Source organism: Grammomys surdaster, unplaced genomic scaffold, assembly GCF_004785775.1.
Source record: "Grammomys surdaster isolate TR1022 unplaced genomic scaffold, NIH_TR_1.0 126109, whole genome shotgun sequence".
Taxonomy (NCBI): Eukaryota; Metazoa; Chordata; class Mammalia; order Rodentia; family Muridae; genus Grammomys; species Grammomys surdaster.
Window position 1 is genome coordinate 93,295 of NW_021620917.1, and position 68,139 is coordinate 161,433.

Genomic DNA, 68,139 nt, shown 5'->3' on the forward strand with positions numbered 1-68,139 from the left:
AAAAAAAAAAAAAAAAAAAAAAAAAAAAAAAAAAAAAAAAAAAAAAAGCTCAAGACCAGATGGTTTTAGTGCAGAATTCTATCAGACCTTCCAGTCTGGTGGTATCTCAGAAAATTGAACATAGTGTTACCTGGGGACCCAGCTATACCACTCCTGGGCATATACCCAAAAGAAGTTTCAACATACAACAGGGACACATGCTCGACCATGTTCATAGCAGCCCTATTTATAATAGCCAGAAGTTCGAAAGAACCCAGATGCCCTTCGACAGAAGAATGGATGTAGAAAATGTGGTACATTTATACAATGGAGTACTACTCAGCTATTAAAAACAATGAGTTCACGAAATTCCTAGGCAAATGGATGGAGCTGGAAAATATCATCTTGAGTGAGATGACCCAGTCTCAAAAGAACATACATGGTATGCACTCACTGATAAGTGGATATTAGCCCAAAAGCTCACAATTTCTAAGAAACTACATAGAGACCACATAAAACTCACATAGAAGAAGGAAGACCAAAGTATGAATGCGTTGGTCCTTTCTAGAAGGAGTATCAAAAGTTTCAACCAGAGCTCCCAAAGTCTAAACTGCCAGCCAGAGAGCACAAAGGGAGGGACTCATGCACCTGTATAGGGAATTGAGGGTGACCTTGTTAGACTTCAGTGAAAGTGGAGGGCCATGGTCCTCGAAAGTTTGGATCCCCTACTGTGTGGGAATTCGAGAGCAGGGAGATGGGACTGGGAGGATGTTTGGAGCACACCGTCACAAAAATTAGCAGGAGGGGGTATGGGATAAGGGGTTTTGGGGAGAATGAGATAGGAGATAACATTGAAAGGTAAATACATATAATATCCAATGAAAAACCCACACAGATAAAGGGTCTAAAAAAAGAGAGAGAGAGAGATGGAGAGAGTTTATTTATTGTAAATTAATTTCAAAAGTTTCTAGGAGTTGCTAATTGGCTAAGATACTATTTTAAGCTCTCCACAAAAGAATTTAAATCTCTGTTCAATATTCTCAAGAGAGAGGTAATCCCTAATTTCCTCAACAGTTAATTGACAAAAGAGAGGTAATCTCACAAAAAGTAGAAAAAGCTATTTCTAATTGATATATTATATAGTCTGATTAATTGTCAGTGGTGCTATAAAAGTCATTTGACAAAAGATTATTAATATAGATTTATATATCCTTAAATAAGGTCTTCTTGTGGAAGGAGCTACTGTTGGAGCTTCTGCCCTGATTTTACAAGAACTCTGAAAAATTGGCTTTAAAAACAAAAGAGGTGGAACGGTATCCCCTCAGAAGGAGTCCCCCTGAAATACTCTCCATCATGCCTTGTTCACTTTTATCTCTCTAAAGCTGAGCTCACGGAAAATCTCTTGCTGATCATGTTGGTGACCTCTGGCACCACCAAGACCAACAAAACTTTGCCACAGATATGGGGAAGGACCCTCTTACCCATAAAGGGATTGGCCCAGACCCAGTTCCCTTATGGAGCCGAGGACTGATATGCCTGTCCAATACCACAGAAGGCACAGCTAACCGGCTACCAAAAAGATTAATGAAAAAAATAGATACCCCCACAAAGCCAGGCCCAACCATAAATACGATGAATAACAATTTACATCCAGGGAAGAGAAATCTCCCTGAGAATTCCCTTCTTTTTTCTTTCCAGGTAAAAATGAATCACCCGTGATGCCTGCTGTTAGAAGTTCTAAACCAGATGTGCCAGAAGCCAGGACCCTCGCCCTTACCCTCACCCCCTACTTTTCCCCACCTGCACAATGTCCTCTGAAGCTTGGCAACTGCAAGATCCTGCTTGGCAACTGCAGATAGACTCAAAGCAGTGTACCATATCTTCTGAAGAATACCAGGGAGACCATAACTCAAGCAGTGTACCATATCTTCTGAAGAATAGCAGGTTGCAGTCCTCCTCGCCCCCACAGATAACTAGAACCCGCCGGTCGGGTCAAGTGGCACCCAGACGTGGGGCTCGAGGCACGGACCCCTCCGGATGGACCCTCATTGAGAGGACGTGCGCACAACATCAAGATTGAGTGAGACAGAGATCGTCGCCCACAACCTGTCGTCCTCGGAACCAGGTTGATTCTGCCATCAAGAAGACGGTTGAAGTTCATTACCATCAGCTGAAAATTGAAGAGGATCCAGAAGTGACTCCACAGGAGACTGACACAGCTGCCAGCTCCCCTGCCTCCCCCTACAGTCGACCCCTAGACTTCCATGCCCTCCAGAAGGGTTCCTGGTATGCCTGGCTTTGCCCTCGTTTCTCTCGCTAGAGAGCTTGGCCTCTTGATCACCCCAACAAAAATTGGCTTTTTCCTAAACCAAGGCCGCCCTTGATATGGCCGCTAACATTGGGGAGCCTTCCTTTATGACAATATTACACCCCAAACTGACAAATGGTTGGTAACTTGAACATTTACGAGGGACTAGGATGACTGTGAGTTAGCCCAATGACGGGATTATTGTAGGTCCACTTCCCAGGGGCCCACCCAATGCAGCCGAAAAGGAGTGTGTGGTGCTGGGAGTGGGTGCAGCCTACATGGCCTAAGACAGGGCTCTCACCCTCCTTTTAACCGCCTCGGGGTCCCTTGACGTTGCCCATCGTCGACAGCCTAAAGTCTCCGACCATCGATGTGACTCGTCTCACATCAATGTTTTGGGGTTGTGAACTTGTCTAAGACCCCCCATAATTAGACATCCAAATTCAAAACTCACATAGTTGGGATTGATCATAAGACGCTTTCTCTAACTAAACAGAGAAGGGGGAGATGCCAGAAGCCAGGACTCTCGCCCTTACCCTCACCCCCTACCTTTCCCCACCTGCACAATGTCCCCTGAAGCTTGGCAACTGCAAGATCCTGCTTGGCAACTGCAGATAGACTCAAAGGAGTGTACCATATCTTCTGAAGAATAGCAGATAGATCATAATTCAAGGCAGTGTACCGTATAGACCATGACATGTTTCAAGGCACAGGCCAAGAAGATTCTGTACTTTTCCACCACCTGACCCCTCTTACCCCCTCCCCTTGTAAAACATGCTATAAAAAAGCATTTCATGTTCAAAAAAATTAAATAAAAAAAAGAAAAAAGAAAGAAAAAAAAGAATTCTATCAGACCTTCAAAATTGACCTAATATCAATCCTGTTCAAACTATTCCACAAAATAGAAACAGAAGGAACACTACCCAATTCATTCTATGAAGCCACAATTACACTCATACCTAAACCACACAAAAACCCAACAAAGAGAACTGCAGACCAATCTCCCTTATGAATATCGATGCAAATATGCTCAATGAAAGTCTCACAAACTGAATCCAAGAACACATCAAAACAATCATCCATCATGATCAAGTAGGCTTTATCCCAGGAATAAAGGGATGGTTCAATATATATATGGAAATCCATCAACATAATCTACTATATAAACAAACTCAATGAAAAAAACCACATAATCATTTCACTAGATGTTGAGAAATCGTTTGACATAATTCAACATCTCTTCATGTTTAAAGTCCTGGAAAGATCAGAAATTCAAGGTCCATACCTAAACATAGTAAAAGCAGTATACAGTAAGCCAGTAGTGGAGCAAGTCTTAAATGTTTCACTGCAATTGGCAGCTCCATTGTCTGTTTTAATCTCATTTGGAAGATGCAGCATAGAAAAACAATGTAGGCAACGACTAATTATATTTTTAGTTGCTTCTCCTGTTAAATCAATTGAAACTAAAAAGCCTGAGAAAGTGTAAATAGTAACCTGTATATATTTTAACTTTCCAAAATCAAAAATATGAGTAACATCCATATGCTATAACTGATTAGATACAAGTCCTTGAAAATTAACGCCACTGTGTAGTACAGGAAGAAACTGGGGACTTTGAGGAGACGTCTTTACAATTTGACTTGCACATTCTCTAGAGATACCAAATTGTTATCTCAAGCTATTTCTATTGTGATGATTTAAAGAATGAGACCATTTGGCAATTGTTCCTGTGTAAGGCCTATAACATCCCTGGATTTAGTAAGTATTAACACAGGAATATCAGAAGGGAATGTGTTAGCCACTTGAGATTCAAGAATGAAACAACCATTGAGCTAGTCAAGGCATATGAAAACTAACACTGAGCTTTTGGGTCTTTCATTAAGAGACTCCTGAGCATTTGGGTGGGTGGAATCAGGCCTCCCCAGCTAAGAAGTAAAGAGAGGATTAACAGTTTACTTCTACACTAGAGGAAAGGGGGCCAGTCTTTCTTCAGTAGCATAGCCCCAGATAGTTACCTCTGTTCAGTGGATGACCCCAAACAATGGACATATAGGCAGCACTAATTAGACTTAGTATGTTACAAACAGAAAAGAATACATGAAGTTGGGGGGTAGATTTGGGAGGAAATTGAAAGAAATTTGAGGGGAAATATGGGCATATATAAACAAAATATATTCTGTATGCATATGAAATTCTCAAAGAATAAAATTTTTACTAAATTAAAAAAAATAATTTGTTTCTGATTCTCCCTCTTTCAGATTTCTATCTTACTTCTTAATATAGGTAATAATCTCAGGTCATGGGGTCATGATCACAGGATTGGAATGTGCTTTACACAATACTGGATGAGCACAGTAATCATCACTCTCACCCAGCTGTGAACCGTGTAAGCTATCACAATTACCTACCTGAAAGACATGCCCACGGGAGCACAGTGTTATGCCACAGAGGCACAGATGTTATCGAAGTTGCCAATATCTTTTTAAGTTGGATTCCAGGCCTACTCCATGAGATGAAATCAGTAACAAATACCGAGTGAAGCCACAAACCTGAGACTAGATATGTCATGAGCTCTAGGAGAAAATCTACTGCTATTATGTTATTAAATGAATGTAGCAATAAGAAAGATTCCTAATAAAATACTGTGATAGCCATAGAATAGTGCATCCCTCAACCCTCATTAGGGAAATTTCTTTATACAATAGTCAATAGTTAACAAGAAAATCTAAAACTTGTGAAGATGAAGACACATTGAAATGCTCAGTTCTAACTAGGCAGGCAGTCTATAGCATAAGGCTCCCCTCTAAGCTCAAAGATCTATGTAGAATGGAAAGAAAAAATATTGTAAGAGCCAAAGGTAGTAAATGACTTTAAGGAAACTGCATTTCCAGGCACAACATGAACATATGAGCTCACAGAGACTGTAACAAAATTCACATGATCCTCACAAGCTCAAACAAGACAAAAATCCTAGTGAAGAAAAGTTCAAAGTCCTCCCTTAAGCCACTGAGCTATTGTCAGCCGAGAGATCCTGGGAAAGGAAAGGCCAGTTTTCCTCAGTGGGGTGGCACTGGGCATATGAACTGCACTCCAATGCAAGCCTCACACCCATGAATAGCTATCCAACACAAATTAGACACTAGTCTTAGCTTTGTTTTGAAGTACTGTGAGAGAATGTGAAGTGGGTGGGAAAGGAGATGGGACAGAATCTGGAAAGACTTGGAGGAAAGAAATTAATATGAACAAAATATATCCAATGAAGCTCTCAAAGAATATAAAGACTTAAAATAAGGGATTTTAATTTATTTGTTTATTGGATATTTTATTTATTTACACTTCAGATATCATCCCCTATACCCATTCCCCATCCCCCCAAAACCCTCTATCCCATCCCTTCTCCTTCTTTTTGCTTTCATTTTTAATCTTTTGCTTCTTTGTTTTTATTCCCTTTAGTTGAGGTAAAAGTTTCAATGTCCTGAAATCTGTATGCTGTACACACAGCCAAAGACCAGAAAACTCAGCACCCCCTTTTCCTCCTCGCCCAACCCAGAGGTGTGAGGCTCTGGTCTGCAGCTACCAGGACACTCCACTAGGGCCCAGGCTGGTTCCCATGGGCTGACACATCTGTCTTCAGCCCCTGTGGAGAGAAGTAACCTGCTGGTTAGTGTTCTAACAGCTTTGAAACACAGAACCCATTCCAGAGAAATATCCTTGAAAGCTTCCTTCAAGTTACTAAGGGAGAGGCTGGGCCTGTGGAGGGATTGGATAGGTCCAGCCACGCCTCCATCCTGCCTTGTCTATTCCATCATGTTAGCATCCCAGTCGCAGTCTCCAAACTCCTAAACCCAGCTGCAGAGACATTTCCCCTGCAAAGCTCGGCCCTCTTGTGGGGTCTGGGGCACGTACGAGGCTTCTGCCTTACTGGAGCACAACTGGAAGAGATCATAATGCTGAAGTAAAAGAAAACCTGCACACCACAGAACGAAAGTATATTAACCTTAGGAGGGGACACTGCAGTTGGTGTGCACCACGTCCATTTGTCCAGCTCTGCTCCAGTCCGAGTTCACTCAGAACTCGATCCACTGGAGCTGCTGCTTGCAGACTCAGAGGAGATGCTCGTGCATAGCCTTGACAGGTCTCCTGAGGGAGTTGAGCCGGGGTTCTCTTTCTTAGTGGGTTTCCTGCTGTTCAGTTGTCCACTGACATCCTGTAGCTGCTTCTCGAGCTCCTTCTTCTCTCCTGAGCTAGCTCCTCTTTCGATTTGGCTGCCTACTTCTTCCCGCTTGTTGACAATGGTTTCCTCTGCTTTTTCTGTAAACGAGACTTGATGTAGAGAGCCGTGGAAAGCAGAGACATCTCTGGCAATCCGATGCTCTCACAAGTTCTGTAATTTACTGTCTTTGTGTAAGGGGAAAGCGCGCGAAGTCACAAGCCCTTCCCGGGGCATATAGGATTTTATGGGCAATTAACCAACCAGATATGTACACATCACTCCAGGGGGTATTTAACCAGGACCTTCCCAGGGCTCAGGGCCTTTTCTCCCAGCCGGTTTCCACCAGCCGGCTTTTTCCCAGCGGGTCTTTTCTCTATAACATCGTAATAAAGATCTGCTGAAGAACTTTGGTGTCTGTGTGATCTCGCCGGCGAGTCCACACCACCGACATAAGTGGTGCCACAAACCCGGGGATTTAAAGGTACCCTGCGGAAAAGAGGCCCTCCCATCCGGAGTAAAACTTTAAGGAACAGCAGAATGGAAAGTTGAGGCCAGGCACACACTCATTGTGGAAATTACAGGATCAAAAGTATAGTTCAGCTATTGTGGTGAGTCAGGAGATACTGAAAGAGATTCAGGATAGAAACTTACCAGAAACTGAATCTGGGAAAGCGCTCACAAGCTCAAATAGAAGCTTGGGTAGACATGTCTACAGAGATTCCCCAGACATTAGATCTGCGGGAGGGAAGTAGGGGCCGGACGAGTCCCTGGGAGAGTTCTTTTACGAAGAAAAAGCCTCTATATCCAGTAGAGGAATTGTAAGATCTGAAATTATATGAATATGAATCGGGGAGGTCTGGTTCCTCCAAGCGAGAACCAGAGAGAGTTGGAAAAATAGTCCGTTATGAGGCAGAAGGAGATGAAGAAGTAGTCCTCTTTGAGGCGGAAGGATTCCATTCACGTGGGTGGCTGCAGCCGCAGACTAGAGAACAAAGGGAGGCGGGGATTAGAAAGTGCGCACTTACAGCTCCCCCGCCCCCCTGGAATTCTCAGGCAGCACTCCCTGCTGCAATTTTGAGCGCACCGCCGCTGCCTTATGCAGACAAGCGCGGTGCAACTACCTTCTTTTCAGAGGAAGATAAAAAGAAAGATGTTTCAAGCCTTTCCAGAGTTTAAAGCTACAGAAAGAAGTTGCGTTTACACATCAGTAGAATATATTTCTATTAAAGAACTTGCTGAGTTAGTTCAAAAGCATGGGTTTGATGCTAATTTTACAGCCATGAAGTTTGAGAGATTTGCCGCTATGGCAATAGCTCCGAATGTTTGGCAAAATACAATAAAAGCTACTCTCCCCAATAAGAATTAATAGATACTGGGGCTGATGTAACAATTATTAAAAGACAAGAGTGCCTTTAACTTGGCGTTTGTCTGATCCCTCATTCAACTAAAAAGAGTTGCTTATTCAGCTAAACCAAAAACAAAGTTCAAATTTAAGATTTATGAAATTAATGAGACATTACAGCCTGTCTTGCCTACGTCAGTTACCATTCTAGTAAATACATAGAATTATTATAGATTTGAGAGATTGTTTTTATTGTTCCTTTACATCCTGGTAAAGGTGATGAATTTAAATCCAATAAATTTACTAGTGATTCTTGAGAGCCCATGAAACAATGTCATTAAAAGGCTGCTTCAAAGAATGATTAATAGTCTTATATAAAAATCTGTTATTGCTTTAATACAGAAGTTAAACATTTAAATCTCTCAGTATATTTTATTCATTTTGTTAACTGATATCTCTAAAAGGAGTTTTTCTGTACGCCCTTACTCTAATACAATGAGTTTTTAATATTTGAGAATTCAGTTACATCTTAAACAGATTGTGACACAGAAAATTCCAATAAGAATGGATAATGGGGGCTGGAGAGATGACTCAGCCGTTAAAGGCTAGGCTCACAACTACAAATATTTAGAGTTCAATTCCCAGCAACCCATGGTGGCTCACAATCATTCGTAGTGGGATCTAGCGCCCTCTTCTGGCTTACAGGCGTACATACAAAAATTGGTTTACTTTTAATGATTCTTAAAAATCAAGTTAACAGATATTAATTGGCTAAAACCTCATCTTAAACTAACCATAAGAGGATTTGAACCTCTGTTCGATGTTTTTCAAGAGAGATACAAATCCTAATTCCCCTCGACAGTTAACTGATGAGGAATAGATAGCTTTGTAAAGGTATAGAATAAGCTATTGGTCATTAAAGGATAAATTATCTAGACCATGATACATTGTTGGCTGTTTACATTATTGCTACTCATGTGCTCACAACAGACCTTGGCCAAAGAAACCATTAATGTAGATTCATCTATCTACAAGTAAAGTTTGAACATCTTATTATGAAACTATTACAGTATTAATACAAGATTGTAAGATAGAATCCTGAAAATATTTTAGATGAAATGCTAATTCTTTATTCCAAATAAAAATTAAGTTGGTTATTGGAAAATAATGATATTTGACCTATTACTTGGCAAAGTTTTTAGGCAAAATTGATAATCATTATCCATAAGACAAGTTGTTAACAGTTGTTCTCTATACATGCTTTTGTTTTTCCTATAAATTTACATGCAGCCCATAGAAAAAATATTTACTATATTTACAGATGCCGCATCAATTTATTAGACAGTATATGTAATTATATCACATGTTCATTTTCTTGAATTTTCCCTTGCTTCAACACAAATAATTAAATTATGTGCTGTAGACACTGTTTGAAATGCTGAAAATTCAAGCTTTCAATTGGTACACTCATAGCCAGTATATGGCTCATGGTTTATAACTGCTTAAAATTGTTGCCCTTTTAGATACTACTAATTCTCAAATTTTACAGTTAATTATAAAAATACAGCTTAATTGAAGAAACATGTACTGTTTCTTTACAAGACATTTAAGGGTTCATTGGATTGCCTAGAACCCAGGACAATGCCAGAACAGATTTGTATACCAGTCAAATTATAGACTGTATAGAAACAATTAGCCATACAATCTTATTCTTTATATCATCAAAATAATAATAGCTTGAGACTATAATTTAATATTTCTAGAAAGTGAACAAGTAAAATAACAAAAACTTCTTCTCAGTGTCCTCAATTTTCATAATGGTGTTAAGCCTTGAAGACTTACACATGATTAATCATGGCAAATAGATGTTACCCATATCCCATCCTTTGGGAGACTTCAATATTTACATGTTTCTATTGACACCTGTTCTGGAATCATTTTTGCCTCCCCTTTATAGGGAGAAAAGACAACACATGTTATCCAACATTACCTTGAGGCCTGGAGTGCCTGGGGAAAGCCTAAAATTCTCAACTTATACGTCTCAGAAGTTTGGACAATTTTGTTGCCAAATAGAGGTGACTCACCTGACAGGTCTACCATACAATCCTCAAGGACAAGACATTACAAAACGGGCTCATCACACTCTTAAATATTATTTTTTAAAACAAAAAGGGGGAGTCAAGGAGGCTCTACCCTCAGTGCCACGAGTCACTGTTTCTGTAGCTCTCTTTACCCTCAATTTTTTGAATTTGGACAGTCAGGGCCATTCGGCTGCTGACCGTCATTGTTTAGAGCCTGATAGGCCAAAGGAGATGGTCAAGTGGAAGGACGTCCTGACCGGACAATGGAATGGCCCGGATCCTATATTAATTAGATCCAGGGGAGCTGTCTGTGTTTTTCCACAGGAAGAAGACAATCCATTCTGGCTACCAGAGCGACTGACGCGAAGGCTCGTGACAACTGAAGATGACACTCCGAAGAATTCATCTGCAGATGCTTCCAGTCCTAATTTGGATCCTCCAAAATTGGGTTCCTAGTATATGGGGAGAACAACGATGGGCTATATTATCTGCTTTTCCTAAACCTATACCTGTTAGACATGATGCCATGGTGTTTCCAAGATTTCTTACAACTAATAGAACCATGGGGCTGCCTTATCTTCCCTATGATAAAACGCAGGCCCCCCTGGGAGAAAATCGTTCCTTGCCTGAATGGGGTTCTCTCTGTTTTCAGATTACTGAGACAGGAAACTGTATAACTCTCTCGAAGAGAACCTTGGGGTGGTTTTATGAAAAGAGAAGCTGGGTTAAACTAACAACTAAAAGGAATGATAATGAAAAGGACAATAGTTATGTCAAAGAGTTCTCACAGTCCTTTTTGCAACCAGCCATTTGGATAGATGGAACATTTTTATCACCCAAACTTATTGATGGAGAGCATCCTCATCAACCTAAGATCTCTCCTTTTTGTAGTCTAGAAGATGAGGGAGCTGTTCTGCCTTGGTCTGATTGTCAATCCAGAGTAACACGATGGGCAGATACCAATGAAACCTTTTCCTTTTCACCCAATATGTTGGGAGATCCTGGAGCTGACGCGGTAATGAGAAAGGGTCCTTTTCTACAGAGCGTTAGTATGAATCCTTTTCATAAATGGCTACTCTGTGGAGTTAATGGCAGTTGTACCGACCTCAACTCGCTAGCCTTTCTCCAGGGCGGAGCGTCAGGAAGAACATCCTTTACAGGAGTTATTAATGAAACTATGGTGAAACAGAGTGCAGATCTGATCCCTCAGTTGACAAATCCTATTCAGTTAATTACTGGAGTTAACAGGATTATTGTAAATCAAACAGTATTTTCACCTACACCAGTGTGTGTTTTTCCACCTTTCTTGTTTATTCTTTCCAATTCCTCATTTGAAAAATGCACTAATGATTCATGCATGATGTCTCAGTGTTGGGCTGTTGGACAAGCTAAACGTGCCATGGTTGCCAGAGTGCCACGATGGGTTCCTGTTCCTGTTGAGACACCCTCTACTCTGTCATTATTCAGACAAAAAAGAGACTTTGGCATAACTGCAGCCATAATAACGGCGATATCAGTCACTGCCATTGCAGCTACAGCTGCTGGGATTGCTATGACAACCAAAGTCCAAACAGCAGCAGCCTTAAATCGGCTGTCCGCTACAGTGACAGAGGCAGGCAACTTCCATACTTCTGCTAATGCTGAATTGAAAGGCGGATTGATGATTGTTAATCAGCGCCTAGACTTGGTAGAAGAAAGAATAGATATCCTCTTTCAATTGGCACAATTGGGATGTGAAAGAAGTCTGGGAGCACTCTGTATTACTAGTGTTCAATATGAAAACTTTACTCGAGCAGCTAATTTGTCCAGACAATTGTCTGGTTACCTAACAGGAGAAGGGTCAGAAGGATTTGATGAACTTCTCAAGAAGTTGCAAGCAGCGGTGGCAGCCATCAACTCAACGCGTGTGGACGTTTCGCTGACTGAAGGACTCTCCACCTGGATCTCTTCGGCCTTCTCTTTCTTTGAGGAGTGGGTGGGAGTAGGCCTGTTTGGTACAACCCTGTGTTGTGGATTAGTGTTCATACTCTGGTTGGTTTGCAAGCTCAGAGTTCAACAGAAAAGTGACAAAGTCGTGATTACCCAAGCACTTGTGGCCTTAGAACAAGGTTCATCTCCCTAAATCTGGCTGTCTATGCTAAAGAAATAGCCAGCAAACAGATCCTCAGCTACTGCACCCCAAGGGCTCAGCCCATTACACTGGGTCAGTGAGGAGTTTTAGTCTGACTGGTCCTTGTCTGTGTAGCTCTGGTACCTGAATTTTGAGACAAACAGCCCTTGCACCCCTAGGAGGTGACTCCATTGCACAGGGATGGGTGTTTGCATCTCTCTCGGTTTCCCCTAGCCTTTGCACCCAGAGGTCTTGCTTCCATTGCACCTGGTAAGGTGGGAGAGACTGTATCAAACTATTAGTCCTTGATCGCTTATTCCCCCATAATGGAATCTGCTTGATCGGGCTTGAGTTTGATTGGTACCGTGCCAGACAGACCAAGGACAGCTCTATCTTTTCGTCTCCAGGCCAGCTGCCATTGATCCCAACGACTGGAATAGGTTGATGCCATATGCCAGAGATACACCATGTGGTGTGAGTTTACCCCATGACGGGCATTACAAGTGGCCACAACCTGGGGTGCACATTCAATGAATGCCAGGTGTGGGTGCACAACCCTCGTAGCCTAAGACAGGGAGCTCACCATTCTTTGGTGCTGGCTATGGAAAAACGTCAACTAGCCTAAGACACGGGAAATGGCCAGTGCCTGTGATTCTCATTTAAAACAAAAAGGGGGAGATGTAGAGAGCCGTGGAAAGCAGAGACATCTCTGGCAATCCAATGCTCTCACAAGTTCTGTAATTTACTGTCTTTGTGTAAGGGGAAAGTGCGCGAAGTCACAAGCCCTTCCCGGGGCATATAGGATTTTATGGGCAATTAACCAACCAGGTATGTACACATCACTCCAGGGGGTATTTAACCAGGACCTTCCCGGGGCTCGGGGCCTTTTCTCCCAGCCGGTTTCCACCAGCCGGCTTTTTCCCAGCAGGTCTTTTCTCTATAACATCGTAATAAAGATCTGCTGAAGAACTTTGGTGTCTGTGTGATCTCGCCGGCGAGTCCACACCACCGACAACTTGACATGTCTCTCAAGTTCCCACAGAGTGTTTGGCTTCAGAGTCTCAAAGCCAGTCTCAATCTTGTCTGGGTTCAAGTACTGAAGTGAGTGCTCCCGAGAATGAATGATGTGCACCACACATTCTAGCTTCTTGCCGGGCAGCAGGTTGCTGCTTCATCATTGCTCATGAGCAGGCCCTTCTCCTCTTCCTCTGAGTCATAGGATGCAGACGTCTGCTTGCTGCACTTCTTGAGCTGTCTACTGGCTGTAGTTGTGCTATTGGCCTTCTTGGTAGAAGCCTTCTTCTGCTGGGCCTACTTGGCTGCTGGAGTTGCCTTGGCCTTCTCCTCCTCGGACTTGGCCTTGTGCTTCTCCTCTTTGTCTTCGTCCTTGTCTTTCTTCTTCTCCTTTTGATTCTTCTCCTTCTTCTTCTTTGCTTTGTTCACTGGGGCCTGAGACAAGACAGCCAGCTGTTCATGCACAGCATCCAGCTGCTCCTGCAGCTATGGCAGACGAGTGGCTCCCTCCTCTTCTGAGACTGAGCTGCCTTAATCTGAAGAGCTCTCCTCTCTACTGTGGCTGGCTCAGCCCCTTTGCTCACAATGAGGGTTGTGGGAGCCAGAAGCACAGGTGCCTCCATGGGCTCATTGGGTATCTTGGCAAGCCTCATATCAAACACATCCTGGAGCTTGCTGGCCATAGCAGCCACTTCATGGTCTGGAGGATTGTACACCGAGAACATTAACCAGATATCAGCATCGAAGCCCTGTGCATCTGGATACTCACAACTATCCATGTTCCTTTTGACTGTGCTGAGGTTCATGGGGTGCATGATGATGTCATGGAAGCTATGAAGCTCCAGTGCCTCAGCGTTCACTGGCTTGTAAAAGGGCCATGCATAGGCAGCATGCATCTTGGACAGCATCTCCTGGAGGATGCTGTCACAGTGGTGCAGGTGCTCGGACGGTTTTCTCTTTTTACCCATGTGCTGTGGGACCTTACCATCTTCCAGGTCCCTCTTGGGAGGTTTCATGGGGCGGACACCACTCTCCCTTCAGGCCACTACCTTGGCTCGCTTGGGCTCTGAGAGTGACATGAAAGACTCACTCCGACTGGCAATGATGGTGAACTTTGTGGGTGTGGTTGTGTCTGATTTTCACTTCAAGTCTCTTTTCTTGACTACAGGTGGTGTGGAAGGGACCGCAGGGATGATGAGTACTGCAGGAGAAGGTGGTGCAGCTAGTGGGGGGACTGGAACTGACGTTTGCAGTGATTGTTGATATATGGGAGGAAGTAATGACAGGTGTCTGGGATACAGTGGGGGTTATGTTCTAGGAGGGGGTTGCTGGGGAGTCCTAAGACACAGCTGCCAAGTGTTGTGTACCTGCATTCCGGGCTCCTGCAGCTGGCTTACTGCCTTTGCCTTTTGGAGCAGGGGGCAATAGTTCAATTTCCTCCTGAGGCATCTGGGCCACTTTTGCAGAAAGATTTTCTCTAAGATCTGGGCCATTAGCACTATGTCATCTGAGGGTTTATTATAAATATAGCAGTTTGTAAACATGGTGTTGAAGTCCTGCATACACTCACTGGCACAGCAATAATTATTTTCTAGTCTCTTCTTGATAGTCCCCATGTCCATTGGGTTTTTCTTTATTATTTTATGATAATCAGGCAGGTTCAGCTTGATTGCATCCACAGGCTGGTAGAAAGGCCAGGCGAACTGATGCTTCCAGAGTGTCTTCACCACTACATTCTGCATGTACTGCAGTTGGTTAGTCTTTTGGCTGGCGGGACTTGCTGGGTTTGGAGACCTCAGGTGGGGGAGGGTTCACAGGCGGGGACTGCCGGGATCCCCATGGGGGCAGCTGATGCAGTAGTGGACACCCTCTGCCAGCTTAGTCACTTGCTGTCACAGCAGCAGCTCAAACAGGTGCTCCTCATGGAAGTTTGGCATCCAATTTCTGAGCCCAAACAGGCACTTGGCCTAGGCGGTTCCAGTGCCTTCTCCTCATGGCCTGTGCAGCCAGCTCCTTGTGGAGCTGTGGAAATCCTGGGGTGTTTGGCCATGCCTCCAAAACCCAGAGACCTGACACGAGGTCTCCATGTAACATGCAGTGGGTCATGTAAGGCCCAGGTAGAGGGCGGGGGAACAGGTCTCTGTCTCAAGATTTAGATTACCTAAAGGCCAGAGCACAGTCACCTCCCAAGCCCCTCCTCTCCCCAATATAAGGGGGCCTCTCCTTGCATTTTGTGGGAGAGCACATCATCATTCAGACTCATCACCATGTCAATAAATCTCCAAGTCTTCAACTCCACATGTTTCTTGGAACTCTGGACTCATTGTGTAAGTGGAAAACTCATGCGGGGGCGGGGAGAAGCCTTCTCCGCCTGTCCCTGTGCTCTCTGCACTCTAGCAGCCCACGGGAAACTCTCCCCTTACAACAACCAGATGTGGATGGTAATGGTCCAATAAGAACCAGTCAAGGTGAATTTCATGTTCTGTCACTGACTTGCCATCTCCTTTATATTAGATGGTAATTTGTATAGACACTGAGAAAGATCGATAGATGTACTGAATCTATAACCATGAATCAAGACCATTCAATTAAGCCCCATTTTTATTTGGAATTAATTCATGAGATAAATTAAAAGGTTCAACGTTCTTAGACACTGCCTTCTTGAAAAATACAATAGAACTCCTTGAGGGAAAGTCACACTCCAGTTATGACTGCATCTCTTGGCACAACCTTTAGAACAATGGGTTTTGCTGGTTGAAGAAGTCCTTGTCTGCTTAATTTCAGAGGTATCTGCAACAGGAGAAGAAAAATGTTGAAAAGCAATGAGTAAACCAACAAGATCCCCAGAACAAAAGTTAAATATGTATATATTTATATATGTATATATGTATATATATTTGGTATAATAATGCTTTGCAGAACCAAAAAGCTGCATTTAATATCATTTAATGTGACATTAATTCTCCATTATTCTAAAAGCTATGTCAATTTGAGGTTGAAAGCTTTCATCTAAGTGTACATTATGTAAAATGGTGATTGAGAATCTACTGTATTCAGGGCCTGAGATGAACTCATGCTGGTTTATACTATTTATTTTCTGTGCTGACTTGGAGTAAAACAGAAAGTTTAACATTCTTAACCTTATTCTTAGTTTTTCTGTCATATTATTTTTTAAGTCATGAAAAAAAAAGAAAAGTTATGTTTGGTTTTGCAAGATAACCATGAGAGGATACATTTCCACTCTATTTACAGTCCCTAACTCCAAGATCATATCTCACTACTACACCTCTGAAGGGAAAAAACTCGCGCATACAGGCACAGCAGCTCATCCCATGCAGCGGCATGGGGACACAGTGTGGACCATAGTGGCAGGTCCGGCACCTGGTGGCAGCATGCCTGTCCTAGAACTTTTCCTGAAGCGGAAATTTCCCACATACACGAGGAAGTCCAAGGTTTCCAGGAGACATGTAGAATCCGTGGAAGAAGTTTATTGATCATGCTGTGAAAGTTGGATCAGGATGTGCGCTCCCTGAAACTCAGGACAGACCTGGGTTAAATAGGGAGGGAGGAAGGGAGAGGGTCTGGGGAAGAATGCTTAATTTGCTCTGCCCTCTGGCCTCCATTAGTATGTAAATCCCTAGGACCTGAGGCCTGTAGTCACACCTGTGCACTTTGGGAGGAGATGTAATGGCCTACGTGACTGAACAATGTAGGTCTATGGAGACTGGACTGCGTGTCAGGACTCTGGGTTTTGGGTACTTGGCCAAACCCCTGCCGTTTCTCCCTTGGAGTCTCGGGGTTCCAGGCCCATGCCCAGCCAAGAACCAGGATATCCTACACAGTCCCACATCTCCTCCCCTTTACTTTTTTTTAAAAGGGGGGTCACTGTCATCTGTGGTGAAAATTTTGGATGAGGAAGCCAAAAGAAAACACCATGTAGGCCAGAGGGGTTAGCAGAATTAGGTCACAGGATAAGGAGAGTGGAAAGTGGGGGTTGGGAAGGCAAGGGATCATTGAATCAATCAATTAGTTGATACAGTTTAAGGGTAATAACATCTGACTAATCTAGATAGACATTAAGTTTTCCTCACTAACATGTAACTTTAGCTATTTGACTTTGGCAAAAGAGTTCATCTGTAGCTCTAAGGTCTGTATCTGTCTTCTGTAGGATTTAGCGTGTGTCTCTGGATCTTGGCGTGAGTCTTTAGAGTTTGGTGTTTCTCTGGGTCTCATTGTTGTCTCTGGAGTCTTCAGTCAGGTGGTGTGGCTGCAAGGAGATAGCATGGCATCCTAGGAAGGTTACAGGAGGTTGCATTGTCTCCACTGGACTTGTGGGAGCACCTGTGTGATAGTCAAAACAGGGAAGCAGCACACCAGCAGGGGTATGTCTGCAAAGGGTGTGTAGTAAGCATTAAGTCACTGGGGAGCAAGCACATCATGGTCTGTCATTAAGATCTTGGAAAAGCAAAGGTGCTTGAGGAAATTTTAGTCTTAGAAGGCACCTTGGAGTCTCTTTTGGATGGCTGAGGAAGAAAAACATCATGTTAATTATGTATCTGGGATTGGCAGCAACAGTTTGTCTATAAAAGGAAACTAGTTGTTAATTAAGGTTTGAAAAATGGTAGTCAGCATCATTGATTTGACCTGTGGAAGTAGATTAAATGACTTTTGAACCTTGAAGAAGTCTTAAAAATTTGAAAAAAAAAATGTTGGACATATGAGTGTTAGAGAGAAAAGGAAACATTTAACAAAAACAAGAAAATTTTTGGTTGAAAAGCATGAATGATGTTGTAGGGCTTCCTGTTGGAGAGAAAAAACATTAATGGCAGTTTTAGAAGCAGTGGGCAATGGACCTATCCTGCCATGTGGAGGCTGGGCTGCCACGTGGTGGCTGGGTGCTCTAGCAGAGAGGCCAGTGTATTCCCCATTTGTTTTTCTTAGGAATCCTAAATGTAGAGGAGAAAATGAAGGCAAACCTTGAAGAAAAGCTCAAAGCTAGATACATAGAGGCTTGATAGGAAAGTCAGAGTTAGAATGAGTGAAATTCTGTGTGACAGACTGGGTTATGGGAAAGAGACACGTGGAGGCTGGATTCTCCTGGGAGAAGCTGGCAGGCAGTGCTCACAGTTCTTTTAGGCCCAGCCTGGCATTTTTAGCCACAAGAAAGAAACTGAGAGGAACACAGGGGTGAAGGGAGAAGACAGGGTCCCAGTCCCGCTGCTCCAGGCAAACCAGCTGGGCTGTAGCTGGTCGCAAATGACCTAGGAGGTGAAGCGAGGAAGAGAGCAATCAGGGAGCCAGCCCTGTTGCTTCAGGCAAGCCAGAACTGGCCACAAATGATGGAGGAGTCGCGGAAGTCTATGCTAGGCTAGCAGGCAGCCTGTGAAAGACTGACCCCCTGAGGGGAAAATCACTGGGGACTGAAGTTCAGAGCCAGTGTTCCTGAGAAGCTAGCAGGCAGAGTGTGAAAGGCTGACCCCTGGGAGAAGGACAAAGAGCACAGATTAGGGAGTCGCCGACATCTTGTTGAGTTGGAGAACATGTGGGGAGAAAGAGAGAAAGAAGCCTAAGCCAGCAGGCTGTGCACTAAAGACTGAAGTTGGAGCTTCTGAAAGCTCAAAACGAAAGGAGAATCTCTCACCCAAGGGAAAGAGTCTTAGAACAAGAGTCATGGTGGGCATTGTGGCCTGAAAGACAGCTGTTCTCTGTAAAGGAGCCTTCTCTGTGGAGCTGGGGGATGGGCAGAGTGGAGGCTAGGGAGCCGCCATCTTGCCCTTGAACTGGAGAACACGTGGAGGAGAAGGAGAGACAGAGAGAGACCTAGTCTTTTGAACTAGGCAGGAGCTAGTGGTAGCTAAGAGTCAGAGAGAAAACTCTGGTCTGAAACACGTAGAGAGAGAAAGAGAGAGGAAGGGGGACAGAGAGAGACCTGCCTAGTCTTGTGAGCTAGGCTGGAGTTACTCATGGTTCCATGGAGAGGTTCTTGGCCGACGCCAGCAGGGGTGTATTCTTGAAGCAGGCTATGTCGGAATCCTCTACCACCTGTAGGGAATGATGTAGGCCTATGCATGGACACGCGTGGGTGTGAGTCTCTGTTGCGTTGTAGGTCCGTGTGTCTGTCACGACTTGGTAGGCTGGTATTGTAGTTCAGCATGGCAGGAGCACACAGGATCTTGGCTGAGTTTATTCCCTCCAACACCAGGCGAGTGTGGTGGGGTCCCATCCGGCATGGAGAATTCTCACTCATTCTGGTTCCATGGTGGTGCAGAGCTCTTGGACTGGAGATCCCTGGGCCAGAAGGTGTCCAGAGACCAAGTGGTCTCAAGCCCTTGGGCTGTCAGACCACTGAGAGGCTGCAGAAGGACCAAGACTGAGGGCATGTGGGCATGTGACCGGCTGACACACAGCTGAGAAAATGAGGGGGGAGGGGGTTGGGGATCCCTGGGCCCTGAGGCAGCCAGGGACTGACAGTCTCAAGCTCTTGGGCTCTCAGACCACTGAGAGGATGCAGAAGGACCAAGACTGGGGGCATGTGGGCATGTGACCGGCCAACCCACAGCTGAGAGAAACGAGGTGGGGGAGAAGAAAGAGGCCCTGACAGCACCTGCAGGAGAGATTTGGTTACTGTACTTGCTTAGCAGACTCAGTGGCCTGGCTAGCTTGCTCGAAGATGTGGGTCCCCATGGCTAGAACACAGAGAAGTCCTCCAGATGAGAGATTAAGCAGCTGCAGCTTCAGTCAGCAAGGGAGAAGCATGGAATCTTCACTGAGTCAATTCCTCACAGCACCAGACAAGCACAGCGGGGCCTCACACAGCATGGGGAATTCTCACTCAGTCTTGGATTCCAAAAGGTGGGCTAGAGCTCTGAGGTGGACCCAGGTTTCGATGTCTCTATTTTGGAGCCTCCAGACGCCACTGGGTGGGGGGGCCACAGCAAAACAGAGATGGGGACAAGTGAGCTTGGCTGGCAGCTCACTTGCCAAGAGAGAGAGAGACAGTGACAGCCCTGGTGCCATGCCTTGTGGAAAGCATTTGCCTGTTATACTTGCTTGGCTGAGAGATGGCTGTTCGGCTACCTTGTTTCACTTCTGTAGCTGCATGGCTGTTCTAGGCTCCACATTGATTGTGCCAAATGTGGGTAAATAGGCTGCAGTGGGGGTCCCAGAGGCTTTTCCCAAGGTGGAGTTTTCCCACATACACGAGGAAGTCCCAGGTTTCCAGGAGACATGTGGAATCCGTGGAAGAAGTTTATTGATCATGCTGTGAAAGTTGGATCAGGATATGTGCCCCCTGAAACTCAGGGCAGACCTGGGTTAAACAGAGGGAGAAGGAGGGAGGGTCTGGGGAAGAATGCTTAATTTGCTCCACCCTCTGGCCTTCATTGGTATGTAAATCCCTAGGGCCTGATACCTGTAGTCACACCTGTGCACTTTGGGAGGGGCTGTAATGGCCTACGTGACTGAACAATGTAGGTCTATGGAGTCAGGACTCTGGGTTCTGGGGACTTGGCCGAACCCCTGCTGTTTCTCCCTTGGAGTCTCAGGGTTCCAGGCCCATGCCCAGCCAAGAACCAGGAAACCCTTACACAGTCCCACACTCTTCAGCATATTCAGGGCAAGTCTTCTGGGGGACACATACTTTGCTTGCTATTCTAGCATCTATTCTTGGCTTCCAAGGTTGGGATTAGAAAACTCTAATTCTACAAGATTTTTCAATTATTATTTAGCCTTATACTCTTCAGTGATGAATGGGAAAAGCCTCCAATGGAAAAATCTTCTAGTCACAGGAAAAGGAAAGGGAACAAAGTTGTCATGGAGACAGAGAAGTGTCCATTTTAAAATGACTGGAGCTTAAAAGAGCATCCGCCTCATGCCAGGTAGGCAATTAAGTCTCAAAACTAGAACTTTGTTTTATCTGTTTAAATCCTTGTACATAATTTAAATGCTTTAGTGATGAAGTACTAATTTAAATAATAATGTCTGTAGATAAAGCTATACAACTGCCTTAAAACACAGATCAAAAACTCAACACATCTGTCTCTGTCCAAAAAAAAATCCCATTAATATAAAGAAGCCACACTCTAAATACACAAGTCCTGTACATTTCACCCATCCCTTTACATGATACATTACCAAGTTAGTCAGGAAACTGCAAAGTAAATGCTTTTTCTAAATGTCTTATTTTATGCTTTTATAATTTTAAGAACTGTACACATATTTTTGATTGAGGCATACAAAAAAGATGTACACATAAATATTTATATAAATGGAACAGTTCATTTAAAATTAATGTTTTTATGAATGAAAATTATAACTGTAAGACATGCTTACAAATATTTATGAAAGGTTTTCAATGTGAAAACCCTCCTCAAAGAACCATTTAGAATTTGAGAAAGGAATAATAGGAGGAGCTCTAAATGCAGCAGTGTCTTAGGTAAGGAGACAGCAACACCCACCACAAAGAGAAAGTAACTGAGACCCTCTGGGACCCAGGAATTCACTCCTAGCCCAGGACGCTGGTTCTTTCTGGTCTGTGCCCAAGCACTGAGCATATCTTGGGCTTCAGCTCTGCACCCAATCCCACAAAACCCAAAGGAAGCAGGGCTATCAGGAGATCTAACACTGGCAGTATCTTAAGTAAGGAGATAGCAACACCTGCCTCAAACAGGGAGAAACTGGGACCATCTGGAACCCAGGAATTCACTCCTGGTCAGGGGCACTGGTTCCTTCAGGTCTGCGCCAGAGCATTGAGCAGATATTGGGCTTCAGCTCTAACCCCAGCAGCAACATCCACCCCAAAGAGTTCTGATACAACCAAGACAATAGGAAATACAGGGTCCAGTCAGAGACAATGCAGGTAGCACTAAGGAGATCCAGATGGTGAAAGGCAATCTCAAGAACATAAGCATCAGCAAACCAGGGAACTTGGCATCATCAGAACCTAGTGCTCCGACAATAGAAAGTCCTGAATTCCCCATCGCACCAGGAAAGCAAGATTCAGATTTAAAATCACTTCTAATGATGATGATAGAGGACTTAAATAAGACTAAAAGAAATTGAGGAGATCTTGATCACCCCAACAAAAATTGGCTTTTTCCTAAACTAAGGCTGCCCTTGATATGGCTGCTAACATTGGGGAGCCTTCCTTTATGACAATATTACACCCCAAGCTGACAAATGGTTGGTAACTTGAACATTTACGAGGGACTAGGATGACTGTGAGTTAGCCCAATGACGGGATTATTGTAGGTCCACTTCCCAGGGGCCCACCCAATGCAGCCGAAAAGGAGTGTGTGGTGCTGGGAGTGGGTGCAGCCTACATGGCCTAAGACAGGGCTCTCACCCTCCTTTCACCCGCCTCGGGGTCCCTTGACGTTGCCCATCATCGACAGCCTAAAGCCTCCGACCATCAATGTGATTCGTCTCACATCAATGTTTTGGGGTTGTGAACTTGTCTAAGACTCCCCATAATTAGACATCCAAATTCAAAACTCACATAGTTGGGATTGATCATAAGACGCCTTCTCTAACTAAACAGAGAAGGGGGAGATGCCAGAAGCCAGGACCCTCGCCCTTACCCTCACCCCCTACCTTTCCCCACCTGCACAATGTCCCCTGAAGCTTGGCAACTGCAAGATCCTGCTTGGCAACTGCAGATAGACTCAAAGCAGTGTACCATATCTTCTGAAGAATAGCAGGGAGACCATAACTCAAGCAGTGTACCATATCTTCTGAAGAATAGCAGATAGATCATAATTCAAGGCAGTGTACCGTATAGACCATGACATGTTTCAAGGCACAGGCCAAGAAGATTCTGTACTTTTCCACCACCTGACCCCTCTTACCCCCTCCCCTTGTAAAACATGCTATATAAAAGCATTTCATGTTCAAAAATAAAAAATAAGGAAAAAAAAGAAAACAAAAAAGAAGAAAGAAATTGAGAACACAGGTAAATAGGTAGAAGCCCTTAAAGAGGAAATACAAAAATACCTTAAAGAATTACAAGAAAACACAAACAAACAGGTAAAGGAATTGAACAAAACCATCCAGGACTTAAAAGTAGAAGTAGAAACAATAAAGAAATAACAAAGGGAGACTACCCTGGAGATAGAAAATCTAGGAAAGAAATCAGGAGTCATAGATGCAAGCATCACCAACAGAATATAAGAGATAGAAGAGAGAATCTCAGGTACAGAAGATTACATAGAAAATATTGACACAACTGTCAAAGAAAACACAATGTGCAAAAAGTTCCTAACCCAAAACATCCAGGAAATCCAGGACACAATGAGAAGACCAAACCTAAGGATAATAAGTATAGAAGAGAATTAAGATTCCCCACATAAAGTCCCAATAAATATCTTCAACAAAATTGTAGAAAAAAACTTCCCTAACATAAAGAACAAGATATCCATAAACATACAAGAAGCCTACAGAACACCAACTAAACTAGAACATAAAAAAAATACCTCCTGTCACACAATAATCAAAACACCAAATGCACAAAACAAAGAAAGAATATTAAAATCAGTAAGGGGAAAAGGTCACCTAACATATAAAGGCAGACCTGTCAGAATTACACCAGACTTCTCACCAGATACTATAAAAGCTAGAAGATCCTGGACAGATGTCATACAGACCCTAAGAGAACACAAATGCCAGCCAAGGCTACTATATCGAGCAAAACTCTCAATTACCATAGATGGAGAAACCAAGATATTCCATGACAAAACCAAATTTACACAATATTTTTACACAAACACAGCACTACAAAGGATAAGAGAGGGAAAACTCCAATACAAGGCGGGAAATTATACCCTAGAAAGAGAAAAAAGTAATCCTGTAACAAATCCAAAAGAAGATAGCCACACAAACAATGTCCCTGATAATAACAAAAATAACAGGAAGCAACAATCTCCTTACCTTAATATCTCTTAACATCAATGGACTCAATTTCCCAATGAAAAGACATAGACTAACGGACTATATATGCAAACAGGACCCAACATTTTGCTGCATACAGGAAACCCACCTCAGTAACAAAGACAGACACTACCTTAGAGTAAAAGGCTGAAAAACAATTTTTCAAACACATGGTCCTAAGAAACAAGCTGGAGTAGCCATTATAATATCGAATAAAATCAACTTTCAACTTAAAGCTATCAAAAAGGATAAAGAGGACATTTCATGCTCCTCAAAGGAAAAGTCAACCACCATGAACTCTCAATTCTGAACATCTATGCGCCAATGCAAGAGCACCCACTTTCATAAAAGAAATCTTACTAAAGTTCAAAGCACACATAGAACCTCACAATAATCATGGGAGACTTCAACATCCCACTCTAAGCAATGTACAAATCATGGAAACCGAAACTAAACAGAGATACAATGAACCTAACAGAAGTTATGAACCAAATGGATTTAAGAGATATCTGTAGAACATTTTATCCTAAACAAAAGAATATACCTTTTTCTCAGTACCTCATGGTACCTTCTCCTAAAAAGACCATGTAATTGGTTTCAAAACAGGCCTCAAGAGATACAGGAAAATTGAAATAATCCCATGCATCCTATCAGATCACAATGGACTAAGTCTAGTCTTCAATAATGACAAAAACAATGGAAAGTCCACATTCACAGGGAAACTGAACAACACTCTAATCAATGATAACATGGTCAGGGAAGAAATAAAGAAAGAAATTAAAGACTTTTTAGAATTTAATGAAAATGAAGACATACCATACCAAAACTTATGGGACACAATGAAAGCAGTGCTAAGAGAAAAACTAATAGTTCTAAATGATTACAAAAAAAATGGAAAGAGCATATACTAGCAGCTTGACAACACACCTGAAAGCTCTAGAACAAAAAGAAGCAAACACACCAAAGAGGAGTAGATGACAGGAAATCATCAAATTCAGGGCTGAAATCAACCAAGTAGAAACAAAAAGAACTATACAAAGAACCAATAAAACCAGGAGCTGGTTCTTTGAGAAAACAAGATAGAAAAACCCTTAGCCAGACTAATCAAAGTGTAGAGAGACAGTATCTAAATTAATAAAATCAGAACTGAAAAGGGTGATATAACAACAGAAACTGAGGAAATGAAAAAAATCATCAGATCCTACTTTTAAAAAGCCTATACTCAACAAAATTGAAAAATCTGGATGAAATAGACAATTTTCTAGACAAATACCAGTTATCAAAGTTAAATCAGGCCCAGATAAACCATCTAAACAGTCCCATAACCCCAAAAGAAGTAGAAGCAGTCATTAAAAGTCTCCCCACTAAAAAAAAAAAAAAACCTCAAGACCATATAGTAGAATTAGCTCAGAGTTCTATCAGACGTTCAAGAAAGACCTAATACCAATCCTCTTCAAACTATTCCACAAAATAGAAACAGAAGAAACACTACCCAATTCATTCTATGAAGCCACAATTGCACTCATACCTAAACCACACAAAGACCCAACAAAGAAAGAGAACTGCAGACCAATCTCCCATATGAATATCAATGCAAATATACTCAATAAAATTCTCACAAACTGAGTCCAAGAACACATCAAAACAATCATCCATCATGATCAAGTAGGCTTTACCCCAGGAGTAAAGGGATGGTTCAGTATATGGAGATCCATCAATGTAATCCACTACATAAACAAACTCAAAGAAAAAAAACAGATGATCATATCATTAGAAGCTGAGAAAGCATTTAACAAATTCAACATCCTTTCATGATAAAAGTCTTGGAAAGATCAGGAATCCAAGGCCCATACCTAAACATAGTAAAAGAAATATACAGCAAACCAGTAGCCAACATCAAACTAAATAGAGAGAAACTTCAAGCAATCCCACTAAATCAGGGACTAGACAAGGATGTCCACTCTCTCCCTACCTATTCAATATAGTACTAGAAGTCCTAGCCAGAGCAATTAGGCAACAAAAGGTGGTCAAAAGGATACAAATTGGAAAGGGAGAAGTCAAAATTTCACTATTTGCAGATGATATGATAGTATACTTGAGTGATCCCAAAACTTACACCAGGGAACTCCAAAACCTGATAAACAACTTTAGCAAAGTGCCTGGATACAAAATTATCTCAAACAAATGAGTAGCCTTCCTATACTCAAAAAAATAAACAAATGAAAACAGATAAACAGAAGATAAACAGGCTGAGAAATAAATTAGGGTAATGACACCCTTCACAATAGTCAGAAATAATATAAAATACCTTGGAGTGAATCTAACCAAGCAAGTAAAACATCTGTATGACAAGAAATTCAAGTCCTTGAAGAAAGAAATCGAAGCAGATCTCAGAAGAAAAGATCTCCCATGCTCATGGATTGGAAGGATTAATATATTAAAATTGACTATCTTGCCAAGAGCAATCTACAGATTTAATGCAATCACCATCAAAATTCCAACTAAATTCTTCACAGAGATAGAAAGAGCAATTTGCAAATTCAGTTGGAACAACAAAAAACCCAGGATAGTGAAAACTAATAAAAGAACTTCTGGAGGGATCACAATCCCTGATCTCAAGCTGCACTACAGAGCAATAGTGATAAAACTGCATGGTAATGGTACAGAGACAGGCAAAAAGATCAATGGAATAGAATTGAAGACCCAGAAATGAACTCTAACATCTATGGTCACTTGAACTTTGACAAAGGAGCTGAAACAGTCTAGTGGAAAAAGGACAGCATTTTCAACAAATGGTGCTGGTTCAATGGTGGTCAGCATGTAGAAGAATGCAAATCTATCCATTATAGTCTCCTTGAACAAAGCTCAAGTCCAAGTGAATCAAGGACCTTCACATAAAACCAGATACACTGAAACTAGTAGAAGAGAAAATGGGGAAAAACCTCGAGCACATGGGCATAAAGGAAAGTTCCTGAACAGAACATGAATAGCTTACGCTCTAAGATCAAGAATTGAAAAATGGGACCACATAAAATTGCAAAGCTTCTGTAGAGCAAAGTACATTGTCAATAGGACTAAGTGGCAACCAACAGATTGGGAAAAGATCTTTACCAATCCTACATCTGATAGAGGGCTAATATCCAAGGTATACAAAGAACTGAAGAAATTAGGCTCTAGACAATCAAATAACCCTATTTTAAAAATGAGGTACAGAGCTAAACAAAGAATTCTCCACTGAGGAAAATCAAATGGCCAAGAAACACCTAAAAAAGTATTCAACATCCTTAGTTATCAGGGAAATGCAAATCAAAACAACCCTGAGTTTCCACCTCACACCAGTCAGAATAGCTAAGGTCAAAAACTCAGGTAACAGCAGATGCTGGTGAGGATGTGGAGAAAGAGGAAGACTCCTCCATTCTTGGTGGGATTGTAAGCTGGTACAACCACTATGGAAAGCAGTCTGGCAATTCCTCAGAAAATTGAACATAGTATTACCTGAGGACCCAGCTATACCACTCCAGGGCATATAACCCAAAGATGCTCCATTATACAACAGGAATTCAGGCTCCACTATGTTCCTAGAAGCCTTATTTATAATAGCCAGAAGCTGGAAAGAACCCAAATGTCCTTCAACAGAGGAATAGGTACAGAAAATATGATACATTTACACTATGGAGTACTACTCAGCTATTAAAAACAATGACTTCATGAAATTCTTAGGCAAATGGATGGAGCTGGAAAATATCATTCTGAGTGAGATAACTCAATCACAAAAGAACACACATGATATGCACTCACTGATAAGTGGATATTAGCCCAAAAGCTAAAAATACCTAAGATACAACACATAGACCACATGAAACTCAAGAAGACGAAGGAAGACAAAAGTGTGGGTGCTTTGATCCTTCACAGAAGGAGTATCAAAATACTCAACCAGAGCTCCCAGGGTCTAAACTTCCAGCCTGGGAACACAAAGGGAGGGACTCATGGTTTCACCTGTATAGATAGTTGAGAATGGTCTTGTCAGGCTTCAATGAAAAAGGAGGGCCTTGGTCCCTGAAAGTTTGGATTCCCTAGTGTTAGGGAATTTGAGGCCAGGGGAGCAGGAATGGGTGGATGGGTGGGGGAACACCATCATAGAAGTAGTAGGAGGAGGGATGGTATAAGGGGTTTTGAGGGGAATGGGAGAGAGGATAACATTTAAAGGTAAATAAATAAATATCCAATAAAAAAAGATAATGGAGCTGTCAATTGTAGTTGAGCAGTAGAGTCTTTTTGTCAACAATTTATTATGGGGATTCTATATAATCCTCAAGGACAAGGTATTGTGGAAGAAGTCCATGGAACTTTAAAAACATTGGGGAGACACGCTGTTGCTGAGATAAAGTGTGATGCAGACTTGTGAGCTTGCTGAGTGCCCTGACAAGGGTGACTGGGGAGCTGTACTGGACATATGTTCCTGACCCACCTTTGCTTGTCTATATCCCAGATGGGACAAGCTGCCTTGCCTCAAGCTTTTAGACCTTGTAGAACAGAGAATCAAAAAGAGAAATTACAATGACTCTTGGATTTTTCTTAAAAGTGACCAGTTATTCAGACTCAATCATGTACTGGTCTAGAAATCAATCCAATATTGGAAGTAACACTCTTCATTTGGAAGGCTGGATCTGGACATTTTCAGAGACATATTTGAAAGTTATCTGCAGTTCTCTATGATGTTATGATAGCAAGAGATTAAGTTGGGACAAGATCTGGTTTTCAAACAAGGGTTAGTGCATGTTTTAAGGATCTTTTAATTGTCATGTTAAAATTACTTTCATCTCTTCTACAATATTTATTGTAAATTGCATTGACCGTACACTTTCTGATTGTGTTAGTGTGTTGAAACTTTACATGTCTGTTATGAGGGTCTATCAACCAGCTTTTGTCTTACTCCCCTGAGTATTAGAAAACCTTGATTCTCTGAAAAAAAAAAATGAAAGTGCTGGAAGAAGTGACTTAGGCTTTAAGCAGAAACAAGAGAGTAGCAAGCTTGATTACTGCTGGTATAACAGCTTTAATTTTATTAATTGCTAGCACCGCTGCTTCTGCAATAGCATTGACACAAGGAGTTAAGAGAGCTATTTTTGTTAACCATCTAGCAAAAAAATGTTGCTAATGTACTGAGTATACAAAAGGATTTATATAGGTATCTGGAACAATGGTTGATGCTGTATAACCTATTCAAATTATCTGAAGAAGGTTCAGGATTCAAGAGTTAGGAGCCATCCCAAGTGTCATGACAAATATCATTGGAGTAGTGTTACTTCTAAAATTTACAATGATTACCATTATAATTAGAAAAAAATTTAAAGACACCTGTAGGGTATTTGGCATATTCCTAACACCTTTCTGGGTGTGTTAACTTTGTATAGTGAGATTATGAATTTAAAGAATGCTGCTCTGTTGAGCTTTGATGCTGCAGATAATACTGATAAAATTATCAATGGCCTGAGTTCAGTATTTCCATTTTAGTCAGACCTCAGGAATGGCACATGTAGCTTGATCAGGCTAAGACTTCTTACCCTGGGAATACTTTTATTCCTGGCCATCTTGTTAAACTTGTCTCTAACTACATCAACATGCTGACAGACAAAGTACATGACTTGAAACTGATAATGAACCCCTAGACAGTTATTAATTTAACAGGCTGGCAAGCCAAAGACAGGTAAGATTCTGCACAGAGCCTTACCAACCTAAGACAGAAGTGCATTGCTTATGATAATGCATATTCCACAACAGGTAAGGAAGGCTTTCTTGTCAGAATGGCCTAAGACATGCTCAGTCTGGTTTATGCAATAAAAAGGGGGAAATGTGGAGAGCTTTTAGGCCTGCCAGGCAAGAATTTGACATTTGCCAAAGACAAGGAATTGGGCTGCTTGGAAGGAATCTCACATAGGTGAAGGACAAGAAAATGGACTGCAGGCAGGAATCTGACATTGGGCTGGAACAAGGACATAATTTCAGTCAGAAATCTAAATCCTAGGCTGGAACAAATTAGAAATTTCAGACAGGAATCTAAATCTTAGGCTAGAACAAAGAAGTAATTGTAGGCAGAAATCTAAATCTTAAACTAGAACAAAGAAGTAGGCTTCAGGCATGAAAATGACTTTGGGCTAAGACACAGAAGTATGCTCATATATTTTGGTCATCCTCATAAGCCCTTAGAAATAGTGATGACAGAAGTGATCACGGGACTCTGTTTATTGTCATGTATGTTCTTTGATTATCTGGGTTTATTGTCTTCCTTGTTCCTGGACTATTTGAATCTATTGTATTGCTAGTTCTTCTACCTAGAACTTAAATACTTGCATGTAATTTAAAAAATATAAAGGCAAAAAAGGAGGAAGAGAGATGGGATAGGGGATTAATGGGTGGGGAATGACATCGGAAATGTAAATAAATAAATATTGAATAAAAAGAAAAAAGAAAGGAGTAATAGGAGGTGATATACAAAAGAGAAGGAATATCCTTCAATACAGAGAGAACAGACATAAAAGATATTGACAGTTTTTATGACACATGAATAGTGAAAATAAACTGCAGGAACCAAAAGTAGAACGTGGAGTAAATAGGACATAAACCTACAGAAGATTCACTTAGAGAGTGAACACAGCAAACTGGGAGCAGGGAAAATGGTGAGAGAATGAGCAAGGTGGGGAGGGAGAAGCCTATGCTATGGGTTGCTAAGAGAACCGTTGTTTTAAATTGCCAGTTTAGTGGTCATGTAGAGATATTGCTTGCTGGGTAGTGTTAATTAGACTCGGACATCCAAGTAATCAGAGACAAGGGACTGAAGACCAAACCACTTCGGGGGGGAGAGTAGAGTTATTAATTACAACTACCAGCATCCTGAGGGTAAAGTTAATAACAAGAGAGAATATCAACCAGGCCAGATCACCCGGTCATCACGTGGTGAACTTGGAGGTTGAGCTCTGGGCAGGTGCCATGAGCGATGGTGGGAGAATGGCTCACCTAGGCCTATAATTCCACAACAGCATGAAAGGAACCACCTCAGAGAAGAGAGGAAAATATCAAACAAGGGAAAATGTTCTAGAACAGGGGTCAGTGAAAAGACCAGTCATAAAGACTGAATGTCCCCATCATCAAGGGCAACATAGGGGTGGCTCTGAGCTCAAGAACTCTCCCCTGGGAACATGGGGACATTTACACTGACCAGTGTAGGGAGGAGCTAACCAGTTCTTCAAAGTTTGGGCTAGCAAGAGATGCCTTTCCATGTGTTACTAGGGGGGATGTGAACCTGCAGAGTTTCTAAATCCGAATCATGGAACAAAATGTTATATTTTATAAAAATAAAGAGAGGAGGAGGTGCAATCAAGTGTGGGGTTAGGGGTGCCTCCATGGACCCATGCTGAGGCATAATTTCCCCTCAGGGACCAGCCACACAACAGTATAGAGCTCTCAAAATCAGCTACATAAAAATAATTTTAAAAGAGGGAGTTGTATATTCCTTCAACTTAAAATTTTAACTTAAATTGTTTAACCTTGGATGCCAAGGGACTCTCTGCTGCTGAGCATCTACAGCATCCTGTAACTCAGCATACTTATAATGAGATAAAATGGAAGGACCTCCTTGTTAGCATATGGCATGGTCCTAATCCATGTTAATATGAGAAAGAGGATATGTTTGTGTGTAGCCACCTACGGCCATGGACAAACTGGGTTCACCTGAAAGGGGGGCTGGAAACGAAAAAAGTGAGACGGAGAGGAGAGAGAAGCATAAAGCCAAGACAAAGTTGTCTGATCAAGGCTCGAAGTTTAACATTCAGCTCTTCTAACTTAAATGGAAAGCCCCCACCAAACCTTGCTTCAGCCAGAGATGAGAAGGGGAAACCATCCTTTGTTACAGCTGGAGATGAGTTGGGTAACCCATCCTTTGTCACAGCCAGAGATGTCTCAAGGCAAGCTCAGTGGGCAGTCTATTCTTGTTAGTTCCTGTAGGAGGTTGTATGTGCAGCCAAGGTGGATAACTCCACCTAGGTCCTATTATTAGGTCTATTGTGGTAAACAAGGTCTTTCTAGCCTGCTCAAGGCTAGGGGGAGGGCACAATTCCCCCTTATTAGTTTTTTAAAGATGAGCAGTGCCAGCAGCTGTACAGGGCACAAGATTTCATCCTGTCTACGGTAAACAGTGGCTGGGCACCTGTGCCTGCCTTAGGTTGGCATCTATACTGATCCTTATTACCCATAATGGAGAATATACATAGCATTATTGATGTATGCCTCTGTCTTAGTTCTACAAGAGCTCAAGAACACTCTTACCCATCTTTGACTACTGGCCATTTATGGTACACTCTTTCCCATACACACCAAACCCACATTCAGACCAATGGACCTGTGAGCATGCACTCTGCATTTTTTCATAGCGATGGATAACTGCCATGGTGAATAGCTGAGCTTGCTGAGAGTGATCCTGTGTGAAGGCAACCAATCTGTTTAAGTTACAAGGTTCAAAGGTTAAAAGCAACAGGATTATCCAACCAGTGTAGAAAATAAAGTTGTAAGTAGGAATGTGACAAGTATTTAATCCAGCTGCTAATTGGCAGGGATCAGACACAAAGTCTGGCCACCAAGTATATAGTGAGTGGCTTTAAGTATTAATAAAAAACACTTACCCTCCAGTAAGAGTGGAGACTATACACCAGGTTAAGTCGGCTGGCTGATAGGGATTTTGAGCCATCTTCATCTTTAGTATCATGATTATTAGGCTCAAGATTTGTGTCCACTTGATGGGCCAATCTTTCAGGCAGCTACCGGGCTCCATTTTCATTTTGTGGGAAAAAAACACAGACAGAACCACAGCCCCAAATTATAATAGGGTCGAGACCATTCCATGTATTAGTTACAGGTCTCTCCATTTGACCCTGGCAAATTAGCTGGAAGTAACTGGATGTCAATGGCAATCTGCTGCAGACTGACATTTAGCATCAGTTGGCCAAAAATTTAAAACAAATAAGACAAAGCAAGGTGTGCTTTCGGTGACCTTAGAGAGTATAGTTCCCCCTCTTTAGTTTTTAAAAGCCAATTTTTCAGAGTTCTTTGCAAAACCAGGGCAGAAGCACAAGTAGCTGCTTCTCCCACACTCAGAGAGGTATAAAGATATTATTTTAAAGTTCCACAATATCTTATCCTTCAGGATTATAAGGAATCCCAGTAATATGGGTAATATTAAATTATCAACAAAACATCTCAAATGACTCACTGCAATAGCCAGTTTCATTATCTATAATCTGATATGAACACCAAGCATAGAGAAATAATGTAGACAATAACTAACTACATTTTTAGTTTGCTTCTCTTGTTAAAGCAGTTGCAACTAGAAAGCCTAAAATATGTCAAGTCGCATGTACATATTTTAATTTTCCAAAATCAGAAATGAGTAACATCCATTTGTCATGATTGATTGTGTGTAAGTCCTCAAGGCTTAACACCATTATGAAACAAATTGAGGATACTAAGAACAAGGTTTTGCAATTTGACTTGTATAATCTCTAGAAAAACCAAATTATTGTCTCAAACTCTTACTATTTGAATGATGTAAAGAATAAGATTGTATGGTCAATTGTTCTTGTAAGTACTATAGTCTGCCTGGTATACAAATCTACTGTGGCATTGCCCTGGGGTCCAGGCAATCCAGTATCAGCTCTTAAATGTCTTATAAAGTTAAGGAACAGTGCATGTTTCTTAAATTAAGCTGTACTTTTATAAACAACTGTAAAATTTGAGAATTAGCAATATCTAAAAAGGGAACAATTTCAAACAACTATAAACCATGAGCTATATACTGGCTATGAGTATACAAATTGAACGTTTGATTTTTTTTTTTTTGACATTTCAAACAGCGGCTACTGTTAATATTCTGCCTAAACTCCACCTCCACAGTTACCTGGCAGCAGCCAGATATGCTCCTCCCCACAGTTACCTGGCAACAGGCAGGTAGGCCTGCCCACTATAAAAGGGGCTGCCTGACCCCTCCTCACTCTCTTGTTCCCTTGATCTCTTGCTGGTAACTTCCCCCGTCCCCTCACCCCTCCCTCCTTCCCTTCTCCCTCTCTCTACATGGCCATGGCTGGCCTCCTCCAATTCTCCTCTCTTCTTTCCCCCGCCATCTTATCCTGCTTCTCTCTCCACCCTCTGCCCTGAATAACCCACCCATCCCCTTCATGGAACTGTCTGGCCTCATGTTGTCTGTCTAAGCTGCACGCCAAAATTTTTCAGCTACAGCACTTAATTCAATTATTTGTGCTGAAGCAGGGGAAACTCAAGAAAATGAACATGTGATCTAATTACATATACTGCCTTACCATTAGATAAGTTATCTGTAAATACAGTAAACACATTTTCTATGGACTGCATGCATAAATTTACAGGAAATACAAAAGGATGCGTAGAGAAAAACTGTAACAACTTGTCTTTTAGATAATGATTATCAAATTTGCTGAAAAATTATGCCAGGTATTGGCCAAATATGAGTATTTTTCAATAACCAATTAGGAATTTGGAATATTGCTATTTGGAATAAGGAGTAAACATTTCATCCAAAATACTTTGAAGATTCTATCTTACAATTCTATCTTAAAATTCACAGCAGCAGCTTTAGAACAGGGTGTTAAAACTTTCTTTGGAAATGAAGAAAGATGAATCCACATTAACAGTTTCTTTTGCCGAAGGACTGCTGTGAGCATATGATTAGCAATAACACAAGCAGCCAACAATTGATCATAGTCTATCTAATTTATCTGTCGATAACTAACCGCTTACTCTACTTTCTGCAAAGTTATTCCTCCTTCATCAATTAATTGTCGAGGGGAATTAGGATTTGCATCTCCCTTGAAAATATCAAACAGAGGCTTAAGTTCTCCTGTGGTGAGCTTAAGGTGATGTCTTAGCTAATTAATATCTCTTAACAACTTTTGAAAATCATTAAAAGTAAACCTTTTCTTTGCATGTACACCAGCAAGCCAGAAGAGTGCACTAGATCCCATTACAGATGGTTGTGAGCCACCATGTGGTTGCTGGGAATTGAATTCTTTTATTTTTGGTTGAGTCTACCCTATAACAGCTGAGCCATCTCTCCAGTCCCAACTATCTTTTCTTATTGGAGTTTTCTGTGCCACAATTTGCATAGGATATAACTGAGGTCCCAAATAATGAAAAGCTATTGCCCTTGAATCTTTTCTGGAACAACAAGCACTCCCCACAATTTTAAAGCTTATTGTATGAGAGCAAAGGCTTGCAGTAAAACTCCTTCAGAGGGATCACCTAATAAAATATCATACAATGAATAATATACACTGAAAGATTCAAACTCTTAACTTCTTGTATTAAAGCAACAACAAAGTTTTTTATATAATGTAAGGCTATTAGCCATTCCTCAAGGCAAAACTTTCTGATGATATCGCTTCATAGTCTCTCAAAAATTACAAGCAAACTCACTGAATGCGAACCCTCCACTTTCATCAGGACATAAAGAAATGGCATAAAAGCAATCTTCTAAATCTATAATAATTCTATATGCATTTATTGGAATGGCAGCTGGAGTAGGCAAGTCAGGCTGTAATGCCCCACAAATTTCATAAATCTTAAGTTTGAACTTTGTTTTGGATTAATGGAATAACCAATCTCTTGTAGCTGAGTGAGAGTATCAGATAAAGGCCAAGTTTAAGACCAATCTTGTCCTATCTTACTCTTTGAGAAATTCTTTTATTAGCAGGCACAGCTAAAATGCAATGGAAAGAAACAGACATAATTTTAATTTCTCTACCATAGTCATTATCTTTAATTCCTGGCCCATAAGCTGTCTGTTGTAGACGTCTTTAAGTCTAAGGCTAATGCGCTCCCCATCCCCCAAGGAACAAACAAGGCAATAAACAATTCCAGAAAACACCTTTCTAGTGGATGGTCAGGATGACCATAACAAGCTTTTGCTAAGCCCATTCTGTGCATTGTCTTAATTCAAATGTAAATGTTTTTAATCTGGGCCTATTTCCTGAGGCCTGGCACAAAGATTATCCTTCCTACCAGCCTGAACTGTGCCACAACTGTTGTTAGCACATTTATTCAACTCTACTTGCTGTATCTTCTTCCCTATAAACATGAGTGAGTGAAAAAATCCCAAGCTCATGAATGAACTGCCAACTCCACTCAATGGAATACTGGCAGTTTAACTATATTTTTAAGTTTCTTTTGAAATATTAGCGTATAACCATAATTTTGGGAAACAAAACCAATTTTTTAACAATGTAAACATTCCATTTTCTCTAAAATCAATACCAAGTGCATTACTTTTATGTTACAAAGTTTGGCTGCCAGTTCTTAGATATGAATGCATGATAGTGCAGCTTTTACTATCTCATTAAAAAGACATTGTTTTAAAACCTATCTTTATACACCTGGTTTCTGAATAACTCCAACCCTGAGCTACCAGTTTTAAGGCAATTTTCTGTTCCCAAAGTTGCAAATTTTTAATCATACCCAATAACTTATAGGCCAATAATCCATAACCAAGACATGCAGAACATATTTATACTTTTAAAACCAGTCAGAAACAAAAGTGAACTGACTACACATTAGACTAAAAAAAAAAAAATCTTCTTACTTTTCCTAGCTGTAATTTCAAGAGAAAAGCACCCTGTCTCAGAGATTTTTCTAGAAAAAACAACTCTCAGCTTTCTTATCATTGAAGCCAAAAAGCTGTTGGCCCTTTTAAGAGCAGCTTATGTTAAACTAAATCAAGGGGTGGATAGCTAGCAGGTAAAGTTTAATCATTTATTTCTTTTGAACATGAGTCATAGAACACCAATCATTCAAACAATGAAACAAAAACAGACAATTGACATACATGGACACATTGGCACAGCAAGGACAGACAATAGACAGAGGAAGCAGAACTAAGGATTTCTCCAGTAGGAGCCAAGCAAGATGTCTCCTGATTTTCTCCTGTTCCTAGGAGAGCCCTGAAATAGCTTTTTCCTTCTTTTTTGCTGATGCAGCCCTAAGAGAACAACTGCTTTTCTGAAACCCTTTCTCTCTCTCATATTCAAGGTCTAATCCTTCATCTCTTTCTTGAGGAGGTGTAGCAGTGGCTATTGACAGTTACGCCTCAGTGCCCTGCTTTCTTAATTTCCCAATTCCTTCTAACCCTGCTCCTCTCACCTGAGTCAGCTCTTAGGTTGCAGACGAATGCCTGTTTAGACTTCTTCTGTCCCATGCTTCACTGTCACTCCCTAGATGAAGTTGGTGTTGGGTCAACACCTATTCAGCCTAGACTGTATTCCCTTAAACACACTTCCTGCAAACACAGACTCCGAAACATAGCTAATGCTAGAATCAATATTTTCATTTCTTACCAAGTATGGGATATTCTTGTTTTTCCATTTTCTGTGGCGCTCCACCTACTACAGCGTTTCTCAGCCGGTCCCCCATCTTCAGGTCCCTCATTCAGGTGCCACCTGTTGCTGCCTGCAGCCATGGATGAACTGAGTTCACCTGAAAGGAGGCTGGAAATGAAAAGGGGGGGATGGAGAGGCAAGAGAAGCATGAAGCCAAAACAGTTTTCTGACCAAGGCTCAAAGTTTAATATTCAGCTTTTCTAATTTAAAGGGAAAGCCCCACTGAACCCATTCTTGCTTCAGCTGATGGGTGGAGAAACCGATCCTTGGTCACAACCAGAGGTAGGTGGGGGAACCCATCCTTTGTTACAGGAGATGTCTCAAGGCAAGCTCAGGGTGAAGTCTGTTCTTCTAAGTTCCTGTAGGAGGTTGTACATGCAGCCAAGGTGGGAAATTCCAACTAGGTCCTATTATTATATCTGTTGTAGTAAACAAGGACTTTCTGGCCTGCTCAAGGCTGGGTGAAAGGCACATTTGTGTTTTTCCACTGGATGCTGAAAGTGCCAGGTGTCTTCCAGAGAGTTTGGTGTGCCATGAGAAAAAAGCAATTAACCTGACTGACAAATGATGCTGATGCTGATGCTGATGATCATGCTGATACTCATGCTCATGCTGATGCTGATGCTCATGCTCTTGCTCATGCTCATGCTCATGCTCATGCTCATTGTGATGCTCAGGCTCAGGCTCAGGCTCATGTTCATGCTCATGCTGATGTTCATGTTCATGCACGTGCTGATGCTCATGCTCATGGTCACGCTCATGCTCATGCTGATGCTCATTTTCATGCTCATGCTCATGCTGATCCTGATGCTCATGCTCATGCTGATGCTCATTTTCATGCTCATGGTCATGCTCATGCCAATCCTGATGTTCATGTTCATGCTGATGCTCATGTTCATGTGGATACTCATGCTGATGCTCATGCTCATGCTGATGCTCATGCTGATGCTGATGCTCATGCTGATCATGATGCTCATGCTGATGCTCATGCTCATGCTCATGTGCATGCTGATGAGCTGCTTCCTGATGACAACTTGAGGAGAGCTATCAGATAGGAGCAACAAAGGACAGTTTTCAAACAAACTCAGATGCCTGCCAAAAAGGACTGTTTAGAGGTGGTGAGACATTGGATCACTACACATGTATATGTAGGCGATATTAGGCCAACTAATACAACTACAAACAAAGATGGAACTCTGTTCAGATTGATATCAGTGGGAAATGTACTAACTTATGTTTCCCCATTGTATGTGTTGTTGGTAGGGAAAATTAACACTATTACATATGAGTTTAGATTCAATATAACTAGCTATGGCTATAGCTTGATGAATTTTGTATCTGACATTGTACAATGAATTTCTGTTATGGAACTTCTTCAATCTTCATTTGTTATGCTTCCAGTCAATGTTTTGGAACCTTGGTATACAGATAGAGGTTTGCAAGTGTTGCATGAAATTCAAAAAGCTTTGAGTAGATCTAAAAGAATGGTTGGATTGATCACTGCTGGAATTCTTGATATAGTGCCTGTTTTGGCTACTGCTACTGCTTCTACAGTAATGTTTTCTTAATCTATTTGAACTCCTCATTTTGTTAATGAGTAGTCTATGAATGTCACCTTGACTTAGGGATGCAAGAAAATAAGGATAGTATGTTAGAACAAAAGATAAATCCATTGTATGAGGTAGTGAAGTCATTAGGAGATGAAGTTGATGGACTAAAGGTAAGAACACATTTGAAATGTCATGTAGACAGTCAATAGGACAAAGCAGTAACCAACAGATTGGGAAAAGACCTTCACCAATCCTACATCTGATAGAGGGCTAATATCCAAGGTATACAAAGAACTGAATAAATTAGACTCTAGACAATCAAATAACCCTATTTTAAAAATGGACACAGAGCTGAACAAAGAATTATCAACTGAGGAAGCTTGAATGATTGAGAAGCACCTAAAGAAGTGTTCAGCATCCCTAGTCATCAGGGAAATGCAAATGAAAACAACCCTGAGATTCCACCTCACACCAGTCAGAATGGCTAAGATCAAAAACACAGGTGACAGCAGATGTTGGCAAGGATGTGAAGAGGAACACTCCTCCATTCTTGGTGGGATTGTAAGCTGGTACAACCACTATGGAAAGCAGTCTGGCAGTTCCTCAGAAAACTGAACAAAGTATTACCTGAGGATCCAGCTATACCACTCCTGGGCATATACTCAAAAGATGTTTCAACATACAACAGGGACACATGCTCCACTATGTTCATAGCAGTCTTATTTATAATAGCCAGAAGTTGGAAAGAACCCAGATGTCCTTCAACATAAGAATGGATGCAGAAAATGTGGTACACAATAGAGTACTACTCAGCTATTAAAAACAATGACTTCATGAAATTCTTAAGCAAATGGATGGAGCTGGAAAATATCATCCTGAGTGAGGTGACCCAATCTCAAAAGAACACACATGGTATGCACTCACTGATAAGTGAACATTAGCCCAAAAGCTCACAATACCTAAGATACAACACATAGACCACATGAAACTCAAGAAGAAGGAAGATCAAAGTGTGGGTGCTTTGGTCCTTTTTAGAAGGAGTATCAAAAGATTCAACCAAAGCTCCCAAGATCTAAACCTCCAGCCTGAGAGCACAAAGGGAGGGACTCATCTCTACCTGTATAGGTAATTGAGGGTGGCCTTGTCAGACATCAGTGGAAGTGGAGGGCCATGGTCCCTGAAAGTTTGAATTCCCTAGTGTTGAGGAATTCGAGAGCAGGAAGATGGGACTGGGAGGATATCTGGAGCACACCCTCATAAAAATAGGAGGAGAGGTATGGGATAAAGGGTTTTGGGGGAGCATGGGAGAGGAGAAAACATTGAAAGGTAAATATGTAAAATATCCAATTTTTAAAAAACAGATAATGGGTCTGTAAAAAACAAACAAAGAAAAAAGATAGTTTCCTTATTTCCAGTTATTTTCAAAAGTTTCTAAGAGATGCTAATTTGCTAAGATCTTATTTTAAGCTCTCCACAAAAGAATTTAACTCTCTGTTTAATATTCTCAAGAGAGATGTAAATCCTAATTTCCCTTAACAATTAATTGACAAAAGAGGAGTAATCTCACAAAAAGTAGAAGAAGCTATTATTAATCGATATATCATACAGTCTCATTAGTTGTTGGCTGTTCTATAACAGTCCTTTGATAAAAGAGATTATTAATATAGATTTATATTTCTTTAAATAGTGTCTTCATGACTCTCTCAGCATGGAAGGAGCAGCTGCTGGTGCTTCTGCACTGATTTTATAAGAACTCTGAAAAATGGGCTTTAAAAACAAAAGAGGGGGAATGGTAGCCCCCAGAAGGAGTCCCCTGAAATATTCTCCATCGTGCTTTGTTCACTTTTAACTCTCTAAAATTGAAAGCTCATGGCAAATCTGCTGCTGACTGCCTCTCGCATCACCGAGACCAATAAAAACTATGCCACAGCTATGTGGAAGGACCCTCTTACCCTTAAAGGGAATGACCCAGACCCAGTTCTCCTATGGGGCCAATGACTGATACGCCTGTTTGATACCACAGAAGGCACAGCTAAATAGCTACCAAAAAGATTAATGACATAAATAGATACTCCCACAAAGCCAGGGCAAACCATAAATAAGATGAATAACAACTGACATCCAGGGAAGAGAAATCTCTCTGAGAATTCCCTTCTTTTTCCTTTCCATGTAAAAATGAATCACCCATGATGTCTGCTGTTAGAAGTTCTAATCCAAATGCTGACCTCTGAACTTATATTACTCAGACCTTCAACGGCCCATTGACAAGGACATCAAACAGCTAGAGATTGACATTGCTAATCTGAAGAAATCCCTCGTTTTGCTGTCTGTAGAGACCACCAAAAATTTCAAAGGACTTTATTGGACTTGATTTACTCTTTTACAATAGAAGAGACTGTGTACAGCTCTTGCTTGTGTACAACCCTTAAAGAATGTTGCTTATACATAGACAAGACAGGAATGGTTAAAGAGAGCATGAAAAAGGTCAGAGAAGGCCCTGAGAAAAGACAGAGAGACAAAGAGAAACATGAGAGCTGGTACAAGAATTGGCTTTCAACCACTCCATGGTTGTCAACCCTACTTCCTCCCATCTTGGGAACATTAATTGGGTTATTTTTGCTTATTTCTTTTGGTCCCTGGGCCTTAAATAGGCTGACTAACTTTGTGAAACAGCAGATAAATAATTTGGTAGCAAAATCTATTCAGATACATTATCATAAGTTAGCTATGGAGGACCACGAGACTCAAGATGAGGTTGTTACTCTATCCAGGGTGTTCCCCAAACCCATCTCTACCCAATCTAAAAGAGGTGACTTCCACCCCTAGACCAAGCAGAGAGGGGCCACCGAGAACCCCCTCTGATTGGTGATCTAACTTATTCCTTGGGCTGCAAGGCTAAGCACTGCAAGGGAATATAAATAAAAGTAAAAAATATCTCTCTGGGTTCCCTGAGGGACAAGGCTGACTGCATAGGGGTTGATGTCAAAAGTATCCCCTCTCCAAGAAAAAGACATTGGGTATTGCCCTCATGCCTCACTGGACAACAACAAGGGGACCGGAGCCATTACAAAGTCCCCTTCAATTACTGGAGGTCAGGCCTCTATCCTCACCTTCACAAGATTAGATTTGCCACAGCCCTTCTATACTTAGAGAAGGGAGGAGATGTCAGGGGCAGCCCTGATTACACAATGAAGGCCTAAAATCAGCCATAGGCCTAAAATCAGCAATAGGCCTGTCATAAATGTATACTAACACCAAGTCTTGGGTCTCTGTGGAAAAACATGGAAACAGATGGCTATAAGCTATTGTAAAGAGGCAGCTTTTGTGGAAATTTACCAGCCTGAGTAGTCATAGATATTGTAAATAGGTAGCCTTTGTGGATAATACCAACTTAGATAAGGACAAGTGAATCATAGGCAGAGTCATAGTGACCTGGCCCCTGAACCTTCACCCAGCCGATACACTGTTCTGAAAGATATCTGTATTCCCCCTAAACACCCATGCTTTGGTGTCATCCCCTTTCCCACATCCTGCCTTTTTGCATTTATAACCCCTGTGTGGATAAGTAAAAATTATCATTAGATTTTTAAAAAATAAAATAAATTTAAAAAAAGAAAGAAATGTCATGTAGAATACCAATGGAGTGTATTACTCCTAAAGAGGATAATGAAAGTCAGTTAGGTTGGGTCTGGGTATGTGTGTATCTTAAAGGTATTTGGCATGAAACTAATGTTTCCATAGGTCTAATTTAATTGCATCAAGAAAATTTGAATCTAAAAGATACTAAAGCCCTACAATTCAATGCTACAAAAGTTGCCTTTGAATGGTCAGAGCAATTAAGAAAGAACATGCCTTCCTGGTCTTCCTTTACTCATTTGACCTTCTCAGTATACTTGCCTTGTCACTATAATGGTTATAGGATTATACCTCTTACCCATTACGATTAAGTGTACCTTTAATTCCTTTCAAAATATCTGTGCATAACTTCATCATATTCAGCTCAAAACTGAAACCTAATGGGCTGCCCCTGACATCTCCTCCCTTCTCTAAGTATAGAAGGGCTGTGGCAATTCTATATATTCCCCTATTGCAGACAATCATAGTCAAAGACAGGTAAGATTCTCTCAGAGGTAGATCAACCTAAGATAGAGCATGAATGACAGGATTCATGTTTGTGAAGGCAGGTAAGTTTCACAGCTCTTCAAGGGATGCCTAAGACACACACACTCATTCTGCAACAATAGCTGAGACACTTTTCACTTGTATAAAATAAAAACAAGATGCCAGGATGTGAGGAGCCATTTTGACTGCTTCTGTGACAGCTGGCCGGTCAAGCAGAGTCAAGTCAGTCCAGGGTCTGCTGGCAAATTTCCTGGCCTGCTGATACATGGAAGGATAAGAGGGGATATACTTGAAGCTCAAAGCAAGGGGATGAATTTTTTGTTAATATTGGAAGGAACAAGAAGAAATACGGTGACCAAAACAGCTCAGTCAGCCAATGGATTCTCCAGGGAGAGACAGAGGATTGAACAGGAAAAGACAATTAGACAATACTTTAGGATTACCCCAGTCAGTCCAGAAGTTTATGCAGGTTTATTTTTTCAGTCTGCTTTTGCACCATTTTAAGTACATGCCAATAATATGGTCAGTCCTAAGGCATAAACAAAGTAGGTAAAGAACAAACAAAGCATACACAGAAAGTCCCATGATTACTGTATTCAGGGTGTTAACAAGACCTATCAAATACAAGAATACATTCCTCAGCTGTATTCACTTTGAGCCTACTTCCTAGTCCTAACCCAAAGTCAAATACTAGATTGAGCTTACTACTGTGTACTAGCCCACTGTCAAATTCCTGCCAAATTCCTAGAATTTCCTAGAATCCAAAAGTACACCACACTTCCCCTTTTTAATTTCAAAAAAAGACTGCATTTGTCTTAGGTTGTTCTTACACAAATGCCATCCTTACTAATCATGGAATATGCATTTTCAAAAGCAATTCATTTGTGTAGAATCTTACCCATCACTGACTGCAAGCCTGTTAAATTAATTACTTTGTTTGGAGATTTTTAATTTTAAGCCATGTATTTTGGTGGCCAAAATATTGATGTTGTCAAAGGCAACTTTTATCACAATGGGCAGAAATAAAAGTATTCCCAGGACAAGAAGGGCTAGAGTAATCAAGCACTATATGCCATTCTTGAAGCTTGACCAAGATAGAAATACTGACCTCAAGCCATGAATAATTTTATGAACAATATCTGCAGCATCAAGGCTCAGTGGAGCAGAGCCTTTCTATAAATTCATAATCTTGGCATGTGAAGTTAAGACATTCATAGAGATGTTGGAATTATGCCAAATACACTGCAAGTGTCTTTGAACCTTTTTGCAATTATAGTGACTATCATTGTAAATTTTAGAAGTGACACAAATCCACTGGTATAAAGCATGATATTCGAGATGGCTTCTTACTCTTAAACTCTGAACTTCCTCTCCAATAATTTGAATAGTATTATAAAGAGCATCAATCTGTTGCTCCAAATACCTATCTAAATCCTCTTGAATACTCACAACATTAGTAACATTTTTTGCTAAATGATTAACAAAAGTAGCTGTCTTAACTGCTTGTGTCAAAGCAATTGCAGAAGCATGAGTCCCCATGACTACAGGATCAGGTCCATGCCATTTGCCTATCATAGGATCCTTCTGTTTCACTGATGCATACGTAGTGGAAATGTGAGGATACCAAAAATGTTCAGCAGCTGAAATTCTATGAACAACCAAATTTTAAAATTTTTAATATAAAAAGAGCATGATTTAAATACTTTTCTGATATATGTGTATATAAATCCTCTTTTTTAATTCATGAAGATATTATTTTAAAGCTCCATAGGTCCGTTCCACAATATCTTGACCTTGAGAATTATAAGGGATCCCAGTAATATGCGTAATATTAAATTGTCAACAGAAAGTTTCAAATGCTCCACTGCAATAGCCAGATCCATTGTCTGTTTTAATCTGATTGGGAACACCCAGCATACAAAAAGAACATAGGCAATTAATAATTACATTTTTTGTTGCTTCTCCTGTTATAGCAGGTGCCTGAGAAGGTGTCAATGGTCACATGTATATATTTTAATTTTCCAAAATCAGAAATGTGAGTAACATCTATATACAATAATTGATTAGGTACAAGTCTCAAGGATTAACACCATTGTGTGGTACACAAAGAAACTGAGGACCAGTCTTTACAATTTCACCTGCATATTCTCTAGAGATACGTAATTGTTGCCTCAAGCTATTACTATTTTGATGACTTAAAGAATGAGATTGTTTGGCCAATTGTTCCTCTGTAAGGCCTATATTATGCCTAGCATACAAACCTTCTTTGGCATTGCCCTCACTGTGGCATTCAGGCAATCCTGAATGAGCTCCTAAATTTCCTATAAAGTAAGGAACAGTACATTCTCTTAAACTGAGTTGCAATAATTGCAAATTTCGAGAATTAGAAGTATCTGAGAAATGAACCATTTCAAGCAATTGTAAACCATGAGCTATATATTGGCTATCAGTATATAAATTAAAAGCTGGATTTTTCAACATTTCAAAAACATCAGCTACAGAACGTAATTCAATTATCTGTGCTGAAGCAAGGGGAAGATCTAGAGAATGAACATGTGATCAAATTACATAAGCTGCCTTCCCATTAGATGAGCCATCTGTAAATAGAGTAAGCACATATTCTTTTTATTATTGAATATTTTATTTACATTTTAGATGTTATCCCTTTTCCCTATTCCCCCCACCAAGAAATCCCTTATCCCACTCCCCTCCTACTACTCATATGAGGGTGTGTACCCACTCATCCACCAACACCCACCTCTCTGCCCTCGAATTTCCCCACACTGGGGCATCCAGCCTTCATGGGACCAAGGTCCTCCTCTCCCACTGATGCCAAACAAAACCATCCTTCCCTACATACAGCTGGGGCCATGAGTCCCTCCCTATGTGCTCCCAGGATGGTGGTTTAGACACTGGGAATGCTAGTTGGTTGGTATTGTTGCTCTCCCCATGTGGCTGAAACCCTTTCAGATCCTCCAGTTTTCTCTCAATTGTCAATTCTAGATCTTAGAGCATAAGCCATTGGTGTTCTGTTCAGGAGCTTTTCCCCTGTGCCCAAGTATTTGAGGTTCCTCCCACCTTCTCTTCTACTAGTATATCTAGTTTTATGTGAATGTTCGTGATCCACTTGGACTTGAGCTTTGTTCAAAGAGATAATAATAGATCGATTTGCATTCTTCTACATGCTGACCACCATTGAACCAGCACCATTTGTTGAAAATGCTGTCCTTTTTCCACTAGACTGTTTCAGCTCCTTTGTCAAAGTTCAAGTGATCATAGATGTGAGGGTTCATTTCTGGGTCTTCAATTCTATTCCATTGATCTTTTTGCCTGTCTCTGTAACAATGCCATGCAGTTTTATCACTATTGCTCTGTAGTACAGCTTGAGATCAGGGATTGTGATCCCCCCAGAAGTTCTTTTATTGTTGAAAATAGTTCTCACTATTCTGGGTTTTTTATTATTCCAAATGAATTTGCAAATTGCTTTTTCTATCTCTATGAAGAATTGAGTTGGAATTTTGATGGGGATTGCATTGAATCTGTGGATTGCTATTGGCAAGGTGACCATTTTACTATATTAATTCTGCCAACCCATGAGCATGGGAGATCTCTTCATCTTCTGAGATATTCAATTTCTTTCTTCAGAGACTTGAAGTTCTTGTCATACAGATCTTTCACTTGTTTCGTTAGATTCACACCAAGCTATTTTGTATTGTTTGTGACTATTTTGAAGGGTGTTGTTTCCATAACTTCTTTCTCAGCCCGTTTATCCTTTGAGTAGAGGAAGGCTACTGATGTGTTTGAGTTAATTTTATATCCAGCCATTTTGCTGTAGTTGTTTATCAGGTTTACAAGTTCTCTGGTGGAAGTTTTGGGGTCACTAATATATGAAGTTGAAGATTTACTTAAGAAAAGAATGTAAGAAGACCTCAGAAGATGAGAAGATCTCCTATGCTCATGAATTGGCAGGATTAATATAGTAAAAATGGCCATCTTGCCAAAAGCAATCTACAGATAAAATGCAATCCTCATCAACATTCCAACTCAACTCTTCATAGAGTTAGAAAGTACAATTTCCAAAGACATTTGGAATAACAAAAAAAAAAAACAGGAGAGCAAAAACTATTCTTAACAATAAAAGAAATACTGAGGGAATCACCGTCCCCAATCTCAAGCTGTACTACATTTTTTGTATCCATTCCTCTGTACATCTGGGATGTTTACAGTTTCTGGCTATTATAAATAAGGCATCTATGAACATAGTGCTGTTTGTCTCCATGTTATATTTTGGAATATCTATTGAATATATGTCCAGGAGTGTAATAGCTGGGTCCTCAGGTAGTGTATGGTCAATTTTCTGAGGAACCACCAGACTGATTTCCAGAGTGGTTGTACGAGCTTACAATCCCACCAGCAATGGAAGAGTGTTCTTCTTTCTCCACATCCTTGCCAGCATCTGTTGTCACCTGAGTTTTGAAATGTAGTCAATCTGACTGGTGTGAGGTGGAATATCAGGTCATTTGGATTTGCACTTTCCTAATAACTAAAAATGATGAACATTTCTTTAGTTGCTTCTAAGTCATTCAAGATTCCTCCATTGAGAATTCTTTGTTTAGCACTGTACCCCATTTTTAATAGGGTTATTTGGTTCTCGGAAGTTTGACTTTCAGAGTTCCTTGTATATTTTGGATATTAGCCCTCTATGGGATGTAAGATTGGTAAAGTTCTTTTCCCAATCTGTAGGGGTTTTTGCCCTATTTACAGTATTCTTTGCCTTGTAGATTTTCAAATTTATGAGATCCTATTTGTCTATAGTTGATCTTAGAGCCTGAGCTATTTCTGTTCTGTTCAGAATATTTTCCAATGAGTCAATGTGTTTGAGCCTCTTTCCGACTTTTTATTCTATTGGATTCAGTATATCTGGTTGTACATAGAGGTCTTTGACCCACTTGGACTTGAGTTTTGAACAAGGAGATAAGAATAGATCAGTTTGCATTATTCTCCATGCTAACTGTCACTTGAGATAGCACCATTTGTTGAATATGCTGTCTTTTTTTCCACTGAATAGTTTTGGCTTCTTTGTCAAAGGTAAGGTGACCATAACTGTGTGAGTTAATTTTGAATCTTCAATTCTATTCCATTGATCTATCTATTTGTCTCTGTATCAATAATGTTTTTGTTACTATTACCCTTTAGCACAGCTGGAGATCAGGGATGGTGATGCCCCCAGGAGTTCTTTTATTGTTTTTATTATTATCACTACCCTGGGTTTTTTATTCCTAATGAATTTGAGAATTGCTCTTTCTAACTCTGTGACGAATTGAGTGGGAATTTTGATGGGGGTTGCATTGAATCTGTAGATTGGTTTTTGTAAGATGGCCATTTTTACTATGTTAAACCTGCTGATCCATGAACATGGGAGAACTTTCCAATCTTCAGAGGTCTTCTTCATTTCCTTTCTTCAGAGACTTGAAATTCTTGTCATACAGATCTTTCATTTGCTTGGTTAATGTTGCACCAAGATATTTTATATTACTTGTGACTACTGTGAAAGTTGTTGTGTCTCTAATTTCTTTCTTAGCCCATTTATCCCTTGAGTAGAGGCAGGCTACTGATTTGTCAGAGTTAATTTTACATCCAACTTCTTTGTTGAAGTTGTTTATCAGCTGTAAGAGTACTCTGGTTGAATTTTTGTAGTCACTTAGGTATACTATCATATCATCTGCAAATAGTGATATCTTGACTTCTTCCTTTCCAGTGTGTATCCCTTTGACCTTCTTTTATTGTCTAATTGTCCTGGCTAGAACTTTGACTACTATATTGAATAAGTAGAGAGAGAGTGGACAGCCTTGTCTAGTCCCTGATTTTAGTGGGATTGCTTCAAGCTTCTCTATGTTTAGTTTGATGGTGGCTATTGGTTTGCTGTATAAAAGGATAGCTGTCTTTCAGCTCCTCAAATAAGAAGCAAAATTTCATACTTCCCTGATCTGTGCACCTTGCACACTCCATACAAGTATCTTAATAGTACTATAATTTTGGTTGTAAGATACATATATTGCAGAATTTGAAGCTCTAACAAGATTCATCTGCAGGGATACTAAAACAACATGGTGTTTCAGCCCCCTCCTTCCTGTTGCTGTCCAGAGACTTGCTTTCAAAACACCTTCAGAACTTGGGGCTGATTCCCAATAGACTTGGTTCATCTAGTCTTTCAGACAGATCTCAGTACTTTCGATAAACCCTGAAGTGTCTAAGCATACAGAGACTGAATAACAGATTCTAAAGCTAGTTTTCTTAAGTCTAACCAATTTTTCTTATTTTCCTACCCCTCCCTGCACCTATAAAAAAATCTTCATTGCCCCTATTCAGCAGGAAGAAATTGTGGAGAGTCGTCATCCTGATCCCTTGGGTTTGAGTGTACGGTTATTGTTATTTTATAAATTATAGATGATCATTTTAAGGGATCATTTTTAAATGGTCATAATTTTGAACAGGGAAGAAATATATTGGATAGATTACTAAATGTATTCTTAAACAAAGCATCATATAGCCATAGACTTACGTTGGTACAGATCTTTATAATTGATGCAAGTTGAAGTTATCATTTCTTACATTGGTACAGAATGTGTATATTGATACAGATTTAAGGATTTTATTGGTGTAAATCTTTGTATCTTGATATAAAATTTGAATTAATATTTTTACTCTTAGATAGGCATTGTGTCTATGCAACTCATGTGAAAACAAAAGGCTTTGATCCAGTCCTTCTAGCTACTATTACAAACGATGATTAAGTAAGGCAACTTAAGGGTCAGAGGGTAAACTCATGATTTTATTAGATTCTAATTTAATTATAATAAAGTGTTTTCAATATTATTCAAGTAGAAATAGCTAACAGTAGTCAAGGCTTAGCATTTCAGATATATGTTTTATAGATAGTCTTCAAAGACATCAGAAATACACAGAATATGACATTTAAAATTATTATTAAATTTAATATCATTATTAAATTTAATATCATTATTAAACATCATTTGACTATGAGACATGTCTGATTATGAAAGAACCCTGTCACACTTCAAAGAAGAAACTGAGCATCATTACTTTCAAGCAGAGTTGCTTATTGTGCCAAGGTAGCCAGTGGGCAAGAATTGTTCTAATTCATCTGCAGACAAAGAATACTTTCCAGGAAAGGATGCAAGGGTGGAATAATAGAAACCTAAGCTCTGACAAGATGGAGTGAGCTAGTGTTTCATGATTGCTACTTCATTTAAGGTCTGTCAGATGATACAGGGCTAGAAGGCTGAAAACAGATAATTCAAAGTTTTGAAAAATACAGGAGGGCTGGAGAGATGGCTCCGTTGTTAAGAGCACTGACTGCTCCTCCAGACATCCTGCATTCAATTCCCAGCAACCACATGGTGGCTCACAACCATCTGCAATGGGGTCTGATGCCCTCTTCTGATGTGTCTGAAGAGAGCAACAGTGAATAAAGAAAAAATTTTTAAAGGGAAATAAAGAAAAAAGAAAATTAGGGAACTGTCCAGGTAGTTAGCTGTGTCTGTAATTTGATAAAGTATTGAAAGCTATGTTTTTTTACTTCCTATGTATTCAGGTTAAATGTAAATCACTCTCTGATTTCTGTTGGGGTTGAAGACTAGTTGTAGTCTCATATTCAAACAAGCTGTTAAACATTAAGAAAGATGATGTAGATTTGAAAGGATGGTTTTCAGATAGTACTGCAAGGAAAATCAGAACAGAATTCAGATATAGCACTGTAATCTCTTTAAGTTAAGATATATGTTAGAACAATGTACCTACATTGACAAGACTGATGGACTGAATGTTATTACTGTATATCATACCTCATAGTTTACATGACTGTTATAATTACGTTCTGTGTAGTTCTGAAAGAAAAGGCTATCTACTGAACAAAAAGAGAGAATGGAGCAGCTGGTGTTCTCATACTAATAATGTTACCCCAAAACCTGTTTGCAGAGTCCCATATATAGGTTAAAGGAAGCTTGGCCCCAGTTGCCTCTGATTGGCAAATAAACTTGCCAGCAGCCAATGGCTTGGGAGAGAAACAGGGATAGACATTTACTGTAGAATATTGCAACAAACACATCTGATATCAATTCTACAATTAGAGTTATCACAGTAGTTCAGCTTTTCCTCAAAAAATTATTGATCAAATTACAGAAACATGGTTACAATCAACAGAAACTAACACAGACAATCAGATGTGGATGGAGATGATCCCACAAAAAGTGAAGGTGAATTTCCTGTTCTGTCACTCACTTGTCATCCCCTTTATATTAGATGGTAATTTATATAGACATGGAGAAAGATCAATGGATGTACTGAATCTATAACCATGAGTCAAGATCAGTCAATTAAGCCCCATTTTATCTGGAATTCATTCATGAGACAAATTTAAAGATACAGTGTCCTTCAGAAAAATCCAGTAGAACTCCTTGAGGGAAAGTAACGCTCCAGTTATGACTGCATCTCTTGGTACAACCTTTAGAACAATGGGTTTTGCTGGTTGAAGAAGTCCTTGTCTGCTTAATTTCATAGGTATCTGCAAGAAGAGAAGAAAAATGTTGAAAAGCAATGAGTAAACCAACAAGATCCCTAGAAGAAAAGTTACCAAAAAAAGTATTTGGGATAATAATGCTTTGTAGAATCAAAAAGCTGCATTTAATATCATGTAATATGACATTAATTCTCCATTATTCTAAAAGCTATGTCAATTTGATGTTGAGAGTTTGCATCTAAATGTACATTATATAAAATGGTGATTGAGAATCTACTGTATTCAAGGCCTGAGATGAACTCATGCTGGTTAATGCTACTTATGTTCTGTGCTGACTTGGAGTAAAAGAGAAAGTTTAACATTTTTAACCTTATTCTTAGTTTTTATGTCATTCTTTTAACTTTTTCTATTTTATTTTTTGAAGTTTATTTATTTATGAGTACACTGTAGCTGTCATCAGATACACCAGAAGAGGGCAGGAGATCCCATTACAGATTGTTGTTGGCCACCATGTGGTTGCTGGGAATTGAACTCAGGACCTCTGGAAGAGCAATCAGTGCTCTTAACTATTGAGCCATTTCTCCAGCGTCATATTGTTTTTTAAGTCAGGAAAACTTATGTTTTGTTTTACAAGAAAGCCATGAAAGTATACATTTCAACTCTATTAACATTCTCTAACTCCAAGATCATATCTCACTACTACACCTCAGCATATTCAAGGCAAGTGTTCTGTAGGATAGATACTTTACTTGCTATTCCAGCATCTCTAGAGAATATGCATGTCAAATTGTAAAGACTTTTCGTCAAAGTCTTCAGTTTCTTCCTGTACCACACTATGGCGTTAATTTTCAAGGACTTCTATCTAATGAATTATAGCATATGGATGTTACTAATATTTTTGATTTTTGAAAATTAAAATATATACACGTTACTATTTACACTTCCTCAGGCTTTTTAGTTTCAATTGCTTTAACAGGAGAAGCAACTAAAAATGTAATTAGTCATTGCCTACATTGTTTTTCTATGCTGCATCTTCCAATGAGATTAAAACAGACAATGGAGCTGGCAATTGCAGTGGAACATTTAAGACTTGCTCCACTACTTGCTTGCTGTAAATTGCTTTTACTATGTTTAGGTATGGGCCTTGAATTTCTGATCTATCCAGGACTTTAACCATGAAGAGATGTTGAATTATGTCAAACAATTTCTCGGCATCTAATGAAATGATTAGGTGAGTTTTTTTCTTTGAGTTTGTTTATACAGTGGATTATGTTGATGGATTTCCATATATATATTGAACCATCTCTTTATTTATTCCTGGGATAAAGCCTACTTGATCATGATGGATGATTGTTTTGATGTGTTCTTGGATTCAGTTTGTGAGACTTTCATTGAGTATATTTGCATCGATATTCATAAGGGAGATTGGTCTGCAGTTCTCTTTCTTTGTTGGATTTTTGTGTGGTTTAGGTATGAGTGTAATTGTGGATTCATAGAATGAATTGGGTAGTGTTCCTTCTGTTTCTATTTTGTGGAATAGTTTGAAGAAGATTGGTATTAGGTCTTCCTTGAAGGTCTGATAGAACTCTGCACTAATTCTACTATATGGTCTTGAGCTTTTTTTTAGTGAGGAGACTTTTAAAGACTGCTGCTATTTCTTTTGGAGTTATGAGACTGTTTAGATGGTTTACCTGATCCTGATTTAACTTTGGTACCTGGTATCTGTCTAGAAAATTGTCCATTTCATCCAAATTTTCCAGTTTTGTTGAGTATAGGATTTTTTAGTAGGATCTGATGGTCTTTGGAACTTGCTCAGTTCTTGTCATTTTGTCTCTCTTTACAGTTCTGATTTTATTAATTTGGATACTGTCTCTGTGCCCTCTGCTTAATCTGTCAAAGGGTTTATCTATGTTGTTGATTTTCTCAAAGAACCAGCTCCTGTTTTTGTTGATACTCTGTATAGTTCTTTTTGTTTCTACTTGGTTGATTTCAGCACTGAGTTTGATTATTTCCTTCTGTCTACTCCTCTTGAGTGTATTTGCTTCTTCTTATTCTAGAACTTTCAGGTGTACTGTCAAGTTTCTAGTGTATGTGCTCTCCAGTTTCTTTATTTAGGCACTTAGAGCTATGAGTTTTTCTCATTGTTGTAGCTCCCCTCCTTGTGTTGGAGTTTTACATCTATTATTCATTGTAGGGCTGGATGTATGGAAATATATTGTGTAAATTTCATTTTGTCAGGGAATATCTTGGTTTCTTCATCTATAGTGATTGAGAGTTTTGCTGGGTTTAGTAGTATGGGTTGGTATTTATGTTCTCTTAGCGTCTGTGTGATATCAGTTCAGGATCTTCTGGCTTTTACAGTTTCTGGTGAGAAGTCTAGTGCAATTCTTGTAGGTCTGCCTTTGTAAGTTACTTGACTTTTTTCCCTTACTGCTTTTAATATTTTTCTTTGTTTTGTACATTTGATGTTTTGATTATTATATGACAGGAGGAATTTCTTTTCTCATCTAGTCTATTTGAAGTTCTGTAGGCTTCTTGTATGTTCATGGGCATCTCTTTCTTTAGGCTAGGAAAATTTTCTTCTATAATTTTGTTGAAGATATTTACTGGCCCTAAAGTTGGGAATCTTCACTCTCATCTATATCTGTTATCCTTACATTTGGTCTTCTCATTGTGTCCTAGATATCCTGGATGTTTTAAGTAAGGATCTTTTTGAATGTTTCTTTGAAAGTTGTGCCAATGTTTTCCACGGCATATTCTGCACCTGAGATTCTTTCTTCTATCTCTCGTATCCTGTTAGTGATACTTGCGTCTATGACTCCTGATCTCTTTCCTAGGTTTTCTATCTCCAGGGTAGTCTCCCTTTGAGATTTCTTTATTGTTTCTACTTCCATTTTTAGATCCTGGATGGTTTTGTTTAATTCCTTCTTCTGTTTGGTTGTGTTTTCTGGCAATTCTTTAAGGGATTTTTGTGTTTCCTCTTTAAGGCCTTCTACTGATTACCTTTGTTCTCCTGTATTTTTTTTTATGGGAAGTATTTATGTCCTTCTTAAATTTCTCTATCATCATCATGAGAATGATTTTAAATCTTAGTCCTGCTTTTCCAGGACTTGCTATGGTGGGAGAACTGGGTTCTGATGATGACAGGTAACCTTGGTTTCTGTTTCTTATGTTCTTGGCCTTGCCTTTCACCCTCTGGTTATCTCTAGTGCTACCTGCCCTCACTGTATCTGACTGGAGCCTGTCTCTCCTGTTATCTTGCTTGTGTCAGAACTCCACAGAGTCTCTGTGATATTGTGATCCTGAGCTCCCAGGTGGAAGAGCTCCTGGGATTCAGGCTGCCTCTGAGATCCTGAAATCCAATGATCCTTGATGTATTAGAGCTCCTGAGAGTCCAGCTTCTGCAACTTCACTGAGGGCAGTGTATTCTCCCCTGCTCTGAGTACAGTGGTTCCTCTAGGATGGGTCAGGATATGGTGTCTTCTTGGGAGCAGACCAGCCAGGGAATGTTCCCTTTTTCATATGTAAATGCATCATGTCTGTGCACAGTACTAGCAGATATCAGAGTGGACGTTTGGTTCCCTTGAACTGGAGTTACAAATGATTGTGAGCCACAGTCATTTGTAACTCATTTGATTGTGGTTTCTAAGAGCCATATCAGGTCCCCTGCAGGAATAGAATGTGTTTTCAGCGGCTGAGCCGTCTCTTTAGCTTCCATATCTTATCTTGTTGATAAGAAAGCCTATTAGGCAATTTGATGTTACTCTATAACTTGTCCTCTCTGAACTGAACTCATTTATGAAGGGCTAAATAGCAAACAGATTCACTGTTCTTCCTAGTAAAAGGTGGCATGGTCAGGTTGATGCATCTAGCTTCCAAGGCCCACTACACATTACAGACCAGGGAATGATAAGTTACAGCCCATCCCTGAAGGAAGTCAGGGCAGCAACTCAAGTAGGAATTTCAAGCAGAAGCCATAGAGGAATGCTCTTTTTGCTTGCTGGAGTTCTTAGGCTCATGTACAGTTGGCTTTCTTATGTAGCCCATCGCTGTCTGCCTAGGGAAGGAAACCTCCCCAAACTGGTTGGACCTTAACAAATTAATTAGTGATCAAGATAATTTATTCACAACATTTCCTCAGGCTATATTACTGTGGACAGTCCCTTTACTACGGTTTCTTTCTCTGGTGACTATAAGCTGTCCCAAATTGACAGTCAAAGCTAACCAGATTACAGCATAATTCTGCCACATTAAAAAAGGGTGGGAGGCCAGCCTGTTGTGGCACATGTCTTTTAATTACTGTTCTCTGGAGGCATAGGCAAGAGGGTCTCTGAGTTTGATATCTGGTCTACAGAGAGAGAGTTCTACAATAGCCAGGGCTACACAGAGGAACCCTGTCTCGAGAAACCAGACCAAACTAAGCCAAATCAAACCAAACCAACTAACCAACCAATCAACCAACCAACCAACCAAAGAAACAAAAGGGTGAGGGTAGTTACTCTATGGGTAAAGATACTTACTGCCACAATATATACAGGGATTTAAGTGTGTCCCTGGATATCACATAGTGAAAATCAAGAACTAGCTCCTCAATATTGTCCTCTGACCTCCTCACCCACACCGTGGCTTGCCCTTCCAATACACAATAAATGTAATTTAAAGAAAATACACAAAGTGATTGGAGTTTGCTGACATTTAGCAGCAGATTGTTCTGTTATTGAGGAAGCCCTTGTCTCAGTTAGTGTTCTAGAGCTCTAACATGTGAACTCGGGTGTTGGGGGTTAGATCCAGCCCGTCTATGCTCTTTGGTTGGTGGCTCAGTGAGAGCTCCCAAGGGTCCAGGTTAGTTGACTCTGTTGGTCTTCCTGTGGAGTTTCTATGCCCTTCGGTGCCCTTAATCCTTTGCCCAGTTTTCCCCTAAGAGTCCATGAGCTCTGTCCAGTGTTTGGCTATGAATCTCTGCATCCAACTGAGTAAGCTGCTGGCTAGAGACTCTTAGAGGACAGCCATGCTTGGCTCCTGTCTGCAAGCTTAAGAGAGTATCATTGATAGTCAGGGATTGATGTTTGCCATGGTGTCAAGTTGTACTGGTTGTTGGTTGGCCATTCCCTCAGTCTCTTCTCCATCTTTGTCCCTGCATTTATTGTAGATAGATTAAATTGTGGGTTAAAAGTTTTGTGGGTGGGTTGGTGTCCTTATCCCTCCACTGGGGGCCCTGCCTGACTACAGGAAGTGGGCTCCTTAGGTTCCATATCCCAATTGCTATGCTTTCAGCTAAGGTCCCCCACAGTGATTCCTGAGGTTCCTCCATATCCCAGGTCTTTGGCATCTCCTAGAGATACCCCAACCTCTCACCTCCAGCAGCTGCAGATTTTCATTCACTCTCCTGGCCCTCTGGCTTTCTTTCCTGTCTCTCCCCATACCTGATCCTGAAACCCCACCTCCCTTCCCCTACATTCTGGGGCACAATGTTTTAATCCCAGCACTCAGAAGGCTAAAGCAGGCAGATCTCTACAAGTTTCAGGATGGCCTGGTCTATAGAGCAGTTCCAGGACAGCCAGAGCTACATAGTGAAACCCTATCTCGAAAAACAGAAAACAAAAAATTGTTTATTACATATTTACTTATGTATGTGTTAATATATATGTGTGTGGGTTGAAGAGCCCAGAAGACAACCTGTGGGAATTCATTCTTCTCTTCCATCACATAGAACTGAGAATTGAACTCAGGTTGTCAGGTTTGGAGGCAGGTGACTTTGTTCTCTGAGATAACTTGAAAGCTGTGACTTTTTCTTTCATTGTTAGTGTGACAGCTTATATGCACATTGTTTTTTGTGCTAGCCATCTTGAGTTTGTTTTGAATCCAAGTTGTCATGGAGTGTCCTCTTGTGAGCTATGTCATTGGGTTTTCTTTGCTACTATTTATCTTAGGATTTTTTTTTTTTGGTAGTGATTCTCAAAAGAAAGGCATACATATTGCTTTGTTTTTCTCGTTTTTGAGTTTGATTTAAAGCAAGTTATAAATGTGCTGGGCATGTTGCCCTCCTCTCTAAGTCTCTAGGTTGCTATGACTTTGTGAAATCTTTTGGATTTTATCCTAAAAACATAAAAATTTTAAAAAGTCAGTAACAATCACTTTGTGGAAGTTCATTCCTTAGCTGTAGGTCTCTACTTCTCTAACATGGGCTTTAGAGATTTAAGAAGAAATCTTTTTGCATATGAGTGTTCTGCTGGCATGTATACCTATGCACTATGTGTATGCCTAGGTGTCTATGGAGACCTAAATATAGCTACAAAACCCAGGAACTGGAGCTAAAGACTGTTTTGAGCCACCAGAAGGATACTGGGAGTTGAACCCAGGTCCTTTGCCAGAGCAGACAATGATCTTAACTGCTGAGCCATAGCTTCAGCTCCAACATGGGGACAATAGCTTACTGATCTCAGGGACTTATCATGAAGACCACAAAGAGAATGTAAAGGCACTTATAAGCTATAACATGTTGTGTGTGTGTTAATGACTAGCTAACCTCAAGACAGTCTCTTAGAAGGATTGAAAAGTAACCACCACGTGGAAGTCCTTGTTGGTTTTCTTTGGTCAATAATCAACACCATGGCTTTTCCTTTAGAGCAGGAAGGGCAGCATGGAATTCCTGCTTCACCTTCCCCAGTCCTCATTGTCAGCTTGCTAGTCCCCCTTACCTCGTTCCTGCTTAGAGGCCTGAGTGTGGGGGTGTTTATTACCCATTGGGTAACATTCCAGTAGGAATGAGGTGCTGTTTCCCCCACTAATCCTGTATGATATGAGGCAAGAGTGAGTCTGTTACAGGTGAAGACTTTGGTATCTAAAATGCAACCCCACACCTAAGCCTCAAGGAACACTGAGAAAGAGGGGCAGTAAGATTTTAAGTCAGGGGACTTGGAAGTCGGCTGTAGGATGGTGTCTTCCAGAAGTGAAGGGGGAGCCAGACTCATGAAACATTAACAAAATGGTTACCTAAACAAGATCTGAACAATGACATCTCAAATAGATATGCTCAAGTGGACTGGGAAATCTCACAAGACCCTTCCCCTAGATGAAGAACCACAGGCAATTACTGACTCCTGAGAGAGGGAGACATAGTCTTCTCCAGGGATGAGTTCCTTAATTGAATGTCTGCATCAAGTGGTCAGCCCTGAAAACATATACATACAAATCACACTAAATGGAGTCAACAGGTTGTATTCATATATTTATATATGTGGAACAATAATGATCAAAAAGTGACCATGAATTTGAGAGGGAGTTGGGGGATGGGAGGAATTTCAGGGAGGGGATGAAGAAAGATGATCTAATTTTATCTTATTTAATGACTCGATCTCTTGGATCCTGGTTTCATTAGAGAATTAGTATGTAACATTGACTGAATCAGTTGTCATTTGAGTCCTGGTTTGTTTACTTGTGACAGAGCTATCCCTCACAGGGTTGTAGAGTGGATCATATCAGCTAATATGGGCAAAATCCTCAGGACAGTAAACATTAGCAGTCGTCTGATGTCAGCGTGGTGGGTATGAGCTGAATACATATGCATGCACCTGTGGTTGTGTGGCCCTCTGCGCTCGTTCCAGTTGAGAAAATAATGAATTTTTAGACCTCAAGGGCACAGTGTTATTTTTGTGCTTTTTCTAAAGTCAATCTTCTTTTTTTAGTAATCTGTCCTACACTCAGGTGCCCTTGGATCCTTGTTAGGTTTGGGGACTTTCTTGTTTTTTTCTACTTAATTTTTTAAAAGGATTTTTGGTAGCAGCAACTCCTCCTTCCTCTTTTCCCAGTGCCAGCTGTGACGCACGCCCACCTCGCCAGCAAGGAAGACACGCAGACACACATCAGGATCCTTCCGCAGGAACACATTTATTCTAAAAACAAAATGGTGGAAGACCCCTAGGCCCAGGAAAGCACTGCTTATATACCCTTAGAGCGGTGTATTCACCTCTGATTGGCTGCTTACTCGTTGCATGCCAAAACGCCGTGGGATGGGCTTTAACTTTGGCGGGCTTTTACCATGGCACATGCGCAATTTACTTGTTTACTAGGAAGAATCCCAGAAGCCAGCGCCATCTTGCAATGGTGGATTTTGCCAGCACCTGCCGCGGCTTCCTACATCTGCCCCTTTTTTGTTTTATTGTAGAGGGTGGTAGATGAGATCCCTGGGAAGGTTTCGTAACTCCCATATTTTGGGGTCTCACGCCGGGTCTGAGTCTCTTTGGAGGGCGGTGCTCAAACTCTTACCCGTCACTGGGTCAGCCTCCCCACCCGTGGCTGCCCTGTCTTAGGTGGCCGAGGCTTATCCGTCCGCTCCGTTATTGACTTACCAGACCTACTACCCGTGGAACGAACACCTTAGTGGGCAGGGACTGTGTATAGAAATGTTTGAGGCTTTATAGGGTGTCTTTACCAAAAGCCCTTGGGTACAGCGGCTGAGGAATCTGTCTACTGGCTATTTCCTTTTGTTTTGTTAAACAGGCACTGGTCAATGTCCCGTGTCTAGGCTAGCTGATGTTTTTCCACAGCCAGCACCAAAGAATGGTGAGCTCTCTGTCTTAGGCTACGAGGGTCTCGCACCCACACCTGGCATTCTCAGAATGTGCACCCCAGGTTGTGGCCACTCGTAATGTCTGTCACTGGGTAAACTCACCACTCGTGGTGTACCTCTGGCATATGGGATCAGCCTATTCCCGTCGTTGGGACCAATGGCAGCTGGCCTGGAGACAAAAAGATGGAGCTGTCTATCTGGCTGTCCTTGGCCTGTCTAGCGTGGTACCAGTCATGACTCAAACTCAAGCCCGATCAAGCAAATTCCATCTTGGGGGAATAAGCAATCAAGGACTAATAGTTTAAGACAGTCTCCCTTACCCTATCAGGTGCAATGGAAGCAAGTCCTCTGAGTGCAAGGGCTAAGGGAAACAGAAAGAGATGCAAACACCCATCCCTGTGCAATGGAGTCATCTCCTAGGGGGTGCAAGGGCTGTTTGCCTCAAAATTCAGGTACCACAGCTACACAGACAAGGACCAGCCAGGCCAAGACTCCTCACCGACCCAGTGCAATGGGCAAATCTTTTTTGGGTGCAATGGCTGAGGGGGAGACTACTTATTTTCGAAGCAGTGATAGTCACACTGCAGGGGAAGCCCCTAGTTCTTTGGCCACAAGCGCCTGTGCAATAATAGCCTTGTCATGATTTAGTTGAGCTGAGTTTGCAAGCCAACCAAAGGATGAATACTAATCCACAACACAGGGCGTACCAAACAGGCCTACTCCCACCCACTTAAAAAAAAAAGGAAAAGAAAAGGAAAAGAAAAAGAAAGCTGGAGAAATCCAGGGGGACAGTCCCTCAGTCGGGGACAGATCCAGGAGCGTCGAGTTGATGTTCACCACAGCTGTTTTCAATTTTTTGAGTGTCTCATCGAAGTTTTCTGACCAATTTCCTGCAAGATATTGAAACAATTTTCTGGACAGATTAGCTACTCGAGTAAAGTTTTCATGTTGTACACTGGTGATGTTAAATGTACCTAGTTTTCTCTCACATCCCAATTGGGCTAATTGAAAGAGGATATCCAATCTCTCTTTCACTAAATCAAGGCGTTGATTAAGGATCATTAGTCTGCCTTTTAGTTGGGTGCTGGCGGAGGTTTGAAGGTTAACAGCCTCTGCCACCGTGGCTGACAATTGGTTGAGGGTAGTGCCCATCTGAACAGAAGTTGACATAGCAATCTCAGCGGCAGTGGCGGAAATGGCACTGGTATCGCTGTCACTATGGCTGCAGTTATACCAAAATCTCTTTTTTGCCTAAATAATGACAAAGTGGAAGGAGTCTCCATGGGACGGGAACCCATCTCGGAACTCTGGCAACCATAGCGCAAGTGAATCTTTCAGAATTCTAACACTGGGACATCCAGCAGGTTTCATTGGTACAATTTTTAAAGGTGGAATTTGATAAAATAAACAAAAATACTAGGAACCCAAAGCTGGAGGATCCAAATAAGGATCTGCATATGAGTCTTTTGGGGGGGTCATCTTCAGATGCCACGAGTCATCGAGTCAGTCGCTCTGGTAGCCAAAACGGGTTGTCTTCTTCCTGTGGAAAGACACAAACCGCTCCCCTGGCTTTTATTAAAATAGGATCTGGGCCTTTTCAATGTCCGGTCAAGATGTCTTTTCATTTGACCATCTGTTTTGGCCTGTCAGGCTCTAAAATATTGAGGGTAAAAAGTGTTAAAAGCTGTTCCTCCTTCATCAGTTAATTGTCAAGGGGAATTAGGACTTGCATCTCCCTTGAGAATATCCAACAGAGGTTTACGTTCTCCTATGGTAAGCTGAAGATGAGGTTTTAGCCAATTAATATCTGTTAACAACCTTTGAGAATCATTAAAAGTAAACCATTTTTTGTATGTACACCTGTAAGCCAGAAGATGGCACTAAATCCCACTACAAATGGTTGTGAGCCACCATGTGGTTGCTGGGAATTGAACTCTTAATATTTTTAGTTGTGAGTCTAGCCTTTAACGGCAGAGCCATCTCTCTAGCCCCAATTATCTACTCTTATTGGAATTTTCTGTGTCACAATTGAATTCCCAGATATTGAAAAAATACTGTCTTTGAATTTTTTCTGGAGCAACAAGTACTCCAAAATCTTAAAGCTCATTGTACTAGAGCAAAGGCTTGCAGAAAAACTCCTTTAGAGAGATCAGTTAACAAAATATACAATGAATAATATACACTGAGAGATTCAAACGCTTTAACCTTTTGTATTAAAGCAACAACAAATTTTTTAAGGCCATTAATCATTCTTTGAGGCAAGTTTTTTTAATGAATGGCTTCATGGGCTCTCAAAACTCACAAGCAATTTCACTTAATGTAAGTCTCTCACCTTTACCAGGAGGTAAAGGAACTGTATAAAACAATCTTCTAAATCTATAATAATTTTATATGTATTTACTTGAATGGCAGCTGGAGTAGGCAAGTCAGGCTGTAGTGTCCCATTAGTTTTATAAATCTTAAATTTGAACTTTGCTTTTGGATAAATTGAATAACCAACTCCTTTTAGCTGAGTGAAGTATCAGATAAAGCCAAGCTGAAGGCAATCTTGTCCTCTAAAAATTGTTAAATAGCCCCAGTATCTATCAATCTTTTAAAACCCTTTTTCCTTCAATTATTAATTTAAGATTAGGTCTCTTGTTACTGATAAGACCTAATACACATCAGAGGAACCAAAGCCGTTTTGTTTTCTATCACACTCAACAATTTTGGCCTGGCCCATAAGCTGTTTTGAATTTCTTTTGAGTCTGAGGCTGACACCTCCCTAAGGAACAAACAAGTCAATAAACAAATTCTAGAGAACACCCTTTTAGAGGCGGGTAAGGACAAAAGGAATGTCTGAAATCCAAGCTTCTGCTTCACCCACTCCGTATATAGCCTTAATTTAAATGTAAATGTTTTTAATCTTGGCCTATATCTTGAGGCCTGGCCCAAGGATTATCCTTTCTGCACCAAGGACAAGTTTGTCAGGTAACCTTGGTCACCTGACTGTTGCTCAAGCCTCTATTCTTGGGACAGTCACTTTAAAAACTATCTAAATTTCTACATTTAAAACACCCCCCATCCCTATGGCTCTGTGCAAGCTATGGCCAGATCCTGATTGTATGAGGGCCCAATTTCATCGCAAAGACGAATGTATCTAAGTCTGTCTTTGCTTGTATGGTCTGAGAGCTGTGTAGGCAGTTTAACCTGATTAGCACACTGATCTTCTCCTACAAGCATGTTAAGATCTCAGTCTGCATTGTCTTAATTTAAATGTAAATGTTCTTAATCTCTAGTAGGCCAGCACTGTATCACAACCTGTTTTAAATATTTTTATTTAACTCTATCTGCTGTCCCCCCTTCCATAACATGGGCGAATCAAAAAATCCTAAATTCAAGATTAGAACTGCCAACTGTAGCCAATGGAATACTGGCAGTTTAACTAAATTTTTAAATTTCTTTTGTAACATTAGAGTATAACCATTAATTTTGAGAAGCAAAACCAAACGCAAAAGCAATGTAAACAATCTATTTTTTCTAAAATCAAGACCAAGTAGATTACCTTTATGTTACAAAGTTTTGCTGCCATTTCTTACATATGAATGCATGAAGCAGCTTTTACTATCTCATTGAAGAGATACTGTTTTCTGGTTTCTGAATGACTATAACACTGAGTTAGTTTTACGCCACTTTTCGTTACCAAAGTTGTAAATTTCTAATCACATCTAATAATTTAAGCCAATAGTCTATAACCAAGACATGTAGAACATTTTTATACTTTTAAAACCAATCAGAAACAACAATGAAGTGGCTACATATCTTATTTTTAGATCAAACAAAATTTGTTGTTTTTTCTAGCTGTAATTTCAAGAGAAAAGCACCTTGTCACAGAGATTTTTCTAAGACAAAACAACTCTTAGCTTCCTTATAAAACCCAAAATGTTGTTGATCTCTTTTAAAAGCAGCTTATGCCAACAATCAATTTCTGAAAAGGCTTTTTCAGCTCAGCTCAACTCTTAGCTACAGGTGTAGGGTAGCTGATCAGCCTCTGCTGTGTAAATTAAGACTGCCTTTGAAACAAAATTAAACTAGCCCAAGGGTTGGATCAAGCAGTTTCAACAATCCTCTCTTTTGAACATGTAACAAACACAGAACACCTAGACAACGAAACAAAAAGCAAACACAAACACGTGGACATTGGCGCGCCAAGGACAGACAACAAAGAAGGACATCTAAGAGCTACAGAGAATTTCAGGACGTCTCCCGAATTCTCTGTTTCTAGATGAACTCTGAAATAGCCTTTTCATTCTTTTTTGTTGACACAGCTCAGAGAGAGGACACCTGCATTTTTAAAACCCTTTCTCTCTCATATTCAAGATGTAACTTTTCATCTCGTTCATTGGAGATGTAGCAGGCAGCTATTGTAACACTTCAGTACCCTGCTTTTTAGTTTTTCAATTCCTTTTAACCCTGCTCTTTCCACCTGAAGCAGCTTTTAGGCTGCAGGCAATGTCTGTTTAGAATTCTCCTGACCTATGTTTTGCTGTCACCTCCTAGGCAAAATCGGCACTGGGTCAATATCTCATTCACCTAGACTGTATCTCCCGAAACACTCTTCTTGTAAACACAGCCTCCAAATACCCATCACTACCGCCAGCACTCGATCTCGTGGCGGCGGCCGTTCATCTGGCTGGCATCTTTCCTCCTCATCTATCTCTTCATCTGAGTCCTCTGTCTTGGAGGAAGTTAGCCCCTCCGACTCAGAGCTATCAGACCGTAAAAAACCCGGCTCCTTTACCAGATAAAGAGGTTTCTTTTCCAGGGCTTTTTCTACTTTTCTACTTCTCTCAACCAGGGCGTCCTTTCCCTGACCTTTCACCCCCTCGGATCGAGGGCCCTTGGGGGGGCCTAATTTCTTCGACATGTCTTTTTTTTCCTTTTTCTTTCTGAGTTTCTAAGCGCTTCCTTTCCTCTGTTTCTGACATGTTGGCCTGTACTCTGTCTAGCACTGTCTGGTCCACCACTACAGTCGAGCGGCTTTTCTCATCCTGCAAAATCAGAAGGAAGAGTACCAGCACTGCCTGGGGAGGGAGACAAAATAATTCAAGCCCAAACATGTCTCTCAGAGATTTACCTTGTCCTACGGTTCTGGATCTGCTCCACGAGTGGAGGGTCTTCTTAAACAGCGCCGACGATGGTGAATTCTCCCGGGTTCTCGGCACCAACTGTGACGCGTGCCCACCTCACCAGCAAGGAAGACACGCGGACACACATCAGGATCCTTCCGCAGGAACACGTTTATTCTAAAAACAAAATGGTGGAAGACCCCTAGGCCCAGGAAAGCACTGCTTATATACCCTTAGAGTGGTGTATTCACCTCTGATTGGCTGCTTACTCGTTGCGTGCCAAAACGCCGTGGGATGGGCTTTAACTTTGGCGGGCTTTTACCATGGCACATGCGCAATTTACTTGTTTACTAGGAAGAATCCCGGAAGCCAGTGCCATCTTGCAATGGCGGATTTTGCCAGCACCCGCCCGCCGCGGCTTCCTACAGCCAGCCTCACAAATCCCTGTCCCGATACCCTTTCCTCTTCCCCTCAGGGAATGTGAAGCCCTTCCTTGGGTATCTTCCTTGGGTCACCAAGTCTCAGCAGGACTAGATGCATGCTTTCCCTTGAGAACCTACCAGTAAGTCCAATAGGGGAAAGGGATACAATGGCAGGCAACAGAGTTATAGTCAGTTCCTGCTGCAATTATTAGGAGACCCTCATGAAGACCAAGCTGCACATCTGCTATGAATGTGTAGGACCTCTAGATACAGTCCCTGCATGCTCTTTGTTTGGTGTCTCAGTCTCTGCCAGTTCCATGGTTCCAGGTTGCTTGAGTCTGTACATTTTCTTGTGGTGTCCTTGACCCCTCTGGTTCACTTAATCCTATCCCCAAGTCTTCCACAGGTCTCTTTGGGCATCTCCTGATGTTTGACTGTGGCTCTCTGCATTTCAATAGCTTTTTTTTTTATTAAATCAGTGACTTTCTCTCCCTTTCCCTCCCTCTCTCTGTCTCTCTCTCTCTCTGCCTCTCTGTCTGTCTTACAACTTTATGTGTGAGCACACATTTTTGTTAAATTTCATTCTCTTTCTTATCCCACCCCTGTCACCCTCAGTTCTTCCCTACAAATCTCCTCCCCATATTCATGATTTGTTTTGTGTCCTAAAGACTTTATTTAGTGCTGTGTGTGTGACTGTGTGTTTGAAACCATCCATTCGAGCCTGTGGGTCACCGGTCACCAATGGATCACAACTGAGTACAATTCTTCTCTCTCTCTCTCTCAGCAATGACTTGTAGGCTTTGTCTCTTTCTCTCTGGCACCATAGTCAAGAGATGGCATGTGTTGAATTTTGATGGATTGATGTAGTAGAAGAATTTTTTTTGAGAGATGGTCTCATATCCAAAGCTGGTGCCAAACATTCCATGTGGCTTTGAACTTTGTCTTTGAACTTCTGATTCCCCTTCCTCTACTCTCTACTCTTCTCTTTGCCAAGAATCTTTGGCCTTACCCACATGATAATGATGTTTACTGATACCACACAGAATGGTAGCTCAAAGGGGGTCAAAATAGGCTGTGGATGACCTTTATGAACTGAGTAGCGGAAGAGCTTACCAAAGTCCAGGTTATGCAGAGGTGATCCAACTACTGGCTGGATCCCTGGTGCCACCCATCTTCCCAGCATATAAGTACTTCAGGCTGGCCACAGTGCAGCAGAGTGGGCAGAAGGGAAGCCCTGCAGAGGATCACACACTCAGCTGGGGGGAGAACACAGAGGAATAAATTGCTGACAGACAAGCAGAGATGGATCTGTTTTCAGCTCTCTCACTAGAAACCTGGGTCCTCCTGACAATCAGCCTGGTGCTCCTCTACTGATGAGTGAACCCCACAGCTCCTCAGGATTGAGGTTATATTGGGAAGATCAAAATGATATCAGAATCAGACTGGACAGATGATGGCTCAGTGATTAAGTACACTGGCTGCTTTTTCAGAGAACCCCAATTTGAACCCGTACATCCACACACACAGCTCAGAATCATCTGTAACTAGAGTTCCAGGGAATCACCTTCCTGTGAAGGTGTTCCACAGGTATATCTAGGATGATATTTAAAGGTGGCAGTTTTTTAACCTGGCTAACTCCTAAATAATGGAGACAGAGAACTATTAAGTTTATTAGCAGGCTTTAAGCACTATGATTGGCCAGGTTCTAACATATTCTAACCCATAAAGTGATCTACATCCTATCCATAGGCCCCCATTTTACTTCCAGTGTGACTCTTTCCCTGGCATTCTCTGTCCCATGTTTGTCCTCATGATGAGCTTTCTTGGTGACTCCTTCTCAGGCCTGTCCTCATGACGAACTTATTCCTTTACCTGCCTCATGATTTTTATTCTCCTGGACCTTCACCTGCCTTGTTGCCCACAACTTCTTCTCCTCTGCCGAGTCATTTGCTGTTAAGTCATTTATTAACCAAGCAGAGATAAATGGGAAGCATTCTTTTTTTTTTCTTTCCAAGACAGCATTTCTCTGTATAGCCCTGGCTGTCCTGGAACTCATTGTGTAGACCAGGCTGGCCTTGAACTCAGAAATCTGCCTGCCTCTGCCTCCCAAGTGCTGGGATTAAAGGCGTGTGCCACCACCGCCCGGCAGGAAGCATTCTTTACACCACAAGATTTTTTCAATACTCATGACATTGCCCATGTCTGGACTGTCTCAAGGTCTCAGGGTACAGAAACCAGCATCTGTACACACAGAGCACAACACCTCCTCCAACAGAAAGCAGAAGTTCAAATTAACTCTTGCAAAAAGTTTTCAAAATTTTATGTGTTTATTTATTGTGGTTAGGGAAAGCACATGCTACAGTGTGTGTGTGTGTGTGTGTGTGTGTGTGTGTGTGTGTGTGTGTGTG

The 68,139-nt window shown here is 40.9% G+C and overlaps 1 pseudogene; it reads right to left on the reverse strand.

Annotated features, from left to right (window-relative positions):
• Nucleotides 1-6,350: 6,350 nt before the first annotated feature.
• LOC114611353 lies at nt 6,351-19,294 on the reverse strand (annotated as a pseudogene).
• Nucleotides 19,295-68,139: the final 48,845 nt, after the last annotated feature.